At 44.4% G+C, this 66,993-nt stretch overlaps 1 protein-coding gene across 1 annotated transcript; it reads left to right on the plus strand.

The window, feature by feature from the left end:
- Nucleotides 1-25,238: 25,238 nt before the first annotated feature.
- On the plus strand, nt 25,239-51,934 carry CTSB (cathepsin B). The gene is made up of 10 exons (XM_077489030.1): nt 25,239-25,393; nt 29,324-29,465; nt 40,126-40,223; nt 43,052-43,166; nt 43,667-43,785; nt 46,899-46,984; nt 47,081-47,227; nt 48,245-48,361; nt 48,780-48,908; nt 50,827-51,934. The coding sequence occupies exons 2-10, from the start codon at nt 29,340-29,342 to the stop codon at nt 50,901-50,903; spliced, it is 1,014 nt and encodes a 337-aa protein (XP_077345156.1). The 5' UTR covers nt 25,239-25,393; nt 29,324-29,339; the 3' UTR covers nt 50,904-51,934.
- The last annotated feature ends 15,059 nt before the right edge of the window (nt 51,935-66,993 follow it).

Here is a 66,993-nt window from a genome sequence, read left to right on the forward strand (position 1 = left end):
TTCCCCTTTGTTCATACATTATTCTCTCCTGTGGTATAACTTGATTTACCGCCCTCACCCATTGACTTACTGTCGTGGATTTGGCTGGATCCATTTTTCCACTATCTGTTTTCGTGCCAGGAATAATAATTTTTGCAAAAATATCCTAGTATATCTACACCCTCTTTCTTCAATCAAGACTCCCAATAAGCATAGTTCCACTTTGGCCTTAATAGTTTTATTTAAGACTTTTCCTTATTTCCTGACCACCTGTTGCCAATACTTCCCTATGCTCCCACCCTGCCACATCAAGTGAAGGAAGTCTGCCCCTCCTGCCCACATCTTGTGCAGTTTGGAACAGGCATCCTCCCCATCCTATACAATTTATTTGGGGCCAGGTATGTCTGATGTATTATATTTAATTGCATCATCTTGTTGTTCATGGCTGAGGATACTTTCAGGTGGGAGGAACATATTTCATCCCACTCCTGGTTGCTCATATCTGGAATAACTGCCTGCCATTTCTCTCTTACTCCCACTGGTTCTCCACTTATTTTGCTCTGTAGTAGGTGTGAATATAATTTGGATATCAATCAATCTTAAGATGCCTATAAGAGGATATTTGGAAATTTTTAATTCCTTTATTCCAAACTTCACCTGTAATACATGTCTGAACTGTAAATACCTATAAAACTGTTTACCTTGGAGGTCATATTATTTACACATGTTCTCTTATGGCACCATTATATTATTATTATACATCTGGCCAATAGTTGTTATTTTTTTTCTGTTTCCAGAATTTGCTATCTTCAAACCTTTCTAATTCTTCTAATGTTGGGTTGTTCCATAGGGCAGTTTCTGGTGGGGTATCATTAAATCCCGTCAGTTTTTTTGCCTCCTTCCACACTGATCTGGCCAGTTTTAGAAGGGGGATTTTTACCCTTCTTAAATCTGTTATTTCTAGACCTATCAATAGGTCTCCTACCTGCATTTTGTTTAGCAAATATTCCTCCACCCTCGTTTCTTGTTCCTGCATTACCCATGTTCTTAAATGTTTTAAATTGCCCTGCCAGGTAGTATAAATATAAATGTGGTATACCCTGCTGCAGTTTTAGGTCTTTGTAACGTTGTGAGTTTTAATTTGCATCGCCCATATGCCCAGATAAACCTGGTCAGTTGGGAGTTTAATTTTTAAAATATATATTTTGGTATCATTACCGCAGAATGTGCCATCACATATAGACACTTTGGCAATATTATGGATTTAATTAGCTGTATTCTCGGCAGTTTATTCTTCACATATTCTACCAATGGGTCTATATTTGCTTTAAGGGCTTCCTCTGGGTCCAAAGTGCTATTTATTCCTAGATATTTAAATGTTTCAACTATTTTTAATGGGGTTTGCGGTTTCCCTTCCTTTCCTGGCCTCAGCAACATTAATGCGAATTTATGCCAGTTTATTTTTAGCCCAGAGAATGTCACATATGTTTCTATTATTTTCATTGCCATCCCCAGTGAAGTATGCACATCTTCCATAAATAGTATGATATTGTCTGCATACAAGCCTTATGTTCAACCTTATCCCCCACTCTAATCCCTTTATACATTTTAGACTTGTCTAAATCTGTTGGCCAATGCTTCTATTGCCAAAGAGAGTAATTAGGGAGACAGCGGAGACCCCTGTCTTGTTCCCCTATATAGTTTTATTGTGGGGGTTAATATTCCATTTATTAATAGGTTGGCACATGGTTGCTTATACATTATTCCCACCCATTTTCTAAATCCTTCCCTGAATCCAATTTTTTTCAACACCACCCAAAGAAACTCCCATTCTAAGGAGTCAAATGCCTTGGCTGTATCCAACCAACAAAGCCAATGCACTTGACTCCAGGAAATACTCCCTCAACTGTACCTTAAACTGAGTTCTCCTAATATTATTTGTAGTGGACTTCCCCGGCATAAATTCTGTTTGCTCATCTGATATAATAGATAAAATGACCTCATTAAGCCTTTTCGCCAGTATTTTCAGCAGTACTTTATTATCGATATTTAATAACGCTATAGGTCTATACGACGCACACTCACTTCTATCTTTATCTGGTTTTGGTATTAGTATTACCGTTGCCTCATACATAGAGGGAGGCATCTCTCCCCGGAGAAATGTCTCCCAATACATCTTGGTTAGTGTCGGGCCATAATATCCGCATATCGCTGATACATTTCCAGCGGTATGCCGTCCAGCCCAGGCGACTTACCCTTTCCCATAGACTCAATGGCTTCTTTTACCTCCTCTACTTGTATATCTTTCTCCATCTCCACTTTTTGATCTTCTGTAAACTTCAGGAATTCTAAGTCTTCTAAATATTTCTCTATTTCCTCTCTTGTATGTGTCAATGTCAATGTATACATTTTATAATAATATATATGGAAGGTTTCCAAAATATCCTCCACTGTATCGGGCATTTCCCTTTTCTCATTTCAAATGTTGACGTTTGTTGTTTTATCAGATAATGTACTATCTTATTGGATTGGTGTCCTTGCTCAAAGTTTATTTGCTTTAACTGGAGCCTCTTACATTTAGCCTTAACTATCAGTTGATTTTTATATTGACACACTGTTCCTGCCCATCTTATTTGATTTATATTTGAAGGGTTTTCAATAAACTCTGCTTCTGCCTGCCCACATTTCTCTGCCAGTTCCTCTTCTTCTTGTCTATTAGTGTGTTTGAAATATGATATTGTGGATCTCATTATCCCTCTTAAATATGCCTTAAAAGTGTCCCAGGTGGTACAATCCATTGTTCTATCCCCATGGGTTTCAAAAAAACTACCATTTGTTCCGGTATTTGGTCATTTGGTCAAATCTGGGCTAACCAATAGGGTTGTATTCTATATCTCTGTTGTCTTCCTCCAGGGGTTTATCTTCAATTCAAAGAGCAGTCCAGAATGGTCAGACACCCCTCTAAGCGTATATGTAGCTGATTGCACCATTGGGAGTATTTTTTTCATTTCCTAGGGCCAGGTCTATTCTAGACATCCATCATCTACCTGGTGCATGCCATAAGTAGACTCTGGCCTCCGGATTCCTAATCCTCCAGGGCCAGGTCTATTCTAGAATGCATCCTCTACTTGGTGCATGCCACGAGTAGGCTCTGGCCTCCGGATTCCTAATCCTCCAAAATGTCCACCCATCCTACCTCATTTAGAAAATTTTCCAGAACTTTAGATCCTTCCCCTCCCCTTTGAGTTTTTTTCCCCAAATCTATCCATCTTTGGGTTTAACCACATGTTAAAATCTCCTATACATATAATTAATATGTGCATCTGGATATTCTGACATAAATAACATTGCTTCCTTCAGTACTCCCATTGTAGCCGGAGGGGGGTTATATATTCCCATTATAACAGCTGGCAGTGAGTTTACCAGGGCAAATACAAAACCATATCGCCCATCTGAGTGCCTCTTTGCCCTGACACACTCCCACGCCACCGCACGATGCACCATTAAGGAGAACCCTCTTGAAAAAGTTGGATGACATGAATGGTTTGACCATTGTATCCAAGGCTTTCTTAAGTAATCAAGTCTTTCTTTAACCATATGCGTTTCTTGGCTACAAATTAATTTAGCCTGTAGTTTTCTAATTTCTGTGAAGACTCTACTCTATTCCTGCTTCTCTCAATTTCCTTTTTATCTCAAAAAACATTGCTCGGTGCTTTTGTAATTCTAGAGAGAAGTCCAGGAATATTGACACTTTACCGTTCTCTTAATGAATCTCTCCCTTTTGCCTTGCTTTCTGCAGAACCGTATCTCTGTCTCTGCAATTCAAAAGTCGCTCCACCAATGGTCTTGGGGGAAACCCAGGTTTTGGCAGTACTGCGGGGACCCTGTGTGCCCGTTCCAGAGCAAATGCTGTTGATACTTCCATATTTGGGAATGTATTTTTCAGCCATTTTTCAATAAAATCCCCTGGGTTAAACCCCTCCAGTTTGTCTGGTAGACCTATTATTCTTAAATTATTGCGGCGCATGCGATTTTCATGCGATTTTCAAAATCGTCTGTTTTCTGCTGCCATGTAACAACCTGCTTTTCTACTGTTAACATCCTTCTGGGCATATGGGTTACTATATCTTCCAATAAGGATATCCTGTTTTCAACTTCTACCATCCTGTCTCTGATTCTTTGCATGTCCTGCCTGATCAGTCCTATATCCATTTTTATCTCATCCATTTTACCTGTCAGGCCCGCGCTGCTTGCATGGATGGCTGCCATAAGTTACGCGTTCATCTGCTCCAATGTCAGTTTAGATGAATTTTCCGGCTTCTCAGGCTAGGGATGAGGCGTGCTGGGCTTCTGGGTGTCAAGCACCGATGGTCCACCACTCCTTGTCTGTGGAGGGCTCTGTACTCCGTCCGCTTTGTCCATCCTTGCATACTCTCTGAGGCGGTCTGCTGTCAATTGTTTGCTACTCTCGCCGCCAGGCTCGTTAGTTTTTTGTTCGCCGCCGGGCTTGTTCGTTTTTCGGGTTGCAGGTTTACGGGTCTCGGAAGTAGCAGTAGGTGGCACAGTGGTGTAGTGGGTAGCACTCTCACCTAGCAGTAAAAAGGGTCGCTGGTTTGAATCCCAACCACAACACTACCTGCATGTTCTCCCTGTGCCTGTGTGGGTTTCCTCCGGGTACTCCGGTTTCCTCCCACACTCCAAAGACATGCTGGTAGGTTAATTGTCTTCTGTCCAAAATTGGCCCTAGTGTATGAATGTAGGCTGGGGACCTTGGATTGTGGTCTTCTTAAAGGTTGGGACCAATGGGGGGCGTGGCCTAGGTGGTCATGTGAGCGGACGTCTTTCTGAGCAGCTCCGTCTTCTCCCGCTACAATCCTGCTCCATCCTGGGTTAATCCCGCGCTAATCGCCGACCGAAAGATACCGACTGCACCGGAGGACCCCCCCGCTTCCCTGGCAGGTGATATCGGCGGATGGGCAAGCGCAGAAGGCAGCCGCCGGCGCGAATGTCTGCGCACACACGCTCGGGCCAAGATGGCCGCCGGACCACCACCACGGAGCTCTGTGATTCTCCGGCCTCCAGGCCGGATCTCTTTGGGGAATCCTCTCCGCCGTCCTCCCCGGGACATCCGGACCCCCCGATCCTGGAGTCACAGATCTTGGAGGGAGAGGAGGCAGAGGGGAGCGGCCGGGACCCGACGCTTGCCGATGTGCTGCACACCATTAAGGTAAACCATGTGGCTCTAATGGGGACTGTGGCTGAAATAAGAAGTGACTTTACATTGCTGAGACAGGATGTTCAGAAAATACGCGGAAGGGTGGATGAGACTGAGAAACTTATTAGTGACTTGGAGGATGCAGTTGACCCTATCTGGCCTAAACTCAATACTGCGGGGGGTAAAATTGCCTCCCTGGAAAACAAGATGGACGACCTCGAGAACCGCCTCAGACGTAACAACCTGAGGTTGGTGGGTCTTGGCGGGTAGAGGGGTCTGACCCAGTGGCCTTTTTGGAAAGTTGGCTTGAGCAGGAATTTGGCCGTGACACCCTGTCCCCCTGCTTTGTGATAGAACGGGCTCACAGAGTCCCGGGCAGACCTCTCCCCGCGGGCAATCCGCCATGTACCATGGTAATTAGGTTGCTGAACTACAGAGACAGAGATGCTATACTGCGGGCGGCCAGAGTGAAAGGCAGCTTGAAGATCAATAATGCTGCTGTGTCACTGTATCCAGATTATTCTGTGGCGGTTCGCAACCAACGGGCGCAATTCCAGTCTGTTAAACGCAAGCTGAGAGAACACGCAGTGAAGTATTCTATGATATTCCCGGCTACCCTACGTATTGTCTATCAGGAGAAGGTTCTTTTCTTCCAGTCACCCAAGAACGTCCTTGCATGGTGGGAATCCCTACCCCAACCCCCTCAAGATCCTGCCTGAAGGATAATGGCCTGGATGGTTATCATTCTATTTTCTTCTTTGCCCCCCCCTTTTTTCTTTTTTTGCAACTGCCTCGGTCAGGGAGGCGGGTCTCTGCTGCTCTTATTGAAACATGTTGGGACTAACAAGATTTATTTTTTTATGTTGCGGGACTCTTTTTCTCCTCCATTTTTTGGATGAGTACCTGGGAGCTGCTCCAGGCAGAACGATCTTGAGCCACATTGTGGTGAAGTTATCTAGTTGCGGATAATTGCATGGCTATCAGGCCATGCGCCCCACGCATGGCCCCAGTTTTGGGTACAAACCCGCTCCAGTTCCGTGGGAGCAGGGCAGGGTTGTTGCTGCTACTTGGCAGCCCTTTATTTGTTGTCTGTTGTATGGGTGAGGAGTGTGTGGTGTGTGGATGGATGGGAGTATGTATGTGTCACCTGTCCCCCTGGAGGTACTGTGGCTCTGGCTGTCTGGTGAGGGACTGTTTTGGGGTTCCTGGGCGGGCTACACCCGCTTGTTCACGTTCTTTTATACTATTCCCAGCCCGTACATGGCTGAGGTAAACATATGCTCCTGGAATGTTCGGGGGCTAAATTCTAAATTTAAACGTGCATTGGTGTTTGAGCAGATTAAACAACTGCACCCGCATATTCTTTGTCTGCAGGAGACTCATCTGGTGGGCTCAAAAATCCTTGCGTTAAAAAAGTGCTGGGTGGCTCACAACTTTCATTCCACTTACTCCAACTATGCTCGTGGGGTGGCCATCTTAATACGCAAGGGGCTACAGTTTGAGTGCCATCAGGGGGTCAATTTTTAGTGTTACATGCCACGGTGCTAAGAACTCCTGTCATTCTGGTCACAATTTATGTTCCTCCGCCAGCCACGGCCACGGTATTCTCCGATTTGAGTACTAAGTTATCACTGTTACCTGTTTGCCCTACGTTTATTGTGGGTGATTTCAACTCGGTGCTACAGCCTGATCTGGATCGGTTGAAACCCCATGGAAGCGAATCAAGAATGTTTAGTAAATGGTGTGAGGCCTATGGATATGTTGATATTTGGCGTTGGAAATTCCCGGGGGTAAAGGTATTCCCATGTCAATCCAAAACGTATGGCTCTTTGTCCAGACTAGACTATGCCCTGGCCACCGGGAGTTTCCTGCCGGTCGTCAGGGCGATTAAATATATCTCTCAAACAGTTTCGGATCACTCACTACTGCAGGTTACCCTTTCCCTGGGGCACTGTCCTTCATTTAGGGTGTGGAAACTTAGCCCCTTGTGGGTGTCCACACCGGGGATACAAGAGGCCATTCCCTCAGATATGTCAGACTACTGGTCCACGAACATTGGCACCACGGCAGCGGGACCTACCTGGGATGCCTTTAAGGCGGTATTGCGCGGTTCGTACATATCCCGTATTAAGTATCATAGACGAGCGGGGAGGGCCCAACAACTGGATCTCGAACGTTCCCTTGCGGAGGCTAAACGTAGACATATACTCAACCCGACTGAGACTACTCGAGGTGACCTGACGAATGCCCACAAGCTGTTGCAGTTACATCTTGTGGACACGACTAAAATACAACAACTACACCTGACAGCAAAACTACACGAACACGGGGGTAAGAATGGGAGGCTATTAGCCTTCCTCGCTCATACGGATTATCTGGATAGTTCCATCTCTGCCATACAACTGTCCAATGGTTCTACTACTGAAGACCCGGGGGCGATAAATCAGGAATTTACCTCATACTACAGCAAACTTTATGACGATCCAGTGCCCCCATCGGAGGCTACATTTCAGGGTTTTTTCTCGTCGTTGGTGTTTCCTGGACTGGAGGAGGCCCAGCGAGACCTCCTTGAGCAGGAGATTACTCTTGAGGAGGTGGAGGCAGCGATAGGTTCCCTACCACCTTCGAAGGCCCCCGGCCTTGACGGTATCCCTTCGGCGTGGTACCTGATAGTGGTCTTGCCCAAGCCGGGCAAGAACAAATTGCTATGTGAGTCCTACCGTCCTATCTCCCTCCTAAACCATGACGCAAAAATTTTTGCCAAGATATTGGCTCTTCGTTTGCAAAAAGTTATACTCTCATTAATCTCGCCAGATCAGGCTGGGTTTATGCCTGGACGTAGCACTTTTGACAATATATGCAGATTATATCTACATATCCATAGAGCATGTAGGGATAAACATAGTAGTTTGGTATTGTCCTTAGATGTGTTAAAGGCATTTGATACGGTGCGTTGGTCATTTTTGTGGGAGACAATGGCTAACATGGGCTTTGGCCCACTATTTACAAAATGGGTCCGCTTGCTATACGCTAAGCCGAGTGCGAGGGTGAGAACTAATAGAGATGTCTCATCACCATTTCGGCTGTTTAGGGGGACTAGACAAGGGTGTCCCCGCTCCTGTTCGCCATCGCCATAGAGCCCCTGGCCCTGGCGGTGCGGCAGGCTTCGGGGATAGGGGGCATCCGAGTAGGATTACTGGAGGAAAAGATATCTTTGTATGCAGATGATGCCTTGATTTATTTGGATGGTAAGGAAGGCTCCTTTCATGGTCTCATGCGGGTGGTTGAGGAATTTGGGGATGTGTCTGGTCTGAGGGTAGGTTGGGACAAGTCGATAGCTTTTCCCATCGGCCCGCGCTGCTCCTATGATTACTTGACCGCGTCTAAACTTCAGACGTCCCAGTCATTTAAATATCTGGGCATTCAGATACATAACGAGCTCCCCAAATATGAAGCCTTGAATATTACCCCAATCACAAAACAGATGGTTGACAGACTTCAAGCGTGGGCAACTCTCCCTCTCAACTTAATAGGTCGTATTAACATCTTTAAGATGATATTCCTCCCAAAATTTCTATACTGTTTTCGAGCTGCCCCGGTCTATCTCCCAAAAAAGGTATTTATGAAAATAGAATCCAGTGTGTCCTCCTTTATCTGGCAAAACTCCCATCCGCGATTTGCCAAGACATCTTTGCAATCCTCTATATCGAAAGGAGGCCTGGCCCACCCGAACCTAGGCAAGTATTTCCTTGCCTCCCAACTGACATATATATATGATTGGATGCATTCCAACCCCCAGCCCCCCTCCGCCATTCTCATGTCAATCCTTCATGCCCCGTTTGACTCGGTTAATGACGTACTGCACAGGGCCCTACATTCTAAATGCTCTAGATTTTCCCCTATGGAGGTGGGTCTACTGGCCTGGAGAGAGGGAGAGAAACTCCTTTCTATTTCTACCCCGGGCAGGTCACCACAAACACCGATATGGGACAATCCCAGTGTACCTGAACTACAGGGGCGCCCAGACTCCCAATGGTGGGCTAGGCTGCATGTTCTGCGCCTGTCCCACATCATCAAGGGAAATGAGTTTGAATCCTTTGAAAACTTACGGGGTACCTTCTCAATAGATAATAAATTTTTCTATAAGTATCTACTTCTTAGACATGCCATTCGGGCGCAGTTTGGTTCCTTACACATAGAGCTTCAGGAGTCCCCTATGGAGGACCTAATGTCTTACCCGGATCTTACTAAACAGGTTACAACTTTTTATGATCACCTCTCCAGGGCAGGAGCAGACCCATTTTGCAATTCCTTTGTGAAGTGGAAGCGTTTGATACCTGCCCTGGTAGAGTAGGGGAGGGAGGAAACTACTGAAACCTGCTTCCAGGATATTATCAGCACTTCCGACCAATATGTTCAGTTTAAGTTTATTCATCAGCTGCACTACACTCCGGCTAGACTGGCTAGAATGGGATTGAGAACTGAGGTCTTGTGTCCTAGATGTACTCACGATAATGCTGATCTATTTCATATGTTTTGGAGTTGTCCTGGACTAAATGTGTATTGGACGGACCTGTTCACATTCTTTGACGATCATCTTGCTCTCCCGGTGCCTCAAACCCCTGAGGTGGGGCTGCTGGGTGTATTGAATGACTTTGTCCACAGGGCGTCAGAACGGACTCTTCTTCGTACCATTTTATTTTATGCACGTAAAGTGATCTTATTGCACTGGAAAGACAATGTTCCTCCCAAAATTCAATCACTGTATGGTATTATTAATGGTGAACTCCCTAAATTTTAAATAGTGTATAAACACAGAGCTTGCTTGAAAAAGTTTCATAAGGTGTGGCAACCATGGTTGGATGTCTCTGGTTCATTTTGGGGGACGGTCCTATCCTCGCAGGACCCCCTGGGGAACGAAGAGGGGTGGTAATCTGCTACTGTATGACCTTATATGGCAGCTATTTATGTTGAAATGATACTGCATAGGGGGACGGTGACAGGTGTGAGTGTGATGGGTGTGTGTGCGCGAATGTTGGCATGTCTGTTGTTGTGTCTTGGTTTTGTTGGGGTTTCTCTGTGTTTTTGCATATAATGGTAGCAGTTTGGTTTACTCCAACGAGGCGTCTTTATTGATGCCTCTGTATTCACCTCTGGAGGGAGACTCTTTGACTTGTGTACTGTTTGCCTTATATGCTGTATGTATGTTCAAAAATATTTTAAAATAAACACCTTTTTAAAAAAAAAAAAAAAGGTTGGGACCGATGTGAGTGTGTGATTTATGTGTAAATTGACAGCGCTATATGGGTACCTTAAATAAATAATTATATAATAGATGAGCATATTAATGAGATGCAATGTACAGGGATAGGGATAATTGTAGACATGCACACTTACTCAGGTTGGACTGGTGTCTTTAGTCAACCTTACTAACTATGTAACTATGTAGTTAATCAGGATTCTGTCGGAGACTCAGGCTGAACTCGGAGCTCCCGCTAATCACATCCGGCCTTGTCAGCGGATGTCACGCCCCACTTTCCCAGAAGCTGTTATAGCTGCAAAGGGTGGGCCAACTCAATATTGCACCCTACGGACTAAGCCTGGGATGCCATTAAAATTCATGTGCGTGTAAAGGCAGGTGCCCCAATACTTTTGGTAATATAGTGCATCTTCAGGGTAAAGAAGTACAAGGAGTGCTATAAATGATGATTTGGCCCCTCAACATCATGGAGTCTGTCTGGGATTACATGAAGAGACAGAAGGATTGAGGCAGCCTACATTCACGGAAGTTCTGTGGTTTGTTCTTCAAGATGTTTGGAACAACCTATTTTGAGTTCCTTCAAATACGGTCTGCAAGTGTACCTAGAAGAACTGATGCTGTTTTGAAGGCAAGGGGTAATCACACCAAATATCGATTTGATTTGGATTTTTCTTCTTATCATTTACTTAACATTTTGTTGATTGATAAAAATTAACTGTCAACATTTGTATTTCTGAAAGCATTCTTAATTTACAGCATTTCATACCTGTCTAAAACCTTTGCACAGTAGTATACATTTGGAAATGACAGGTTTTCTTTAAAGAAAGTAATTTGTAGCTTGTGACTCAGCGTGATTTCCAATATGTGAAAATATTTGTGGGAAAGAGATCACTGAAGTGATACTAAGTGTCCTTCACACTAAGCACTCAATGGGAGACGAATCTCTGTCCTGGATGACTAACTGCGTATTTGTTCTACTCAGCCAAATTCCTGATGTGCAAGAATAAAGGCGGATTCCACGATACCTGAACTCTTCTCCAATCCTTGCATCTGCATTGTGGCATATAATATGGACAATTCGTGTCCACCAGTGTTTGTTTTTCCTGCATGGCGGTGGGCAGGCAACTTAAACAAAGCAATAGTGCTTCTTTGTTGCTTACACCAATCAACTAAGGCGAGGTTCACACCTTTGCGTCTCCATTTTCATGCATTTTTAATGCACATTCTGTATGTGTTTTGCATGCACTCCCACTGAAATATACAAGGCCAAAATTGTGCATTGACTAAAAAGCACGTGCAGAAAATCCCAACCTAATCCCTATGCCTATGTCTAAGCAGCAGAAAGAAGTTTCAAGTTTGTTGGCTACTATTAGTGCAGTACATGGAAACAAAGGCTACTATGCCGTAGGGCTGTTGGGAAACAAGCCTGAAACATCTGAATCCAGATCACTCTATAGAATCAGGCTTTATCTGTACTATATACCAGAGGACATGCATGCATAGTAGGCTCAGAGTCATAAGGAATGACTTGCATTGCTCCACCCACTATCCTAAAATAGGGTAATTGCCCTTTTTTGGGGGGAATTGTGATGGAAGTGAGACCTTGTGTCTTTAGAAGGCTCTGCTGTATTGGTCCTGTAGAGGGTTTTTGGTTACTTTCAGGGTTGCCATTAGAACTCATGGGACTTGTACAGCTTATGTGACTGGGCCCCCACCTCCCAGACGGGTATAAAAATTTGGTAGGCGCCCTTTGTTACCAAGACGATGCAAGTGCTTCAAACAAATAGGGGTTGTAGCGAAATTGCGCTCACAGTGGGAAGCATAAAACTTTAGCCTATGTGCAGAGCACAGGATTCAGAAGTATGTTATGTGTGTGCAGGTGTCAGGAGTAACGGATGTGTATTTTACAGTGTGCAGGGTTTAGGAGTAAGTAATGTGCATAGTGCAGGGGTCAGGAGTGAGTAATAAACATAGTGTGGGAGTCAGGAGTGAGTAATGTGCATAGTTCAGAGATCAGGAGTGAGTAATGTACATAGTGCAGGGGTCAGGAGTAGGGATGAGCTTCGAGTTCGAGTCGAACTCACGTTCGACTCGAACATTGCCTGTTCGCCTGTTCAGCGAACAGTAAACAATTTGGGCTGTTCGCAGCAAATTCGAAAAGCCGGAACACCCTATACAAGTCTATGGGAGAAATCTAAAGCTGTCCATACATCCGTCTTCTGTCTCCACTCCGGAGACACTGCGGAGATCCCAGCGTTGATGTTTCTTATATTAGGAGGGCGGGGCCACCCGTCACCTGACCCCGCCCCCTCTGACGCTGGTGAAGGGAGCTAGGGGTTCCCCAGTAACGTATGGGTGACCCCGCCCCCTCTGATGTAACGGAAACCTGCATTACATCAGCGGGGGCGGGGTCATCCACACGTCACTGGGGAACCCCTGGCTTCCCTCTCCAGTGTCAGAGGGGCGAGGTCAGGAGACGGGTGGCCCCGCCCTCCTAATATAAGAAACGTCAGCCCTGGGATCTCCGCAGTGTCTCCGCAATGGAGACAGAAGAAGGATGTATGGACAGCGCTGGACTGAGAGATCCCCCGTCGCTGGATATGATCATCCATCGCTGGACCCCGGAGATTCGTCGCTGAATAGCAAGAGTGGATTAGCACCGCTGGAATCTTTTTTTTATTTTTTTTATTTTTAATAAAGGATTTTTTCAAAAGTGTGTTTGTCTTATTTAACCATTTTTACACTTTCTTTGTGAAATGGTAGGGGTACTTTTGTACCCCCTTACCATTTCAAACAGGGGGGGGCGGGATCTGGGGGTCCCCTTGTTAAAGGGGGCTTCCAGATTCTGATAAGCCCCCCGCCCGCAGACCCTCACAACCACCGGCCAGGGTTGTGAGGATGAGGCCCTTGTCCTCATCAACATGGGGACAAGGTGCTTTGAGGGGTCACAGACCCCCAAAGCATCCTCCCAATGTTGAGGGTATGTGGCCTGGTACGGTTCAGGAGGGACGGGGGGCCGCTCTCTCGCCCCCCCCCCTCTTTTCCTGCGGCCTGCCAGGTTGTGTGCTCGGATAAAGGGTCTGATATGGATTTTTAGGGGGACCCCCACGTCAATTTTTTTTTCAATTTGATGCAGGGTTCCCCTTAATATCCATATCAGACCTGAAGGGTCTGGTATGGATATTTAGGGGGACCCCCACGTCAATTTTGTTTTTTAAATTTGACATGGGGTTCACCTTAATATCCATGTCAGACCTGAAGGGCCTGGTAATTGAATTTAGGGGAACCCCCACGCTTTTTTTTATTTTATTTTTTTATCAATGAATGAATGAATTGTCGCTAATACAGAGAAGACTCATTGAGTGTTCTCTGTATTACGGGACCCGACAATATAGCCGCAAGTGATTTTAAAAGACTTTTTTTCCTGCACAAATGACACTTTGTGCAGGGACAGTTCTAAGCACCAGAAACATGCACCCCTTCACAGGCATATTATAGATACCCCCCAGCTACGAAATTTAAAGGAATATTACACTTTTATTGTTTCACTTTAATCATTATTAAAATCACTGCTCCTGAAAAAACGGCCGTTTTTAAAACTTTTTTTTTGCATTGATCCATGTCCCCTGGGGCAGGACCCGGGTCCCCAAACACTTTTTAGGACAGTAACTTGCATATTACCCTTTAAAATTAGCACTTTAGATTGTGAACGTTCGAGTCCCATAGACTTTAATAGGGTTCTAAAGTTCACACGAAGTTTAGGTCTGTTCGCAGGTTCTGGTGCGAACCGAACAGGGGGGTGTTCGGCTCATCCCTAGTCAGGAGTTAGTAATGTGCATAGTGCAGAGGTTAGGAGTGAGAAGTGTACAATGTGCAGGGGTCAGGAGTGAGTAATGCACAAAGTGCTGAGGTTAGGAGTGAATAATGTGCATAGTGCAGGGGTAAGGAGTGAGAAGTGCAGGGGTCAGGAGTGAGACTTTTCAATTTTCAAAAGTTGTTTTAATATCTTAAAATCTGCATTTTTTATTAATATAATACCTGGTGATCCTGCCATTAAAGTCCTTGTACATACACTTCCTGTTACAGGGTGACAACTATCTTTCAATTTTACTTCCGTGTTGTCTTTTTTTTTTGCTTAGAATTGGACCTTAAAGTGAATGTAAGCCCTCTCCTATACCCAGTAAAGTGAACAGCCTCAGATGAAAAAAAATCTCCCTACAAAAATTTTACATGAATATCTGCTGTCTTCAGCTTTCTATATTCTTTAGAAAATGAACATCCTGTTGGAATTTTTACTTTCACTTTCAGCAGTGGGAGGGGAATCTTGGCATACACTGTGTGACAGCTGATTGGAGGAAAGGCACACCCCCAGACCCCCTCCACATAGGCAGAGGAAGAAAGAAACATGCAGAGCTGTGCTGTGAATAGACCAGCTCTCTGCTAATCTATCTCAGTGAACCATCCCCGAAACAAATTTTCAGCTGCTTTTATCTCCCATGTCAGAAAGCTTGTCAGAAGTTTTTTCATGCTTATAACAGATGAACAAAACAACAGAAAGACACAGGACTTAAGACTTTGGAGAGAGGTAAATAAACACTACAAATACAGTGGTGTGAAAAAGTGATTGCCCCCCTTGTTAAAACATACTATAACTGTGGTTGTCCACACCTGAGTTCAATTTCTCTAGCCACACCCAGGCCTGATTATTGCCACACCTGTTCACAATCAAGGCATCACTTAAATAGGAGCTGCTTGACACAGTAAGGTCCACCAGAAGATCCTTAAAAGCTACACATCATGCCGAGACCCAAAGAAATTCAGGAACAATTGAGAAAGAAAGTAATTGAGATCTATCAGTCTGGAAAGGGTTATAAAGCCATTTCCAAAGCTTTGGGAATCCAGCGAACCACAGTGAGAGCCATTATCCACAAATGGCGAAGACATGGAACAGTGGTGAACCTTCCCAGGAGTGGCCGGCCACCCAAAATTACCCCAAGAGCGCAGCGACGACTCATCCAAGAGGTCACAAAAGACCCCACAACAACGTCCAAGGAACTGCAGGCCTCACTTGCCTCAGTTAAGGTCAGCGTTCATGCCTCCACCATCAGGAAAAGACTGGGCAAAAATGGCCTGCATGGCAGAGTTCCAAGGAGAAAACCACTGCTGAGCAAAAAGAACATCAAAGCTCGACTCAATTTCTCCACAACACATCTTGATGATCCCCAAGACTTTTGGGACAACATTCTGTGGACCGATGAGACAAAAGTGGAACTCTTTGGAAGGTGTGTGTCCAAGTATATCTGGCGTAGAAGGAACACTGCATTTCATAAAAAGAACATTATACCAACAGTAAAATATGGTGGTGGTAGTGTGATGGTCTGGGGCTGTTTTTCTGCTTCAGGACCTGGAAGACTTGCCGTGATAAAAGGAACTATGAATTCTGCTGTCTACCAAGAGACCCTGAAGGAGAATGTCCAACCATCTGTTCGTGTACTCAAGCTGAAACGAACTTGGGTTCTGCAGCAGGACAATGATCCTAAACACACCAGCAAGTCCACCACCGAATGGCTGAAGAAAAACAAAATGAAGACTTTGGAGTGGCCTAGCCAAAGTCCTGACCTGAATCCTATTGAGATGTTGTGGTATGACATTAAAAAGGCCGTTCATGCTCGAAAACCCTCTAATGTAACTGAATTAGGACAATTCTGCAAAGATGAGTGGGCCAAAATTCCTCCAGGACGCTGTAAAAGCCTCATTGCACGTTATCGCAAACGCTTGGTTGCAGTTGTTGCTGCTAAGGGTGGCCCAACCAGTTATTAGGTTTAGGGGGCAATCACTTTTTCACACAGGGCCATGATGGTTTGGATTTTTTTCACCTTTAATAATAAACACCTTCATTTACAAATTGCATTTTGTGTTTACTTGTGTTGTCCTTGACTATTGTTTAAATTGGTTTGCTGTTCCAAAACACTTAAGTGTGACAAACATGCAAAGGAACAGGAAATGAGGAAGGGGGCAAACACTTTTTCACACCACTGTAGATGTGCCCAGGTAAGATTTCATGAATTAAGTTTACATCCACTGTGTTTGTAACCCTAACAGGTACAGTATACATCCATAATGTTCTGTATAGGTTTTTGTTAAAATCAATCCCTCTAAATACCTTTTTGCATACATCTTCAGGCCGGTCATGTGACTCGCGGCCGCTCTACACCTCCGATCCAGGGCTACAGCAGGAGGGGCTGAGATCTCCCTCTGACATCAGCTGGGGACGTCACCTGGCCACTCAGCCCCTCCTGCTGTAGCCCTGGATCAGAGGTGTAGAGCAGCCGCCAAGTGACTGGCCTGAAGATACATGCAGAAAGGTATCTAGAGGCATTGTTTTTAACAAAAACTGAATTTACTACATTTGTTGCAATTTGGAGCTTACACAGGGCCTCCACGTGGCAGTGTTGGGTGCTTGAGCATGCAATCATCATGCACCAACACTGTCACATGAGTGGAAAAGGAGTCACATGCTCTTTCCCTCCCCAAAAGATTTTTAAAAACCCAATCAATAAAATGTTGTGGTCCTTACCCATTTCGGTACATGTATGAGCATTAAATATATTTCAAGCAAGGCTCTTTAAATTTATCTGGGGTTCCATAAGTTGCAGATTAGCTTGACGTACATTATACACTCCCAAAGAACTTGGCAGCTTGGGAGTTCCCGGTTTAAAGAAGTATTACACAGATGCTCAATTGACCTAGCTGCTCCAACTCTACTCAATCCACCACAGTCCAGATTGAGTCCCACTTGAAGCTCCCTTCACGTCCCACTTGAAGCTCCCTCCAGGCACACCTCCCCTTAACTTATTAATTGATATATGTAATAAGATGAGGGGGGATATTCCTGCGCCAATCACCGAATTCCTATTGGGTGTACTGCTGCACACACTGGGGGAAATGTCTGAACCCGCAGAAAGTAAACAGTAAAGGGTAGTGGTGCGCTGTACCAAATATTAAAAACCTGCAAGAAGTGATCCAATCCGAAAAAGGATCGGATACTTCAGATGAAGACGTGGTATATAAATAAAACTGAGGTATACCTAAGTAAATCTGTGCCTAATATATGAATGTGCACTATAATAAAGTGAAATAAATAAAGACGGTACCTATTTATGATCAATATATGCTCAAATAAATATATATGATGCTTGTACACAATCAAAACGGGTAAAATCCAAAAAGTGTCAATAATAATGGACCCACGTGCTGGGAAATAAATACTAAAGTGCAAATGCTCAACGTGCAATCATTAAAGTGACAATAGTGCATGTCACAGTTCATTCCGTAGACAGCGGCGCACAGGCTCACTGAGCGCGGCATTCTCGGCGACGGAGCTGCCGCGCGTTTCGGCTCCCGTGCGCATGCGCGGGAGTGACGTCATCGCGGCTTCGCCGAATGACAGCGGCGGAGCTGCGAGACCCCACCAACAAGATGGATGCGGCGGACTACAGGGGACAGCGGCGACTTCGCTGGCTCCTGTGTCAGGTAAGTGACACATAATGGACTACTATGCGATGCATAGTGGTCCATTATGCTTTGCCTTTGCAGGGAATGAAAGAGGAAGTAAACTCATCAGGGTTTACTTCCTCTTTAAGTTGTCTTACCAGTTGACATAGGAAAGAGATCTAGGCAAAGAAATAGAGGAAGAGGATTGGAGAGCCTGAACCTCTCACATTCATAAAGGAATCACGAATGTGTCTTTGATAGAGGCTAGATATAAAGTTTATACCAGACGGTACCTAATTTTGGAACAGCTGTCAAAAATGTATCCTGGCTCCTCTTCCTCTTGCTTCCGGAGAAGTGGTCAGGTGGGAACAGTTCTACACATATGGCGGACATACCCTAAAGTCCACTTTCTGCTATATTCAGTAACCATGGTAAATATTAGGAATGCTTGGGTTGCCTTTTTAAATTAGCTATTTGGGAAAATTCCAAGACATACTCAAACATTAATCCTTTTTATATTCCTAGCAGCAAAGACAGTGCTTGCTATGGCCTAGACAAGTGCTGTGTTTGATTTGTCTTTATTAAAAGTAGTAGTAAACACGCTGAGGTTTTTTTTTTCCTGACCTGCAAGGGAAAGGGCATAATGAGCTAGTATGCACCACATACTAGCTCATTATGAAATGCTTACCTTAGAACGAGGCCCCGACATCTCGCCCGATCCACGCCGAGGCAGCTGACATGTTTCCTCGGTGTGTCTTCCGGGTATCGCGGCTCCGGTGCTGTGAGTGGCCGAAGCCGTAATATCGTCACTCCCGTGCATGCGCGCGGGAGATTTCTTTCTGGCAGGGTCCAGCATCTGCTGGACTTTCAGCTGAGAATCCCCTGTGCGCATGCGCCGCTGCAGTCAGCGGCACATTGCGAGGGGAATATCTTCTAAACCGTACAGGTTTAAGAGATATTTTTTTTACCTACAGTTAAGCCTTATTATAGGTTATTATAGCGCAAACTTACATGGATTCTGATAAATGAAAGAATTGATGTTTGAAAAAAATTGGGATCCCTGGCCTTCATATCTACAAGTACTCTTCAAATAGAGGTGGGTATACAGGTGAATGGCAGCAGACCTCTGGACAGGCACCCCACTTTCTCTTTCCCCCCTTCTTGGGTGTTTTTACAAACAAATGCCCCTCCCCCTCCCCCCCCCATGGAAGCACATGGAAGGGCAAAGCATGTAAAACAAAACCAAAGAAAATTCCCAAGTCAACTTGTCAGCCAACCTGCAACCAACCGAATTAACTTGTCTAACAGTTTGCGTTAAAAACGGAGGTTTCGCTTGCACTTTTTTGCTTACATACATAAGCTGCGGAAGCCGCGACAAGGCACCCCATTGCTATCCGCAGTCCTAACTCTGAGACATTTCTGAGAGCCTGAATAGTAGAAGCACATGCATTATAATGGATAGGCAGAGGGCAGGGTGAGCCAGTAAAAATATGTTGAGTTAGAACTGCGAATTTGTTTGCAAATGAAACTCGTGTTTTTAACGCAAACTGATAGCCCTTGTACACACGGTCGGACATTTCGACAACCAAATCCGTCGGATTTTATCCGAAACTGTTGCATACACACGGTCAGACAAAGTTGTCAGAAAATCCGATCGTACTTAACGTGATGACGTTATTTCGTTACGACGGGACTACGTTCAGGCTAGTAGCCAATAGCTTTGGTCTAGGAATTTGATCTGAGCATGCGTGGCACTTTGTCCGATCGGAATTCTCTACACATGATCGGACAAAGTCCAATCGGAGCATGTTGTCAGAAAATTTTATAGACAAGTTGGAAAACTTGGTCCGTCGGATACTCTGATGGAAACAGTCCGATGGAGCCCACACACTGTCGGATTATCCGACAACACGGTCCTATCGGACATTGTCCATCAGAATATCCGACCGTGTGTACAAGGGCTTATGCTGCGGAATAAACTCTGACGGACCTCTTGACTGACTTTTCAACGGAGTTCTGCTGAAACAGACTTGCCTGCACACGATCACACCAAAGTCCGATCGTTTAACGCGATGACGTACAATGGGACTAGAAAAAGGAAGTTCAATAGCCAGTAGCCAATAGCTGCCCTTGCGTTGTTGTTGGTCCGTCGGACCTGCATACAGACGAGCGGTTTTCTCGATAGGAACTGGTAAGATTTGAAACATGTTCTATTTCTAAAGTCTGTCAGATTTTTTGACAGAAAAGGTCAGATGAAGCCCACACACGATCGAATTGTCAGACGGATTTGTTCCATCTGAATTTTGCTGTCGAAAAGTCCGGTTGTGTGTACACAGCATTAGACAGGTTCATTCGGTTGGTTGCAGGCTGATTGACAAGTTGAGCTGCGAATTTTCTTTGGTTTCGTTTACCTTCTTTTTATTATCTTTCCCTATACTATTATTCCTACTTTTTCTCCTAGTTTCTACATTTCTTCTTCCTTTTCTCCTTTACTACACAATTAATTTGATGAAAATCGTAGTATGGCCATACAGGCTAAGGAAGGCTTACATCTTCTCTGCATTTGTCTCAAGTGGGCACGTTAAGGAAAATTATACCCTTGCTTGGTTGTGTTGTTATCACTTTATCAGTCCCCCCCCATCCTTGGCTCGAAGGACCTTAAGTGAAACCTCCTGTATGTTTTGCATCTGACTGCTGCTATTAGAACGCACTGTATGTTTCTGTACCTATGAGCATACCCTTGGGGGTTTTGTATTTAGCCTCTTTTTTTTATTTTTCTGTATCGTTCTGTATTATTGTAATACATTCCTTTTTCTCTGTGAAAATTAATAAAAATTGATTGAAATACAAGTTTTGTGGTCCTAAGCTACGTTTTGTAAATGGCCAACGTAAATCGACCATGGAGCTGAGGTCTATGAGACCCGCAGTACTTACATCCAAGCGGGAGCTGTACCTCTCCTGTATGTAAAAGAACAGATTTGACAGCTATAGAATAAAGTCATAATGATGGGAGATTTCTTTTCTGGCAACAGAATGCTTCACTGCAGTATTGCCAGTAAGTTTTTAGTGCATGGGGTTCGGCTTTAACAAGCATTTAACCCTTGCTGTGCAGGGGCCTGACTGCAAGGGCATTTTTTTTCAGCTTTAATATGAATGGCTTTATGTTCTACTTAGATAACCTTTATTTTGATCATGTGCTGTGTATTTTAATCTATCACCTGAGAGACTTCCAGTAATATGATATTTTGTAATATTACTCCCGAGTTTTCAATGTACAGTCCATATAGCGTTCCCAAACCTCCCTCGTCTGCCAAGAAACAAAACAAAAGATAAAAACAGAATTTTTCTTTTTTCAAAAGGCACCCTTATGTCAAATATGATGGGGCATGTTATATCATTGCTGGGTCTCTGTGCTTCCCAATGCAATGATGGCAAATCATGACTTGTGGAAAGGGCCAGCAGGGTGTTGTACATAGCTTCCCAAAAACTTCACAGCCCCCTACCTCAGTACTCTTCTAAAGAGCTCACAGCTCTGTTGAGATCAGTGGTCTGGTTCTTGGGAGGAGTTTTACAAATATTACAATGTCTTCATGGATAGGTGTCAGTCTAGAGGTGTGGGTGTTCTTAGGTAGGTTGTATTTGCATGAAGACCACCCTTGGTTACATCCACCTGTGATGCGGAACCTCCGTGATGGAATAACTGAAATCCAATGAATGAAAGGGGTGGGCCAGGGACAGCAGGGCTGGAGATTTCTAGATGATGCTGCACCAAATCCAGCCCAGGACCTAAATTCCACCTCGTGCCGATGAGCACAGCATACTTGCACAATATGGCACACTTACCTGTCAGGTTCTACAGTGTTCTGGAGGAAGTTAGCTGGAGGAAAATGTGGTACAGTTCTCACAGAGAGAGACTAAGCTGCTGAAAATCCACCAAGTGAATACCATGTGTGGGACACTGCAAGAGGACTGTTATGCCGAGCCACTGCCAAGGTAGGGACCTCGCTGCAATGCCTACTGCAGTTGTCATGGGCAACCCAGAGTGAGAGGACACCTGATCGAAGGGACCACTGCTGCTGTGTCACTGGATCTGGTGAGAGGGCCTTAGAGACACTACTTGCTACCACCACTAGTGAATGGCCCATTAGGAACTACCTAACAGCTACTTTATAGCTCTGGTACCAGTGGCAGAACTCCCAGGGTAACAGAGGTCACACTTGCGACCAGGCCCTGCCCTTCCATCACCGTAGGGAGGCCCCAGATGGCAGGAAAGGGGCCTGCTGCAGAACATGCCAGGGACAGATCCCTCCCCCTACCTTTTCCCCCAGCAATAATCAGGTGGCTCCCACTGGAGTACTGGTAATCCCTGAGGTGGAGCCTGCTGTGAGGCTCGCAGTGATTGGGTGGGACTCTGGAAGGGGTGTGGTAAGTCTTGGAGGAGATTGTGGCTTGTGGGGTATGCAGATGTGCTGTTATGAGAGGCTTAGGCCAGCCATAGACACGGCGATTTTCTTTCCTCCAACCACAGGTTACAGGAAAGAAAATCGCTTGATTCTCCAATCAACATAGGAGCCATTGCGTTCTCCTGGCAGGGGGGCGGGAGAAGCCATCCCCGCTGGGAGAACAAAGTGATTGTAACAGCCACTAGCAATAATTGCATGTAAAATCTGATAGGCTGGTTGTACCCAAGTTGATAGGTCAATCAACTTGGGTACATTCTGCCTGCCCATATATGGTTTGAATCTTGGCCAGTTCCTGCTGAACCAGCTGGGATTCAAACTGTCTGTGGCTGGCTTTAGTCAGACTGCAAAGCGGACTGGATGCAAATATGTGTTGTGGCGGCTACTAATTGGAGATAGAAGATCCCAGGGGAAGCACATGATAACCTTTATATTGCTAGAAGATCCCTGGTGGTAATATCATCCATTTCTACTAGGGTTCTGCTAGCAAAGCAATGGTTAATCATACACTTCCAACACATATCTGAAAGGGTTAATCATGCACTTTTAACTGGGATCTCATCTGCCAGCTATGAAAGGGTTAATCATGTCCAGTCACCCCTCACCTTCCTAGTCCATGGTGTGCAGGCAGTGAGAAGATGATGTGTTGTAACCTTCAACAAGCAATCAGTGAGGCATAGTGATGCGCGGTAACCTCTAGCAACCATTAAGTAAGTGGTATTAATGCACAGTAACCTATAGCAACCAATCAGTGAGCAGTAAGAAATGTGCAGCAACCTCTAGCAACCAATCAGTGAGTGATAAGGATGTGCAGTAACCTAGCAACCAATCAGCAAATGGTAATGGTGTGCTGTAGCCTCAAGCAACTAATCAGTGAGCCGTAATGCATGCTGTAACCTCTAGCAACCAGTCAGTGAACAGTAATCATATCTTGTAACCTCTGGCAGCCAGTAAGTGAGCGACAATGATATGCTGTAACCTCTGGCAACCAATCGCAATAGCTGTCTGATCTGCTGCAGCAAACTGATTTTGAGTCTAGCTACTATTTATTGTATGTCTCAGAGCAGTTGGAGAGTGATATTGCATGGGGGGCCACAGGTTAGGTAACTCCTACACATGTGCTCTGCTGCTATATCCCCATTGGTTCTTCTAGGTAGACATGTGCAATTAGTTTTGTTACAAATTTGTTTTCGGACAAAATTCTGCATATTCATTCATTTATCATCCAATAAAGGAAAAGAAAACAAAAAACAAACGAATGAAACAAGAACGAAAATAAACAAATTTTTCGGTAGTGCACATGTCTACTTCTAGTACCATGCATTTCAGTGTGGTCCCATAGTACTAGGGCTGGTGCAAGGATTTTTGACACCCTAGGTGAAACCTCATTTTGCCGCTCCCATTGACTCTACCCCTGACTCCATCCCCTTTGCCCTGCCTATGTGACAGAAGGCCCCTGCTATACAGGAAGCATCTTTTCTTCCTCTAGCGCTGGCTTCAGTGCTGCACTGCACCTCTAATTACACTACCGGTCGGACTGAGTTAATTACATGCTGCAGCCTGCATAGCATGCAGACGTGGAGGGAAACCAGCAGCCGGGCGCCCCTAGGCAGCAGTGCGCCCTAGGCAGCTGCCTAGTTTGCCTAGTGGTAGCACTGGCCCTGCATAGTACCGTGAATTTTTATTGCCGTACCATAGTACCATGCATTATGTTGCAGTGTCATAGCACCATGCATTTCAGTGCGGTGCCAGAGTACTGCGCATTTCGGTGAGGTGCCATAGAACAAGGCATTTCAGTGTTGTGCCATAACGCCATCCATTTTGGTGCTGTGCCATAGTACCATGCATTTCAGTGTGGTGCCATAGTACCAATGCATTTAGCTGTGGTGCCATGGCACCATGCATTCTGGTGTGGTGCCATAGCACTATGCATTTTGGTGTGGTGGCAATTCTCAAAAGGGTCAGGGACTTCTTTTGAGCATTTTTCATGTGTAGGGCAGCCCAATAAAATGAATGGGCTGCCCTGCATGTGAAAATGTGTGCTTCAATGGTGTGAATGGAGCCTATCGTTGTCCCTGCCACTATGGTTGGCATGATGAGAATGATCTAGGTCTAGGATTTGCGAATTGTATGGTACATGCATGTTGCAGTATACATTCCTAATATTTGCTAAGAGTGTTGCATACATACCTCCCAACATTTTGAGATGGGAATGAGGGACACCTACTAACAAACGTATGTAGGCATAGGACACGCCCCGTCACACCCCCTTAAAGGAGAAATAACAAAAAAAAGATTAATTAAATCCACAAGGACTTTTTTTTTTACCACTACTATTCCTTTATATTAGTTTCTAAAATGTACAAATGCAGCAATTTAGAATTTGGATGAAAGGTTTAGCATTGAAAAACACTTTTTGAAAGATAAAAAGTGCATTGTATATACAACTATATAGATCAGACCAACACGAGGGACAAATGAGGAGGACAGAGGGACATTGCTCCAAATCAGGGACAGTCCCTCCAAATCAGGGAGATTTCTTAGCTATGGTTGCATAAGGTTTTTTTTCTTTTCTTTGTATTTCTCTTTTGCCCAAAACAGCCTTTTTTTTGCCCCAGAAAGTTTTCAAAGTGTGACTTTATTTTGCAAATGTATCCAATTGAGATCTCAATTTGGAATTAAGACAAATAACAGGTCCTCTTTGATGGCTAATAAGGCTGGATGATTGTGGCTGTGAATACTTGATGAATCCCTTCCCCCATCGAGCGAAGTTTTTCAGTTCCTCTCGTTTGTTGTGCTCTTTGTCCCCTGTCCCTTTAAATAAAACGTCAGTCTGTGCTGTGCAGGCTGGGGCTTGCTGTGTAATCACAGGTCATGTGAGGAGTCAGGCGGTGGAGGCGGGGCCAAGAGCTGATTATATATAAAAGAGTTGCTGGGAACAGGCTGTGTTCATCCCCCACCCTCAGTGTGACTGCAGCAAGCCAGGTGAGAGAGCATTGTGTTATAGAGCATGTGATCAGAGCCACCCCTGTACAGGAAACCACTAGGGCCACATTGTGTTAGTTGGGCTGTGATCATAGCCTGTCCTGTATAAGTCCACACTAGGATCACATGTATGTATATGTAGGCTGTGATCAGAACTCTTCCTGTATAAGTCCACACTAGGATCACATGTATGTATATGTAGGCTGTGATCAGAACTCTTCCTGTATAAGTCCACACTAGGCTCACATGTATTCAATCTATGTAACATGTATGTATTATGTAGTCTGTCATCAGTCTTTTCTGTATGACCCACGCTAGGGTCACATGTATTCAATGTATGTATATGTAGGTTGTGATCAGAGCCCTTCCTCTATAAATCCACACTAGGATCACATGTATTCAATGTATGTAACATGTAGGCTGTGATCAGTCTTTCCTGTATAGTCCACACCAAGATCACCTTGTATGTGTATTCTATGACATGTGATCAGAGCCATCCCTACACATCACACACTAGGATCAGTTCTAGTAGACATAATACAGTGTAACCGTGTGTAAGATCACATTGCATATTTACAAACATTGGGGGAATCATGTTTTCAGTACATAGGATAAAATGTAACACTATGTATCTCTAGCCTCTGGAAGTGTCTGCATTGTGATCTCAGTAGCTGTGGGTTCTATACAAGCTATCCTGCTTGACTCCTGGGACTTTTAGTGCAGCAGCTAATGGCACAAGCGCTGTTGGTGTTCTCTGTTTGTGATCTTTGTAACTGTGGCTTGCTTTAGACACAATGCAGCTGTTGGACTACAGATCGTAGGCATACTGGGAGCTGTAGTTCCACAGTCACTGTAACCATAACATAACCAGAGTTATTGTTTTTCTGGCATTGAAGACAAATGTATCTTTATCTTTACTTTATTTTTATCTTTGGTATTGTAGCATGCTAATTAACTTACATTTACAGCATGGCAACTTCTCCATGTGTAGTTCCACAGCTGGAGAACATGGAAGCCAGGGATCTGTTATTATTCAGGGTTTATATAGTGCCAACTGCTATTTAAAATATAAAAGTAGTGCAATTACAATAGAGGGATGTGACTGTACAAAATGTGAAAAGTGTGTGTGTATATACATACACAATTCTTTTTTTCTTTAAATAAGAGGGCCCTAATTATGGGAGCTTGAAGTCTTTAAAAAAAAAAAAAAAAATTCAATTGCTAAAAATTAATCTTCCATTTTTAATGGGACCGTCCAGAATGTAAATGTGATCTTCTTATATTGAGTTGCACATTTGCAGTGTTCTGATGGCTTTGCACTTTTATCAGATCATCTTCTTCCTCTTCCTGGTTGGGATTCCCCCTCCTCCGCATTGACCTCTGTAGGAAGACAATGGTCACATGCAGGCTGGTGACGTCATTTACATCAGATCAGCTGTGGGGACAGAAGAACCCCAGAAATAGTGAGCAGACTGGGGACATCACATGTTTACATGGCAGCTGCAGGAAGCACTCCTAGGACTGGGAGTGGCTGGTGCTCTGCACAGCGGAGGGGGAGGTGGGGTGGTGATTGTGCTGCACCCCTGCCATATGTCCCTGCTGTATAGGAGCTGTAAATCGCCTCTAGTCCTAACTTTCCAGGGTGGGGGTTGGTTGTCCCTGAAATAAGACTGTTCTATGTAGCAGCTGTTTACATTCAGCTTATTGACCAAAAAGAAATGTTGATTGCGCAATAAACAAACACAATGCTTTGGGGTTTTCTCCTTGTCTGGGCAAAGTACGATTTATTTTATTTTTGAGCCAAGGGATAATGAGAACCTAACTCCAGGCAAAGGTCCACCCGCCCTTGAATTGTTATGTAATATTGTGCTCTTTTAATTCCCAAGTGTAGCTTAAATTTAAATTTTAATGTCTCCCGATCACATTACAATCTCAAAAACCCATAAACAAGGGGAGGTGTTTGTATGTGTTCAGAAACCAGATTATACAATTCTGAAGTGGATTGCCTACACAAGCTTCTAAATCGTGATTGTTGCTCATACAGGTGTTTACTTCAAATGACAAAGGCTTGCATCATACACTTGCCAGTATGATTGTCATCAGGGCTGCTGTTGGTAATCACAGGGGCCCCCATACAGCTGATGCTTCAGTTATGAACACAGTGATTGATCGGTACTGATCACTCATTGTGCTCCTTCAGGAAAGGAAGGGGCTTCTAAATATGACTTAACAGACCCTTCCCCCTACTATCAATCTTAGACCCCTTTCACACGGAGGCACTTTTTCAGGCATTTTTGTGCTAAAAATTGCGCCTGTAAATGTCAGGTGTCTGTTCTGTCTGCCGCAACGTCAGTCCTGCTAAAAATCCCTGATCACCGCCATTGCTTGTGGGGGGAGCTATAATTCCATCCCCTATTTTGTAGCTAGAACTTTTGCGCAAATCAATATACACTTTTTGAGTGATTCTCTCATTGTTCTGATGAGATTGGCATGTGACACTTGGTTTCTGTGACAATGTCCTGGGGGGGGGGGGGAAATGGGGTGTTTGGCTTTAGGGCTCATAGGTGCAGTAAATGGGTTTATAGAATAAAAACGTAAGTAGTGAATGTCCAGGTATCAATGATTTAGCCAGAATTTTGGTAAAACACATTGCCATTAGTCAACTCACATCAGAGGACATGTGACAGGCTATGGTTTTGCTATATTGGCACATTTGTCTTGTGGTCTCCCCATGACTAAGTTATTGCATTATGTGTTCCCTCTGTGCTGTGCCTGTCACCTCCTGTAGATTACATAAAAAGGCTGATATATCAACTTTTATGTAATGTGCAGAAAAACCTTAGTAATTTGGTGTCTTGGGACAAAAATCAGTATTTTTCAATCCTTTTATGCACCTGGCTCCTAATGTCCTTGCATAAACTGATAACCATGCCTTTTATGGACTGAAATTGAAAGTAATGTTGGCTTTGCCCATTTCTTTTTGACAAACTACAGAATCTCTCCACTCGTCTCGGGGGGGGGGGGGGGGGGGCTTGTTCTGTAGTCCTAGATAAGAATTGGGAGGACTGATTAGGCTCCTTACAATTACAGCAATGGTAGTATACTTATATTTACTTACTTTACATACTGGTGTTGAGGAAGAACTTCCGTCTAGATGCTTAACTAGGCGTTTTCTTCCTGTAGCTGTTGCTAAAGAACTGGGACCCTGTTACCTGTTCAGAGGCTGTTGACCTATTTCCAGTCTCAGTAGCACACTGATTAACTTGTGTAGAGGGTCTTTTTACAGTTTTATTCCAGTTAATCAAAAAATGCAAGTAAGAGGATGAAGGATACCCAAGGAGGACAGCTTTCTAAATGTTATCCCAGTGGTATTAATAGGGCCTTTGGCAGCATCCTCAAAAGGAACTGATGGAGGAACAGCCAAGTAAACTTTTGCCTCGTAGTCATGGTCCTTCTGTAGTTTGCCTCCTGGCATTCTTCAATACCATGAGCTACAGGTGAAAGGTCCCATCTCACTGGTTCAGCTTCTACAGGTACGTTTCCTCAAGCCCAAACCCAAGTAATTGTAAGCTCTGTGATGGATGGCATTAGAGCTAAGTGGGCTGTAAATGACCAAGCAAGTTATAAAATGAGATGTTCCCTAGTAATGGGTAACCTCCCATTACTAGGATGAAATCTTGTCAATATTCGATAGCTATATCTTGGTGCAGGTGTTTCAGCAATTAGCTGGTGCCTCACAAATAGATTTTCAAAAAAGTTATATATTGTGATGTGGCATAAACTTGCATGACATGTTAAAGTTTAATCCTTTTTGATTGCCCAAAATGGTATTTAAACAGTTGGTGCAAGGGGAACTTTTCAGGTTTGCCAAACTGTAACTCTTCATTTGGTCTTCAGTACTTTTAGATAATAATTATTTTCTGCCTACAGGGTGAATCAAGAAACCATGTGGATACCGGTGGCCCTCCTCTGCTTCCTGGCTTCTCTGGCCAGCTCCCGAAATGTACCTGCCTTTGCTCCACTGTCCAAGGAGATGGTCAACTACATCAACAAGTTGAACACTACATGGAAGGTGAGTAGGAATGTAGACTGGTCAGAAACCTGAATGCTTATAAACCAAATTTCCATGCTTGATGGGAGCTGAAACCTGATTTGATGGCTGTAGCCTTAGATGCCTGTTGCACAAAAAAGGGGAAAGATTACATATAGATTATCATTTTATTTTTTTCAGAAATAGGGTCGTTTTTGTCTAAGCAGCTGCTAAGTTAGTCTAGCTCTTGTAAATGCCGTTAGGGCTACTAGTTATTTTTACTCCTGGGTGTGTAGTGTGACCTTGCTCACCATTGTTAGAACATTCGCCTAAGAATGAGGTGATGGTGGTCTTGTCAAATTGCATCACAATGCATGGTAATCGATAATAAAACATGTATTCAGTAAAATTTTTCCTTTACTTCAACCTAGTGTTTTAGTAAGCTGAGGTATAAATATGGCTGCAGCATTGGTCTTTTTTTAAGATGGGGGGGGGGGGGGGGGGGCACACCTTTAAAAAGGCCAGTTGTGTAATCCTGCACACCCAACCTAGTGAGTCAATGGGACTGGAATAAATATGTAGGTCGGGTATTCAAACGTTACTTCAGTTATGGGATTCAGTGTAATGGTGCAAGGGTAAAAGCATTGGAACAAAATTCAGGAACAATAATGCTACACTAATGGGTTCCAGGTTATAATACATTTGAGGCTTCTGCTTTGCTTTCTGGTTGGCACTTCCCTTATAGCCCACCAATCTGCTGTCACCAGCCAGGCCTTAAACTCCCCTTTCTGACACTAAACTGAATCAAGGTAAAAGCTTTAGCAGCTGTAAGTGTGGAATCTGCCTCAAAACTGCATGGTTGCAAGCTTTGGCCAGTGGAGAGGTGGAGAGGTGAAGAGGCCTTTTAGTCATAATGCCCACCTGGCAGGGAGATCAAATGTTCTTAAAGTGGGAGTAAATTCCCACGTGTAGGCAAGTCTGAGGCTTGCCTTATATGTACTTTAGCTGCAGTCAGTGATGTTGAGTCACATGTGCTCTGAAGGAACAGCATACCCATGCCATTTGTTCAGAGCTGTGCTGTAAGCAGGGACTTCTGTGTGCATGGCCACTCATATTGCCTAAGCCCATGAACCTGGAAGGAAGACCAGGTGACAGTGGAAAGGCCTTCAGCAGTGACTGTGTAACTTACCTGCCATAGAGAACGCTGAATAGGGATGGGTGAAATCTGCCTAGGTTCAATTTGCCAAGGATTTGTCATTCTGTTCAAATTTTAAACCCAAACCTGGCTGCAAATTCCCTTGAAACCTATGGGGGTCAAACTAAGTAAATTCTGGTTGTTTTTAAGGCTTGGGCAAACTTTTAAAACCAAGGGGAGTGGACATGCAAAAGTTAATAACGTGCCATACAATGAGGATCTCGTGTGGCTTGGCAACATTAAAAATAAACCTGTTTAAATTTTTTGTATTAGTTAAAAAGGCCATGCAGCACGTTTGGGGGGGGGGGGGGGGGTTTCCTCTGAATGGGCTACAGCTGACCATTGACATGTTGCATCTGGTCTTGCCACCAGGAAACCATTTGAAAAATGCATGAAAGGCTGCTCCAAGCTACATAAGGAGAGTTGAGATTGAATTTTTAACATAGACCTGGACTCGGTGGAGGTTTTCTATGTTGCAGGGAAAACTTTAAAACTTAAATAGTGCCTAAACAGTACCTTGGAAATAACTCCTGAAAATGACTTTGCACTTCTGTTTGTACACCTAATAGCTGTATATCTGAAAGGTGGAATCTAATTCACTGCTGCTTATGACTGCTGGGATCACTACTGTACTGTTCCCCTTGCTGATGGCTGACATGCAGCCATAAAAGCCCTTCCTCTACCAAGATGGCTGATCCCACACAGCCTATGCAAGAAAATGAATCTCTGTAATGGGGAAATGTCACTAGGAGACCACAGGCAATGAAGGTGACTGGGTCCTCTGCTTGCCTTTTTGGGCACAGCTTCCAGAGTTAAGGTCTCTTGGACTGGCCATAAATGTACAGGTGTCAATACTTCATATATAGACAGGGCCATTTTTAAGGCAGGGCAAAAGGGGGCAGCTGCCCTGGGCCCTGTCATTGTTGTGGGGCCCAAAGCAGCTGCCTCATACTTGCCAGCTATCCCAGTTTAAATTCCCTGGTCGTTTTAGTCCTGTGTCCTAGTATCTCCATGTGAAATGCTGCCCAGCTCTACCCTATTGTGTACAGATAACTCACCTGCAGACCCTGTTTTTACATGTAAATGGCAGCCACCAGTGGCATTGATATGTATATCATGCCCCCCCCCCCCCCCCGAGGACATATCCACAGTAATCTCTAGCAACTAATCAGTGAGCCGTAATGTGTGCTGTAACCTCTACCAACCAGTCGGTGAGCGGTAATGATGCACTGTAACCTCTGACAACCAATCGCAGTAGCTGCATGATCTGATTCAGTAAACTGTTTTCCCAAGTGTTCTTCCAGGACAGCCCTTGAGAGATGGAGCTCCTCCCATCGACACAGGAAACACATTGCCACAGTTCAAAAGGCGGTCCCTCAGGTCCCTGGTCAGTCATTTGTGTTTCCTCCGTCGGAGGAACATGTTGCCAGGAACCTGGAGGCCCCTCTCAGGGGCTGCCTGAGAACCTGCAAGCCTAAGGGACTGGGTCCTGGTTTATGGCTGCAGTTTGGGTCCATACCTTTTTTTCTTTGGCTCGGGTACCGTCCAGCTGAACCGGAGCAGACCCGTTACCCTCCTCCTTCCAGTGCCGAGGTGGCCAGGGGCAGAATGACGCCGGTTTCCCCCAGGAGTGGTGAGTGGAACCTTCCATCTTCCCTCCTCGTTGCAGGGGGTCGGAGACGCCGAGCGTTCACTTCCGGCGGAACCGCGTCATCACTGCGTGCCGAGACTTCCGGTTCCGGGTCTCTAAGGGTACAAGGAGGAGAGGGAGAGCCAGCGCTGTGCCTGTAAAGCCCGACCAGCGTCCAGCTATACCGGATTAGCGGCGGGATTCGGAGCGTCAGAGGGGGACCATGGAGGCTATTCCCCAGGATACTCCGGCGGAGACAGGCACCAGCCAAACCCAGGTAGGCTGCTGGGCATGCTATTACTCTGGTGGAGTGGTGGTGTTTGTAGGCTGGGCCCTGTAGTACCCCACGGTGGCGGTTTACTCACAGTGAGGTTGTTTGTTAGTGGTGATTCTAAGAGGGACATGGTGCTGACGCTAAGAAATCCTTTGTCTTCTTATTTTCAGGCTAAAGAGATGCCAAGGGAAGACAAGACAGGCCGCAAAAAGTGTCCTAATTGTGGGAATAGGTTGTCCTCTGGCTCTAACAAAGCCCTATGCAAGCAATGCATTGCAAGCTTGCTTAAATCTGAGGCAGATTCCCCTTTAGCAAAGTTTTTGGGCTCCTTTAAAGAGGAAATGGCGTCGACCTTTAAGTCCCTCCGGGAGTTAATCACTGACGTGGGATCAGCTGCAGCTGCCTCCACGAGTAAAACAACTATAATCTCATCCTCACCATGCCTTACAACACCCAGCTCAGGGGAGCCCCGTATGGTCAGGGAGCCTAGCCCCACGTTGATTAGCCCCGAATCCTCTGACACTGACTCGGGTCAGGAAGAGGATCAAGCAGCATCTAAAGCCTCAAAATATAGATTATCTCTCGAGGAAGTAGATGAGCTAATGGGGGCTATCTATGATACGCTGGAAATTGAGGAGGAAGAAACTCAGTTATCCAGACATGATCAAATGTATGAGGCTCTGGGGAAAAAGAAAGCAAGGGTTTTTCCTATACATAAGGTGCTTTCTGACCTTGTCCTTAAGGAGTGGTCTGAACCAGACAAGAAGGTTTTCTTTCCTAAATCCCTTAAGAGAAGGTTCCCTTTTGATGAGAGCCCAGAGGCGGTCTGGAATAAAAATCCAAAACTAGACGCCCCTCTGTCCAAAATCTCAAAGCAGGCTGATCTGGCCTTTGAGGATATGGGCCACCTGAAAGATCCCATGGACAGGAGAACAGACATTGTCTTAAAGAGGGCCTGGGATGCCTCTATGGCAGGCTTAAAACCAGCTCTAGCCACTTCCTGTGTAGCTAGAAACCTGGAGTTCTGGTTATCGCAACTACAAGAACACTTAAAGGCAGGCACTCCTAGGGGGGAGCTTTTGAAATCCTTCCCTATGCTTTTTAAGGCCACCAGTTTCATCTCTGACGCCTCCACGGACTCCGTTAAATTTACGGCTAAATCTGCAGCACTTTCAGTGGCAGCAAGGAGGTCAGTATGGATGAAAACCTGGGGGGGAGACACGGCGTCTAAAACCCGCCTGTGCAGCGTCCCTTTTACAGGAGACTTAGTCTTCGGGCCTGAATTAGACTCCGCCTTAGAAAGGACGGCGGACAAAAAGAAAACCTTTCCCGCAAAAAAGAAAAATTTTCAAAGAAAAATTTTTCGTCCCTTTAAGGAACCCTCTAAATCAGAGAAGAGTTCAACCCCCAAAAAACATTGGTCGGGACATAAAGGGAAAGGAAAAGGGGGCATACTGTTTAGCCGCCCCAATCAGGATCCCAAACCCCAGTGACGTCAGGGTTCCTGTGGGAGGAAGATTAAGCAAATTTCTTCCTCAATGGGAAGAGACAACCTCGAACGAGTTTGTCTTAAACATAATAAAAAGGGGTCATGCGCTGGAATTTCACAGCAACCCTCCTTCCAAGTTTCTGGTGACAAAGCTTCCAAGTCACTCAGAAAAGGCCAGGGCCTTACCTTTACTAATAGGGGAAATGGTAGATCAAGAAGTATTGACACCAGTCCCTATTCAGGAACAAGGGGACGGTTTTTACTCGCACATCTTTGTGGTAAGAAAACCGTCAGGGAGATTCAGACTAATTATGAACCTCCGTCCACTGAATCGCTCCATCCGTTACAAGAGATTTCGGATGGAGTCCATTTATTCCATAAAGAATCTCCTGCAGAAAGAGACATTTATGGCAACCCTGGACCTAAGGGATGCTTATCTGCACATTCCAATAAGGGAGGAATGCCAGAAATTCCTTCGGATGGCAGTGCAGATAGACACAAAGGTTTACCACTTTCAGTGCAGAGCACTTCCCTTCGGTCTATCATCCTCTCCGAGAATCTTTACCAAGGTTCTCGGAGAGGCTTTAGTTCCTCTGAGGCTTCAATCAGTCTCAATTATCCCCTACCTAGACGATCTGCTCCTAACAGCCCACTCAGAGAGTCGTCTTTCTCAGGACCTAGAATTGACTCAACTCAGTCTGAGTCGATTAGGGTGGATTGTCAGTCAGGAGAAATCCAAGACAACCCCAACACAGGAGATCCTGTATCTGGGGTACTGGATCAAGTCTGTAGATCAGAAAATTATACTGCCGGAAGAAAAGATTTTGAATCTGTGGCAGAGAATATCTTTTCTTCAATGCAGCCCCAAGTGTACGGTGAGGGAAGTAATGTCGGTCTTAGGTCTTATGACGGCAGCCATTCCAGCCGTACAATGGGCCAGGTTCCATCAAAGAGAACTTCAGGGTTTTCTGTTAGAACAATTAAAAGGCAGAGATCTGGAGGAGGAGGTATCGATCCCCTCAAGGGTAAAACGCTCCCTCTGGTGGTGGAAGGACAGGGAGAACCTAAACAAAGGGGTTCATTGGGTCCTCCCTATCACTTCAACACTAACAACGGATGCGAGCAGTTGGGGCTGGGGAGCCCACCTAGGCTCAAGCTGGGTCCAGGACAAGTGGACCCCAGAGGAGAAATGTTTCTCTTCCAATTGGAAAGAACTAACAGCAATCCTGAGAGCTGTTCTAGCTTTCCACCCCGCAATACGGGGTCACCATCTACAAGTCCGTTCAGACAATACGACGGCTGTAGCATACATAAACAAACAAGGAGGAACCAGAAGTCCTCGTTTGATGTTGGTAGCCAGACGCATTCTCCAGTGGGCAGAAGCCAATCTGGAATCCATTTCTGCAGTTCACCTGAAAGGGGAGCTGAACAACAAGGCGGACTTCTTGAGTCGACAGAGAATTTCGAACCAAGAATGGTCCTTACACCCAGAGGCATTCAATCTCATAACAGCTCACTGGGGAGAACCAGAGGTAGACCTTTTTGCGAGCAAGAAAAATGCAAAGGTTCCCAATTTTTTCTCGCTAAACCCAGGAGATCAACCCCTGGCGGTAGATGCCTTGCAAACTCCATGGACTTTCAGTCTGGCGTATGCATTTCCCCCTCTTCATCTCATTCCGAGGGTCCTAGCAAGATTCCTCAAGGAAAAAACCTGTTTGATTCTAGTAGCACCTTTTTGGCCCAGGAGACCGTGGTTCACAACGTTGCTACAATTGACAGACTGTCCGCCTCTAAGACTTCCCTACAGACAGGACCTCCTGTCGCAGGGACCTCTTTACCATCCGCAGGTCGCCACACTGAAGCTGTCAGCGTGGTTACTGAGGAGGAAATCTTAAGGAGTAAAGGCCTGTCAGACGAGGTAATTGCGACCTTACTACAGAGTCGCAAACCAGTCACGAGAGCTATTTACAAAAAAGTCTGGAAAAAATTCAATAGCTGGCTGAATGGCCGGGACATAAATACGGCTAATATTCTACAGTTTTTACAGGAAGGTGTAAACAAGGGTTTAACCCTAAGTACTATTAAAGTACAGATAGCTGCCTTAAGTGTATACCTAGATGAACGCTTACAGGAAAATCCTTTTGTCGCTAGATTCTGTAAGGCAGTCGCTAGACGCAAGCCAGTCAGAATCACAAAAGTCCCATCCTGGGATTTAGCAGTTGTGCTAAAAGCTTTCTTGGGGTCACCCTTTGAGCCTATCTCAGAGGCCTCCCTAAGGCTTATTACCTTTAAGACAGTTCTCCTGGTGGCAATCACTTCAGCCCGTAGGGTCAGTGAAATCCAAGCACTTTCCATCAGGGAACCATTCCTACAGATCCTAGAAGACAGAGTCATTCTAAAGACAGACCCTGGGTTCTTACCAAAGGTAGCATCTAGCTTCCATAGGTCCCAAGATATTGTCCTCCCTTCATTTTGTCAAAATGCAGCAAATGAGAAAGAGGAACGTTTTCATTTATTGGATGTGAGGAGGTGTATTCTAGAATATCTTAAAATAACAAATCCATTCAGAATCTCAGACTCCCTTTTTGTCCTTTTTTCCGGACAGCGTAGGGGACAGAAAGCTTCAAAAGTAACCATAGCTAGATGGATTAGGCTAGCTATAGCAGAGGGGTATAAGGCCTTGAATAGAGATCCTCCTGAGGGTGTTAAAGCTCACTCAACAAGAGCGTTGTCTGCATCCTGGGCAGAAAGAGCTGGTGCCACCCCGGAGCAGGTATGTAAAGCAGCCACATGGTCAAGCTTTTCCACCTTTACAAGGCATTACCGACTGGACTTAATGTCTAGTCAGGATCAGGCCTTTGGGAGGAAAGTCCTCCAGGCCGTGGTCCCCCCCTAATCTGGTAAGTACTTGGGGATCCTCTCAAGGGCTGTCCTGGAAGAACACTTGGGAAAACTGGAGTTAGTACTTACCGGTAACTCCTTTTCCGGTGGTCTTCCAGGACAGCACGATCCCACCCTTTATTTGATTGTAGTGATGTACTAATGTTATTACCTGTTATGGTTTATATGTTTTTCAGTTCCATCCTTCGGTTCTTGGTGAATGACTGACCAGGGACCTGAGGGACCGCCTTTTGAACTGTGGCAATGTGTTTCCTGTGTCGATGGGAGGAGCTCCATCTCTCAAGGGCTGTCCTGGAAGACCACCGGAAAAGGAGTTACCGGTAAGTACTAACTCCAGTTTTTGAGTCTAGCTGCTATTTATTGTATGTCTCGGAGCAGGTGGAGAGCGAAAACTGCATGGGGGGGGGGGCGCCAAGAAAAGATTTGCCCAGGGTCCAATCAATATTTAAGACGGCCCTGCACATATATGTGCTCTTTTCCTCCTCTCTGCAGGGCTGAGGTTGTTTCTCAAAATGCCTCAGTCTGACTTCCTTTCCCTTATTGAAAAGAGGATTGGCAAGGTCACACAGATCTTCATCAACAAACGGCCTTGTGTTTTCTCAAGTGTTAATGTCTATTTCTGACATTGACTGCAAAGTGGGATTGGGCATTGCTCATTAGGTGTTTGTTTTGTTTTTCCCCTCTGCAAAGCTACAGCTAATGGTTTGTGGTTGCTGGTTTATGACTTCAGTTTTTGTTTGACAACAAACCCAAGTGTGTCAGTTCAGGGAAAACTGCTCGACTTGCTGGAACAACTGGTTGGGTTGGAAAACTGACCAATTGGCGTATAACGCACACATTCCTTTTACAGCGTCTGAACATCGGAGTTTAGAGGCTGCTGAATGGAGTGTGTGACTGGGAGCTGCTTTAGTTCACTTGCGTTAAGCTGGTTGCTAGGCAGCCCTATCTGCTAATTAACTTGCAAAGGTAAATAAAGCGGCTCCTGCCCTCCATCCAGCACTGCTTTGCCTCTGGCTCCTCTTCTAGTGAAGGGAGAGCAATATTGGCAGAACTTGGTGGAAGCATCAGCACAGCCCTGATTGAGATCAACCTGTTGCCTTGCCACAATCCACAGGTAGCTTGTGATCAGCGGGTTGCCAGTACTATAGGATTGTAACAAACATGGGTTCTTCAAAGACAATAGTAATGTTGGGTGCTTTTCTGAGCCAAATTACTGTCTGAATATTGTGTACGGGTTTCAGGTAGACTGAAACCAGGTCACATGATTCAAAACCTGACTGTCCAGGTTGGCAACATGACTGGTGGGCTCCTTTGACAAATGTTTGAAAAATTGACTTAGTGGGAGGGTGTCAATAGGATCAATATTTTCAAACTAAACTAACTTGAACATAGTTTGGCGGAACTCCGTTGCAGTGTATGGCTGAGAGGGTAGGATGACTTGTGCTGTTTGAGTACATGTAGTCAGTGGTGATACTCTAGGACAGTGATGGCGAACCTTGGCACCCCAGATGTTTTGGAACTAAATTTCCCTTGATGCACTGTAGCAGAGCATCATGGGACATGATCGACACGATCGTGTGCTCTAGGACAAGGTTTTGGCAGGACCAACAGGTGAAGGTAAGGGAAAATCCTGATAATAGAAAATGAATACAGCTTATGGTTTTTTGTTCTTGGGTTTAGATACTGTTCAGAGATGCTTTAACTTGTTGCCAAATCATGTACGTGGTTATACCGGGGTGATGCATTTTTAGAGCTGACAGTAAACTCTACTGTAACTGTAGCAGCTATCCAAAAATTAATGCAATAGTGTGAAAATAAACTTTTTAAAATGCCCTGTGCTAGCATGCAAAGGCAAACGCGCAAACCACTATTGTCCCACAAATGTGCGTTTATTGCCATAAATGTCAGCTCATCGGCAGTCATTTTTGTATTGGACCTCCTCCTGTACATCTAAAGTGGCTAACATAAAAAAAAAAATTGCAAAAACCACCAATTCTCAAGGTCCTCTGCTTTAAAGTTTGGGGTTTCTAACTAATTTTCTAGCAAAAATCTGATTTGCACATGGAAACAAAGTGCCGGAAAATACCTGGTCTTCAGGTGGTTAAACTGTCCCCTAATCTCAATGCAGGGACTATGGTTGGAGTAGGGCTCTCCAACTACATGAAGCTGCGAGGTAAATACTTGACATGATGGCATAAGGGCCAGAACAGGGTTATAAATGGGGGGTTTTATTTTTATTTTATTTTTTTAAATGTTCACATTGTTTGAACCCACGTTCCTCTTCACATTCCTTGCCTCCTGAGAGGCTTATAAGGACCATACACTGTTCTTTTTGTAGCACTTAAAAGGGCTGAATGAGGTCTGTGATGTAGGAGTTCTGCACAAACTATATAAGAACCTTGCAGCTTTTTACCCTAGGATTACTTTTATTACATCCAGTTCTTCTTCTCCGTGCCCTTCATTCTACATTACCTATAAAGTAATATTTGAGACCTTACTGCAAATAAAGAACTGGAATGGAATTCTTTTCACCAAAAAGTGTTGCAGCTGAAGAAATTTGAGTCTCTTTACTGGACTTTATCTTCCCAAAGAATCCTCCTACTCTTTACAATTGTACCTTACCCATGTCACCAGTTTTCAGAAGCGCCTTTATTTGCAAGCAACTATTCAAGGATGAAGAGCAACATTAAAACCAATATCTGAGCACCTAGAGAATTGCTACTACATCCATCAAACCAGATATTGATGACCCCCCCTGTTTAACCTGTGATTAACACTTCGTTTCCTGGGGGGAGAGAGAAACACTTGCCCATTCCAGTATTTGTAGAGGGAACCTCTCGTCACCCTAGGACAGGACTACTCAAATTCTACATTACATAGGGTTAAGGGTTATGCATTTTTAGAACATACTGGTGTTCAATTTACAAGGATGCAGCATTTCTGGCAAGATGGTTTCCTGGCCCTGGTGGGGCATTTCCTGTATTTGCCATAATTTGGTCTGGACTGAAATCGTCAAAAGGACTGGCAAGCTGCAATAGAATTACATTTTCAGTCTTTAGTTTGGATGTCGTTTAAGTCTGCCCTGAGGGGCTTCATTGGTTAGTCCTAGCGTTCAGAATTTAGCAAGTATAAAATGTGTCAATATGTTCAGCAATTTACAGACAAATTGTTCATGGTTGCTTGCATCCTAAGGGGAGACTTGTCTTTTTGTAGGCAGGACACAACTTCGCAGAAACGGATATGAAACATGTACAGAAAATGTGTGGGACCATCATTGAACATAAGCATGGACATAAAAAACTGCCAATCAGGTGAGATGTGTCCTATAACCAGGTACTGTAAATTTTTGCTATCGAATCTGTATGATTGTAGAATAAGACCATAAAGGGGGTTGTTTTTTATCTTTTAGAAAGCCAAAAACTGCCAGGTGACATGTTCTATATCTGTGCTGTAACCATATAGCTACAGTATCTCACAAGTACAGTACACTCCTCACATCTTTATAAAGATTATCTTTTCATTTGACAACACTGAAGAAATGACACTTTGCTACAATGTAAAGTAGTGAGTGTACCGCTTGTATAACAGTGTAAATTTGCTGTCCCCTCATAACTTAACACAGCCATTAATGTCTAAATCGCTGGCAACAAGTGAGTACATCCCCAAGTGAAAATGTCCAAATTGGGCTCAATTGGCAGTTTTCCGTCCCTGGTGTCGTGTGACTCAATGTTGTTTTCACTAAAAGTTCAACATGGCACCTCATGGCGAAGATCTGAAAAAATTGTTGCTTTACATAAAGATGGCCTAGGCCAGTGATGGTGAACCTTGTTTAACTACAGTGCAGAGTGCATGAGCATCATGGGGAAATGTAGTTCTAAAACATCTGGGGGTGCCAATTTTCACCATCGCTGGCCTAGGCTATAAAAAGATTGCGAACACCCTGAAACTGAGCTGTAGCACAGTGGCCAAGACCATACAGCGGTTTAGCAGGACAGATTCCACTTGGAACAGGCCTCGCCATGATTGTCCAAAGAAGTTGAGTGCTTGGCATCATGGCTAGAGGTTGGCTCTGGGGAAAAAGACATTGGAGTGCTGCCAGCATTGCTGCAAACTTAGGTGTGTGTGTGTCAGCCCATCAGTGCTCAGACCATACAATGCATCAAATTGGTCTGCATGGCTGTCATGCCAGAAGGAAGCCTCTTCTAAAGATGATGCGCACAAGAGCCCGCAAACGGTTCGCTAAAGACGAACAGTCTAAGGACATGGATTACTGGAATCATGTCCTGTGGTCTGAGACCTATTGGGTCAGATGTCAAGTGTGTGTGGCAGCAACCAGGTGAGGAGTTCAAAGTCTTGTCTGCAGTCAAGCACGGTGGTGGAAGTGTCAGTCTGGAGATACATGAGCCCTGCCAGCACTGGGGAGTTGGTTCATTGAGGGAATCATGAATGCCAACATGTACTGTGACATACTGAAGCAGAGCATGATTCCCCCTTTGTAGACTGGGCCGCAGGGTAGTATTCCAACAGAGCTACCTCCAAGAAGCTTGAGGGTAAAAGTGGGGGACTTGGCCAAGCATGTCTCAGGACCTAAATCCTATTAAGCATCTGTTGGGCATCCGCAAACAGAAGGTGGAGTGCAAGGTCTCTAACATCCACCAGCTCCGTGATGTTGTAATGGAGTGGAAGAGGACTCCAGTGGCAACCTGTGAAGCTCTGGTGACCTCCATGTCCAAGAGGGTTCAGGCAGTGCTGGAAAATAGTGGCCACACAATTGATTTGGGTCCAATTTGGATGTTTTCACTTAGGGGTATACTCTTGTTGCCAGCAGTTTAAACCTTAATGGCTGTTTTGAGGGGAAAGCAAATTTGCTGTTGCACAAGCTGTAAACTCACTATTTTACATTGTAGCAAAGAATAATTTAGTGTTACATGAAAAGAGAATACATGTACAAAAGTGAGGGGTACTTGTGGGTTACTGTAAACCAGTATAATATACAAAAAGGCAGAGCTGATCAGACCATTTATTCACTCCCTATAAAGTGGTGGATGTCGGCTGCTATCCTGTCTGCCAAATCCAAACTGATGGTGGTCAACCATGGATTGGATAAAAACCAACAGGCAGTGTTTGTGGGTTTATTTTTTTTTTTTTTTTTTCCCCCACCCTCTCCTAAGGGTTGAGAGAACAAAGTATGAGGCAAGCTCCTATGTCTTTGCAGTCAAATTGTACTAAACGTATTGGCACTGATTAAATTTGCATAGGATGGCCATTCTTGGCCTATTGCTGACTCCCTGAGCATATGGTTAGATGAAATCTACTTGGCCACTTTTTTTTTTATTTATTTTTTCTGGTTTCGTGTTAATAAACCAGCTATTAAGACCCTAAAAATGAATCCTGGGAACTATTACAGGATTGACCTGAAAGCTGGCATTTCGCCAATCATGTGCTAAACGTTTTCTGGTCAACTGAGTAGCCAGCAGTCAGTGCAGGAGGTGGGCCAACTCTTGTATGTTTGTATATTTGGGGGGGGGGGGCGCACACTCCTTGGGGTGCTTGAAGCAGTTTGTGAGTTCTTGTTGGAACCTCCCACCTGTCTATATTTTTACTGCTGCCCCTCCCTAGCAACACATCCATCCTTTCCCATTCACTTAGTTTAACCATGGAGGACTAGGCAAATAGCTGGTACTTCTAGGTATGGCTGAGCATGTAAACCTGATTCCTTTGACCGTCCTTGGGACTATGGCACAGCACTGTCAGATGCAGGTAGAAAGCCCTTGCTCCTTTTTCCATCTAGAAGAACTTGGAGATTACTCAGGACTTTTTTTATTTATTTTTTTTTCCTTCTACTGGTATCTTTGTGAAGTAAAAGGTGAGGGAGCATTGAAGGCAACCTGTCTTTGACCTATATGAGCAAAGTACAGATCATCTTTAAATCTTTCCTGCTTCTGTATATTTTCTGAAATAGACAGAGGGTTCTTGCAGAGCTCAGATGAATTGATAAAGGGTTTTTTGGTAGTGTATTTTATGAAATGCTGTCCTGTGAGCTTGTGGTTTTTTTTTTTTTTTTTTTTTGGTCCGTTTTCTTTTACGGTTATTTTGTTCTAATGGGTCCTAATGACTATTTATTTTTCTTTTACTTCAGGTACACCTTTTCCGACCGTATGGTCCTACCAGACCAGTTCGACTCACGGGAAGCCTGGCCAAACTGCCCAACTATTAGGGAAATTAGAGACCAGGGCTCATGTGGCTCTTGCTGGGTAGGTAGCGTTCATCACTTTTTGTGCTTTTATACTGTCAATTTAAGTCACTCCTCTTCTCCTCCTCCCCCCCCCGTTATTGGAAATCCTTTCCTCCCAGCCACAGTGTGAGACTGATAATACGTCTATTTACATGTAATCAGCTGTTATTGGCCAAAGCTTATCGCATGATTTAAGGGCTGCTGTGATTTGCCCTTTACCCTGATCTGTAATCAGCAGTGCCTGAAGGACACAGGTCAGAGCGCTAAATGCATTGCTGCCAGGGTTCTGGGAATACAAATGGTCTCCTAATACAAATATCAAGAGAACACCATTTGAAAATGTGAACAAGAGAATCTCCAGAAAGTCAAAGCAACAGGGTCTATCCTTCATGAAAATTGATACTATTTGTGTAGTTTTTTTTTTTTTTTTTTTTTCTGCTTTTAGAGTGCAAGCTTCACCCCAAAAATTGGTCAGATTTGAGGGTCTTGCAGAGGTCTAAAGCAATTCTCTAATTTTAGGCTTTTGGGGCTGCGGAAGCAATTTCAGACCGAACTTGTGTGCACTCAAAGGGAAAGGTGAATGTGGAGGTGTCTGCTGAGGATCTGCTTTCCTGCTGTGGGATGGAGTGTGGATCCGGGTAAGTCTTCAGTGGGAGCTCTAATAAACTATTGTGTAGAATTTATATGGAGTGTGCTTGTGCTTTATTAACCAGTTGCCGACCGCCGCACGACGATGTACGTCGACAGCATGGCACGGGCAGGCATATGGGCGTACCTGTACGTCCCTGCCTTCCCGCGGGTCGGGGGCCCGATCGGGCCCCCGCCCGGTGCCTGCGGCGGTCGGTTTTCGTCCGGGACGAGGGGGCGGCCATTCATTCATGGCCACCCCCTCGTGATCGCTCCCGACGAATAGAAATCCCCCGTGACATCACTTCCTCTCCTGTAATGTAAACACAGGAGAGGAAGTGATGTATTCTCTCCTCCGTGTCGGTATTTTTCGTTCCGACACGGAGGAGAGCGGATCGGTGAGTTGCACCAACACTCTACACACACAGTAGAACATGCCAGGCACACTCACACCCCCCCGATCACCCCCCCAATTACCCCTGCCCCCCAGTCACAGTGACACCAATGTCTTTTTTTTTTTTTTTTTTTTTTTTTTTTTTTTGCATTGGTGTCATTTGTGACTGTAATAACTGTTAGGGTTAGCCCCCTTTAGTTCTAATGTACCCCCCTAACCCCCCCAATAAAGGTTTAACCCTGTGATCACCCCCCGTCGCCAGTGTCACTAAGGCTGGGTTCACATTGCAGCGGTTTATGAGAACGAATGTGATTCGCACTGCAGTGCAAATCACATCCGATCTCTGTGCGATTCGAGTTCAGCCATTCGCCGTACCCGCCGCAAATTCGCACGGGACCCTTTTTTTGGCCCGCAGCAGAATCGGATCGCATGGGTGTTCACACCATGCGATCCGAGTTTGCAGATCGCACTGCGATATGCGAACTGATCTGGGGGTGTCAGTAACATTTCACTGACACTCCCAGCAGTTCGCATAGGGCAGTGTGAACTGCCGCCGGGAGGCATGCGATGCGGGAACCCCCCGCGGATTCGTGGCGTTTCCGCATCGCTCCAGTGTGAACCCAGCCTAATAAGCGATCATTTTTCTGATCGCCGTATTAGTGTCACAGGTGACGCTAGTTGGGCAGGTAGGTATTTAGGTTCGCCGCAGCTTTTTATAGCGCCAGGGACCCCCATATACTACCGCATAAAGCCCCCTGATTGCCCCCTAGTTAACCCTTTCACCAGTGATCACCATATAACTGTTACAGGTGACGCTGGTTGGTAAGTTATTTTTTTATAGTTTCAGGGCACCCGCCATTTATTACCTAGTCTCACTAGTGTACCCCTAAATTTAGGGGTGTCTACTTTCCAAAATGGGGTCATTTGGGGGGGGTTTGTGCCATCTTGGCATTTTATGGCCTTCAAAACTGTAACGCCCTTAGAAAGCCTGAAGGCGGTGCTTGGTTTTCGGGGCCCCGTACGCGGCTAGGCTCCCAAAAAGTCCCACATATGTGGTATCCCCGTACTCAGGAGAAGCAGCAGAATTTATTTTGGGGTGTCATTTCACATATGCCCATAGCATGTGTGAGCAATATATCATTTAGTGACAACTTTGTGTAAAAAAAAAAAAAATATATTTTTTTTTTGTCATTATTCAATCGCTTGAGACAAAAAAATAAAATATTCAATGGGCTCAACATGCCTCTTATCAATTTCCTTAGGGGGTCTACTTTCCAAAATGGGGTCATTTGGGGGGGTTTTGTACTGCCCTGCCAATTTAGCACCTCAAGAAATGAGATAGGCAGTCGTAAACTAAAAGCTGCGTAAATTCCAGAAAACGTACCTTAGTTTGTAGATGTGACAACTTTTGCGCAAACCAATAAATATACAATTATTGACTTTTTTTTTACCAAAGACATGTGGCTGAATACATTTTGGCCTAAATGTATAACTAAAATTGAGTTTATTGGATTTTTCTAATAACAAAAAGTAGAAAATATCATTTTTTTTTTCAAAATTTGCGGTCTTTTTACGTTTATATCGCAAAAAATAAAAATTGCAGAGGCAATCAAATACCATCAAAAGAGAGCTCTATTTGTGGGAAGAAAAGGACGCAAATTTTGTTTGGGTACAACATTGCATGACCGCGCAATTACCAGTTAAAGCAGCGCAGTGCCAAAGTGTAAAAAGACCTCTGGTCATTTACCAGCAAAATGGTCCGGTCTGAAAGTGGTTAATCTCAGTTGGTTTTATGTCGGCTATGGAATTTTCTTTTCTTTTTGAATTGTACTTTGTCAAATATTCAGTTGCCTTTTTTTATTGATGGGTTACTGGTAGCATGGCCTATAGCAGGGATATGCAATTAGTGGACCTCCAGCTGTTGCAGAACTACAATTCCCATGAGGCATAGCAAGACTGACAGCCACAAGCATGACATCCAGAGGTAGAGGCATGATGGGACTTGTAGTTTTGCAACAGCTGGAGGTCTGCTAATTGCATATCCCTGGCCTATAGTGTCAGCATTGACACCCAAGTTTCTTCATTTATATTCTTGAGCTAACTCGTCCTCCCTAACCTTCCAATATGAAGACATTTGGAAGAGCACTTGTACTGGGGAAGTATGCTGCCCTATCCTATTGAAAATTTCTTGGCATTATGTCCAGATCAAGGGAGTTGCTGGGCTCTTCCCTGTTTCCATAATTTATAAAAGTACTTGGTGAATAAGAGTTTTGGTTAAAAAAAATTTTTTTTTTTTTCCTTGCTCATGTCTTCCACACCATATTAAGTACACAGTCTATTGCACAAGGCAATTTAAAATCCGATGTTCAAACGTGAACTTACAAAATTACCAGCACAACAATCCCACAAAGATTTTGAGTGGAAATTAACATGGAAGAAAATATTTTTCCAATGTATTAAGACTTTGTGGCAGTTGAAGCTTTCTTGGCCCTTGAGCGGGGGAAGCATGTTTGAGTGGACCCGGGACATGACATGTAGTGTTTAGATTACTGGCCCTCCCTCAAACCTGTTCTAACCTGAGGACAGATGAGTTCAAAGATCAGAACCTGAATTTTGAAAGAAGTGAACCCTTAGTGGGGGTTGTATCCAGCTCTATAGAAAGCCTATTTTAATGTGTTACTGAATTTTTTTTTTTTTTTTTTTTTTTTTTTTTTTTTTTCATTGCTTCAGCTGTAATGGTGGATATCCATCTGGAGCCTGGAAATACTGGACTGAGAAAGGTCTTGTGTCTGGGGGACTGTATGACTCCCATATTGGTGAGTGTTTTGCTCTTATGACATGTTCTATAGACTTTTTATTTTATTTTTTTTCATGGGAGCTGACTAATGTTAAATTCACATCTCCCTCTTCAGGTTGCAGGCCATACACTATCCCTCCCTGTGAGCACCATGTTAATGGCTCCCGCCCATCTTGTCAGGGAGAGCATGGAGACACTCCAGAATGTGTGAAGAAATGTGAGACTGGCTATGGACCAGACTATAGTTCTGATAAACACTTTGGTAAGTGGCCTTTAGCATCCTGACTGCATAGCTGATCCTGGATATAGTGATGTCTAAAAGGAATCTGGGATTTGCAACTATTGGCTGCAATAAAAACTGCTTCCCATTAGCTTATCCAGACTGGGTGGAGTGGTGAAACACCTTGTGCAATTTCTACCCCCCCCCAAACCAACAACCTGCTTTAAACTTCATGTTATGGGGAAGTGTGTGACTTCATGTGATTTTGCTTGGTATCTAGGCCGATCTAGTGACGGACATGGCACTTTTCTAACCTTGTAAACTAACATCTAATAGTCCACCCAGTTCAATCTGTCTTCTGTAACAATTCCACTACTGAGGAAGACCACCAAGGTCCACCCAGGTTTTTTGACATGGATCCTAGTACTACTTCCTGGGGATGGGAGATCTACCCCCCTTTTTTTTTTTTTTTTTTTTTTATCACCTCCTTAGTAAAAAAAATTCTAATCAATCAAAGCTGAGGTTCTCCCTCTTGCTTCATATTTTTTACTTTTCTAATTTAACATCTTTCTGGAGGATTGGTGACTGATCTGAACTGCATATTCAAGACCAGTGTTAAGGGGTGGAATTGATCTCTGGAATGTGTGCTCTTTTAATGCAAAAATATTCTGCAAGCACCCCCAGGTCCTTTCCATCAAATTCTCCCATCTGTTTTTGGCACCAAATTGCATAACTTTACAATTCTCTAAGCCTCATCTGCTATGTAGCTGCCCAATGCATTCTTTTATTAAGGTCTTCATTGTACATTTTTAGGCTTCCATGTAGTCATTACATTTTGTGCAAAAAAAAAATAAAAAATTGGCGTCAAGCTGCTGTGTAACCCTTCTAAAAGATGAACAGATTGACATGCCCAACATAATCAAATCTCATGATGGACCCTCATTGGCTATGTGGGGCCTGTTCTGTCATACAGGCAGTATTGCCACCTTGGTGACTTGCCAATGAGATGTATGCTGTGCAGAGTATGTTCTTACAGTTTCTACCTTGTAAATTTCATAGGCGGGGATGCCTACAGTGTTGACAATAACCAACAGGAGATCATGGCTGAGATTTACAAGAATGGCCCAGTGGAGGGGGCCTTCACGGTGTATGAAGACTTCCCCAATTACAAATCTGGTAAGAGCCTGACATTCATGACTTCTATAAAGCCTCTGTGGCTCAAGACTGTTTTGTTGTGGCAGCCTATACTTCTCTACCTGTTCTATGCTCCTATAAGTGATTCTACACATGAGGATGTCTTGAAGCAAACTAAGGCACGTATGACTGAGTACTTTGTGGGGTAAATGAGGACAGAGGGGCCACTGAGGACAAATGACATTATACTGCACATGCACCTAGAGACTCATTTAGAGTAGGAAGTTTTTTTTTTTTTTTTTTTTTCTGTATTCTTTCACAATTAAAGCGGAATCTTTTTGAGTACTTGTTTAGAAACGTGTGTTTTTATGAAAGGTGCACCAAAATGTATGGAAAGTTGCTTAAATATGTATTTCAGCCAAATGTCCATAGATTGATGCAGTACTCTATTCTGTTCTAGGTGTCTACCAGCACACAACTGGAGAGGAAGTTGGTGGCCATGCTATTAAAGTCATTGGCTGGGGAGTAGAAAACGGAACTCCATACTGGCTATGTGTCAACTCATGGAACACAGACTGGGGTGATAACGGTATGTCTGGTTTTATTGCTTCATGTGAGGTCACATGATCAAGGCAGATTGGTTTTATTGGCAGGATTGCACCACTGTAGCTACTGAGGCGCAGCCATGGACAACACATTTAAGTTGTAATGGCAGCTGGCCTGACTGGCTAAAATCCAATCTCCACCCCATTTTCCCCTCCTCTGTAGTAGTTGGATTCTTTTTCAGTTGAATTGCATGCTGACGTCATAGAAGGATATTGCTTTCAGCTGCAGTTGAAGCTAAATTTCACTGGGTCTGTTAACTTGGCAAGGTAGTCCTACAAGTCTCTAACCACTTCAGGACTGCTGATATATGTCCTTATTTGACGGGGATAACGTTATGGCGGCAACTACCTGCCATAACCCTGGTATCTTGTTTTGGCTGGTGGTCCGGTTTCTGACAAGAGTGGTCTCCTGCAGTGGGTTCACCATGTAATCACTTGGTGGGGGGCCCATCCGTCAGCAGTGGTGGAGGCAATCGGATCTTCACCCTGGCTGTGGGTATGGAGATGAGGGGAATACGGCCCCCCCAACCGTCTCCATAACAATGCAAAATGTCTCTTCATTTAAGTGTGAATGAGATCTGATGTCTTTGACCCCCCCCCCCCCCGATCTCGTATATTGGTGGTCCTGTCATGGGTTTTTTCTTTGACCCCTCCCCCCCCCCCCCCCCCCCCCCCCCCCGGCGGTGTTCCCGAGTCTGGCTCGGGGTGGAAGTTTTATACCCAAAGCGGTAACCCCCAAGCCATACTCGGGACCGCATTACTTGCTTACCTTCTCCCTTGGATCCAGCGATGTCTCCACGCTGTACAAGCGGCTCGTCCTCCGCTCGATTCATCAAGGAGGCGATCTCCGTTCAATGCGAGCGTTGCAATGCACGGGGACTGAGATCAGCGCCAAATTCAAAAAGTGAAATGCACAGTATACATGCAGTATAATGTAATGTAATCTTACAGATATGGAGATTGTCCATAGCAACCAAAACTGTCACTTTACATCAAAAATGATTTTAGACCAGCTAGAAAACAGCGATGGTAAATTGGAATCACTCGCAGAATTGAGCGATAGCGATTTGGGGGGGAGATCCGTCATCAAATACTGAAAAGTAATGACAATTCTGCAACTGAGCAAATTTCAGTGTTTTTGATTTACATTAAATTTTTGTTATTTGGTATAATTTATAGTTAATAATAATTTCATTTAACAAACATACCCAGGATGTCTGCTAGACTCTGGTTTGGACAGATTTTAAGTAGGTTATTGCTAAGAATTACAGGACTACAATATAAAACGCCAAATTTTCATGCAAAATTGTACTGCTTTTAGCACCTAAAATCCAAAATAATCATACCGCCAGGGAGGTTAAAAGGGATGTTTACTTTAAAAAAAGTGTGAATAAAAGGTAAATCTCCTCCTTCTCCATGATCGGAGCAACAACAATAATTTTAGCCCTAGACCTCCTCTAACTTAAAACATGCAACCTGTATAATTTTTTTATATATTGCATTTTTTTTTAAAGTGTTTTTTCCAAAAGTGTGCTTGTAAGACCTCTGCACAAATACAGTGTCACAGTATTACGACTGCTGTTTTATTCTCTAGGTAGTTAGAACCCCCAAATCATCATCATTTTTATTTTTCTAAGTAATGTTCTAGCAAAAAACTGTTTAGCTTGTAAACGCATCTTAAAGAGGCTCGGTCCTTAGGTGGTTAAGTTACCCTGGCTGTGTAGTAGTTTAAAAGGACCAGTGTCTATACGATGTGAATTCTGTCCACCAGGCCAAAGACTATAAAAGATGGTTGCCAATTTTCAAAGCAGAGCTCTGAATTTTGAGCTTGCCCATATAGTAACAAAGTTCATATTTTGTGTACTTTGATATGTTCTTTTTTTTTTTTTCTACTTCTGCTAGGTTACTTCAAAATTCTGCGTGGACAGGATCATTGTGGCATAGAGTCGGATATAGTTGCTGGCGTTCCCAAAGAATAATGGTCCCTCTTCCATCAGATCTCCAAGGCTTGAGTTGGTTTTTACTCAAAACTTTAGCAGAAACCTTTTAATTGCATCATTTTAATGGGACTGTTTTTATCTGAAAGCACATAATGGAATTTATGGCTCTAATTGTGTAGGAGAGTCTTGTTGTCTCAACTGGGCCATCTTCTCACCGAACAAGCTTCCAGAACAATTAAGATGCCAACTTAATCAGTGCTAGTATTCAGGGTTCTAGCCTACTGGCAAACAATGCCACTTTTTATATGCAGCGCTGCTCTGAAACTTTGAATTTTTTTGCACTGCAACTGTTTTTTATTGTGAGATCTTATTTCAGCACCTCCACCCTCTTAACCCACCTGCCTGAAGAAACTATAAAGTAGAATGCCTTTCTTTTTGACTTATTGTAAAGCAGGTCCATGACATGGCAGTCATTGGTTCTGCCAACTTCCCTATCGAACAAAATCTATTGCCTCTCTACAAAGCTTAGAAACCAAATTGCTGTGTGGAAGCAGGTAGTATAGCCCCTTAGAAGCTGCTAAGTTCCACCAACAGTCTTTAGGTATTGTACACTTGTTTTGTCTAGTCTATGAAACACTCGCTTGGCCTACCATGTGTCTACTGTTCTGTGCCAAATGGTAAAACTAGCTTTTCTCATTGGAAATGGCAGTTTTAAGAAAGGCAGGGGTCTAGATGGGGTACAGCAACAATGTGCAATCAAATGGTGTTCTATTTCATAACACAGACCTGGCAGTAAAAAGTGACAAAATAGATATTTGTAAATCTGTTTCTTCTATTTGAATGCAAGAAGCCTGATTGGGGTACAGTTTGTCTTGTGCACAAGTTCTAATAATGGAAGTGTCTGCGCAATAACCTGACTGGTGTCCTATTGTGTAATTTTTAGTTCTGCCTTTTCTACAAATTATTGAGCAAGCTGATTGCATTACTGACCAGATTATAGGGGTGGATTTTATTTTTTGTTCTAAATGTAACTTTTGTTTGCCAATAAAATGCCTTTTCTTCCTTTTTAATTGTATTTGTGTGCATGACTAAATTAATGCCTTAAAGACCCTGTAAGCCTTTTCAAATGACTCTTCTAATGCAAGACTGTTGTAGTAAAAGGTATTGTACTCCTCTCCAGTGTCTTCTACCTCCCTCAGTTACAGTGCTGCAGCCTTTATCAGTCTTTTCATATGTCTAAGTGTTTTTGTTGCCTTTATTCTCCCCCCCCCCCCCCCCCCCCCCCATGTCTGTACAGGGCTCAGCAGAGTAGGGTAAGGGAGTGTAGTGGGGGGCACGGGCATAAAATGACTCGTGCTTCCTACAGTCTTCCATTCAAGGACGGTCTGTTCAAATCATCTGGGAGTGTTTACCTTTGTCACCCTTCAATTTATTTGACTTAATGTTTTTAAAATCTGCCCTTTTTGGCAACTTTACTGTATTGACCTGCCAACACTCTTCTTGAACACCTACTGAAGGATAATCTACCTAGATGGTATTACCATAGCACTTCTCCATAGTCTAGTGCAGTGATGGTGAACCTTGGCACCCCAGATGTTTTGTAACATTTCCCATGATGCTCAACTACACTGAGTGCATGAGCATCATGGGAAATGTAGTTCCAAAACATCTGAGGTGCCAAGGTTCACCATCATTGGTCTAGTATGACAAATGTGTACAAGGGACTATACTCCAATGCATATACACTTTTATAGATGTGTACAATCGGGGGTTTTTGGATCTTTAACCTGACATTTTACATAAAGGTAAAACCTAAATTGGATGCAGTGCTGATGGGTGGAAGCCTGTTATGGCTTATAATGCTGCTTGAGAGCAGGCCTGGAATGGGATACCCAGCATTTAAGAGGGTCTACATGACAGTTTGCAGTCTAGGCTGTAGCTAGGACTCCAAACCTGCCTATGTGATTGGACGGTAGCAGGGCGGGGTCATTAGGGGGGGTCTAGTAAGAAGTGGCTGTTGACTGAGAGTTTGGTCACAAAGGAAAAACTTTTAAAGCCCTTGTGCAGGTCTGCTGTAGGGCCCCTCAGCATGGCAGACATTGAGAGCATGCTCTCGCAGGTCAGCAGCAGTAGCGAATGGCCCCCAGTGGCTGGAGTCCCAATTGACCAACATGCTGCAGCGTTTGGGGCAGACTCCTGCTACACCCCCCCCCCCCCCACCTTGACACAGGCTAGGAGGTCTCTGCCTCCTGCGCACCTCAGTCCAGACGTGTCCCACACCGCCAGGGTTGGCTGCAACATAGGAGCCCCCATACAGTACCCTTCAGCCCCTAAAGCTGGATAGGGATCCTATCCACAGGTGGGAGTGCACAACCTGCCACCTACTCCCTGTCCCCTTTTCCTGGTATTCAGGACCATGTGGCTGGCTCAACAGGGTTTTCCTTTGCTGTAAGCGTTGCCCAGCGAGGGAGTTGTGTATGTGTATGCTGGCCTGTCCCCAGGAGTGTGCGGGACTCCTTCTGGAAGAAGCGGAGGGCACCAGTTTGAAACTACAGCATTGCCGTCCCTGGTTCTGGACCAGAGGAGAGCAGCTGTGACCAGGGTTGCCAGGCAGTGAGCTCGGCATGGAGGGAGAGAGCTGGGTGTATGTGAGGCTGCGGCAGGTGTCATCAATGGGCATCCAGCTGGGGCTAGCAACGTTAACCCTCCCTGGATGCCACAGCTTCCTGTGAGGATGATGGCTGATGGGGAGCTTTCTACATTGGAGGGTGGAGGTATCCCAGGGAAGAGGCTGCTGCTGGAGCTCAGCAGGGATCCAGAGGTGTGGCTTCATACATTGGGTCAGCCTGGTAAGTCTGCTGGTAGCTTCTGTTGCCCATGCTGTTTCTAGCCTCTGTTCAGCTGTCTGCTTCTGTGCTAACAGAAAAGAAACAAATTTCCCTACTGTGCGAATGCCTTGCTAATTATGGAGCTTAAGGCCATAATAAACACAATGTAATGTGTGGCAAACTAGGAGCACAGAGGTCCAACAGCCATTTACTGAGGCACTTGTGTGTACAGGAGGGACAGCCCAGAGTAGCAATTGGTAACTAAATGCACAGCACAGGTAGGTGATCCCCAGGGAAGTAATGGGCACAGCAAGGGTTAACAGTCCACAAAACACACACCAGCGCTAAATAATGGAGACCTGTGGAGCAATTAAAATGATAGGAAATAGTTGATGGGGAGGGTTCCACATTTTGATTTGCTTGTCCCTAAAGGGTTAAACAAAATTAGAAATCTGTAGTGATTTTTATCTTAATTATAGCTATATAACCACTCATTTTATTTACTTAAAATTGGTATGTGCGTTTAGAAATTTCTGATTATTTTTTTTATGAAATATTCATTTAATATGTATTCTTAATCATTGAAGTTTTATTTACATATTTATTTTTCACTTTTAGATTCTAGTTAATCACATGCCTACTATCGGTGATGGCGAAACCTTGGTGCTCCAGATGTGTTGCAACTAAATTTCCCATGATGCTCTACTACACTGTAGAGTGCTTGAGCATCATGGTAAATGTAGTTCCAAAACATCACCGGTGCCAAGGGCTGCAATCACTGCTTTGTACCTGCGCATATTTTATTAGTTTATAATCTCAAAATTCCATTAAACACAGTACCTACACATTAACAGCGCAAAAAAAATGTATGCCATACATATACACACTATACGGAAAAGTTCCTAAGGAGTGTTGTGATTCCAAAGCCTTTAGGTCTGATGGGTAGGGATGGCTAAACTGTGGCAAATTTTGCGTGTTTGTGATTCACCTGATGAGTGGACTATTGCCGCTGTTCGCCCGGTGGACATGTGTTTACAGTGTGAAAGAACTTTGACCCACGATGACACATCCAGCATGGGGTACAGGACAGCCAATTGAGACATTTCAGCACATAGACAATTGGACATTCCCCCTAACCTATAAATAGACCTGATCTGGTGGCCATTTTCCATTCTGTCTTATGTCAGTGTAGGGAGAGGTTGCTGCGTGGAGCAGGGACAGACTAGTGACACAAATCGCTAGCTATTAGGTCCACAAGTCCTTTTAAGGACTGGTATAGTACAGTATATAGGGTTCAGTGCACTGCTGTGCTGGTGATTGCAGCTGTCATTTGTCAGTGTAGGGACAGGACACTGTGTGCAGCTTTGACAGTCAGTTTAATCGCTAGCTATTACTATTGGGTCCACAAAGGTCCTTTTTAAGGCCTGGTATAGGCCTACAATATATAGGGTGCTGGTGCAGGGCTGTGCTGCAGATTACTGCTGGTTTGTGCAGCAGTCTTTTTTATCAGTGTAGGGACTGAGGGACAGTCTGCAAATCACTAGCTACTAGGTCCACAAAGGTCCTTTTAAGGACTGGTATAGGTGTACTGTTTGGTGTGCAGTATATAGGTGTAATACATGTATAAAATACTTGCACTATACTATGCTTTCTATATGTGCATTTCCACTGTGCAGCATTGTGACTGCTGAACAGTTCTACAGCGATACTACAAAGAGTGACAAACGCAATAAAAAAAAAAAAGTATTATAATTGGTGTGATAGACCAGTGGCCCCCAAAAATGACAGATTGAAGCGGGGTGTTATATACCTTCCACATACTGCATTGCTCTAGAGACTTTTGTCACAGCGTCATTTAAAAAAAAATGACAGGAAGAGGCAGGGATGGTAGGGCAGGAGCAACAGGCTTGAGCCAAAGTGCAATTTGCCAAAGGACGCACCAGACTTGGTTGAGAGGCTCACTCAGCCTTACACTTCTGCACCCTCCTCATGCTCTTAATCTGCACCCTCTTCTTAACTCTCTGCACCCCCAGTAACACCACCATATACCTTCCGCTTGAGTCACAGGAATTATCTTCCGATCCATATCAAGATATTTCTGATGCGCAGCCACTCTTGGCATTGGATCAGGAAGAGGAGGTAGCAACAACCGCTACTCAGCAGTCTGACGACAGTACCCAGATCAGCCCAAGGAGGTTGGTCCCCGCTGTTGCTGCCTACTCCGAGATATCTAATTATAGCCGTGGAGGAGGTGACGTTGATGATGACGTGTTTAGTGATGTCACGTGGTTGCCCACAAGAGAAAAAGAGGAGGGGAGTTCAGAGGGAGATATGGACCAGCAGATAGGGGGAGGAGAAGCAGAAGAACAAAGCAGACTGCTAATGTATCAGGAGCGAGGCATCAACCATGTATGGTCACATCTGGTGCTCCCAGAATGCTGGCACATGGCTCCGCAGTGTGGGCCTTTTTTTTTTTTTTTTTTTAATTATATATATATATATATATATATATATATATATATATATAACCACTTGCTTACTGGGCACTTAAACCCCCAGTCCTAGACAAATTTTCAGCTTTCAGCGCTGATGCACTTTGAATGACAATTGCGCGGGCATACAACACTGTACCCAAATGAAATTTTTATCATTTTTTTTTTTCCCCACAAATGGAGCTTTCTTTTGGTGGTATTTAATTACAGCTGGGAGTTTTATTTTTTTGCTAAACAAACAAAAAAAAAAAAAATCATGTTTAATAGTTTGTTATAAAATTTTGCAAACAGGTAATATTTCTCCTTCATTGAAGTGCGCTGATGTGGCAGCACTGATAGGCATAGTTAAGGCGGCAAAGATGGGCACAGATAAGATGGCATGGATGGGTGGCACTAAGGGGCACTGATAGGTGGCACTGCTGGGCACTGGTAGATGACACTGATGGGCACGGATACGTGGCACTGGGGTGCAGCACCTTTGTTGAGGCAGATTGTGGGCACTGCTGGGTGGCACTGTGGGCACTGACGGGGAGCACCTATTTTTTTTATTATCTTTATTGATGAGGGGGCAGGTGGGCACTGGCAGGGCTGGCCGTGATCGGGACTGATGTCCCGATCACGGCCGCCGGTGATCGGCTTTTTTTTTTCTCTCTCCTCGCACTGTCAGCGAGAGGAGGAATAATAGCCGATTACCGGCTCCGTTATATCACATGATCAGCTGTTATTGGCTGAAGCTGATCACGTGATAAGGGGTCGGGATCGACCCCTTGCTCTGATCGGTGATAAGGCGAGTCTCATAGACTTGCCGATCACAGAGCGCGCGCAGGTCGCTCGTGCACGGGACTACGTCAATAGACGTAGTCCCGGAAAAGGAGATCCGTACTGTAGCCATCATTCGGCTATAGCGCGGGTCCCAAGTGGTTAAATGTGTCCGCTGCTGACAATAGTGTTGCCATCTTTGCAGTCAACGCATACGTTGCGGTAAGCCCAACACTCACCTAGGGACGACCGCCTTAAGAAGGCACATGAGCTGCCATCACCGAGCCCAGTGGGAGCAAGGGAACACAAAGCCACACTCCAGGCTCTCACCTTCCAGCCTCGTCTTCTACTTCTCCTCTCTCCTCACAATTGTCCTCCACTCCACCTTCCATCACACCATCCTCATGTTTTTCTGCAAAAAGGTAGGCTTCCGTGGGCCAAATGTTTGAGCGTAAAAAAAAATGATGATGCCGGATAACCCTCTTGCCCAGTGGTTGACAGTTGGCGGGCTATCAGTTCTGACAAGCCAGCCATCGCCATATAAACTGGTGGATTCTGAGGCCTTTCGAAAATTTGTGGCCATTGGAACACCACAATGGAAGGTCCCAGGAAGGAAGTATTTCTCACAGAAGGGCATCCCAGAGCTATATGGCCATGTTCAGCGGCAAGTGAATGTATCTCTGTCACACAGTGTCGGTGCCAAGATACATCTGACCACAGACACGTGGTTTAGCAAACACGGGCAGGGAAGGTATATCACTTTTACTGCCCACTGGGTGAACCTTCTGATGGCCGTCAAGCATGTAACCCATGGCACCCGTGTAGATTTGGTTTTACCGCCACGGATTGGCTCTTCTCCTCCTACTCCATCCTCCTCCCTCTCCTCCTCAGCTGACTCCTCCTTTTCTGCTGCTAGCGTCTCTTCCGCTGTGCCGCCCAAGCTCCCCAGAACCTATTCGACATGCCAGGTGAGACGTTGCCATGCTATGCTGCGTCTGTTGTGCCTGGAAGCCAAGAGCCACACTGGCCCTGCACTCCTTTCAGCTTTGCGTTCACAGGCAGATCAGTGGCTAACACCGCTCAATTTGACAGTTGGTAAAGTGGTGTGTGACAACGGTGCCAATCTGCTGAGCGCATTGAAACGGCAAAATTATGCACAAGCCATGCATGGCACACATCTTAAACTTGGTTGTGCAGCGATTCATTGTCAAATACCCAGGGGTCCAGGACATCTTGCGGCAGGCAAGGAAAATCTCGGCCCATTTCAGAAGATCTTACACGGCCATGGCTCGCCTTTCTGACATTCAGCGGCGACACAATCTGCTGGTCAAATGTCTTATTTGTGATTGCCCGACGCGATGGAACTCAACCTTCTATATGCTTGATAGGCTGCTCCAGCAGAAACGTGCAGTTAATGTCTACCTGTACGAACTCTGCGGCAGAACAGGTTCTGGGAGCTTGGTTTTTTTTCACCGCTCCAGTGGCTGCTCATGCGCGACGCATGCAGACTTCTGCGGCTACTTGATGAGATCACCAAACTGGTCAGTCGCAGCCATGGCCCCATCAGTGACATGGTACCTTATGCCTTCTTTATGGAGCATGCATTGAGTCGTGTCATTGATCAAGCCGCGGAGGAGCAGTAGCCGGAAGATGCGGAAGTTGCAATGCTGGATGAATTCCCAGGGGGGGGCTACTCTGAGACAAGTCAACAACAGGAGTCTGAAGAGGAATCAGTAGAGGATGGTGCCAAGGCGGATGAGGAGGAGTAAGAAGAGCATGCTTTAAACCTTTCTAGGATCCCTGTTGTTGTGCGTGGATGGGGAGAGGAGAACGAGGAGGGTGGCATTATCCTGGATGATGAGCAGGAGCCAGGCCACCACACCGCTTCCAGCTTAGTGCAAATGGGGGCCTTCATGCTCCAGTGTTTTAATAGGGACCCCCGTATAAAAAGCATAAGGGTCAAGGACCAGTACTGGGTGGCAACGTACTTGGACCCCCGGTACAAACACAAAATGGCGGAAATGTTACCACCGTCACAGAGGGCTGTCAGAATGGAGCACTTCCAGGCCTTGCTTTGATAAAATGCTGCATTCTGCTTTTGCATGCGCTGGCAGAGGAGGAATTCCCACTCCCAGAGAAAGAGTTGCGGGTACCAATCCAACAGCGCCTGCAAGAAGAGGGCGGTTTGAAGATGTGTTGGTGACTTCTGATATGAGGTCATTCAGCCGACCCATCGACAGGTCTCATCCGGATCCAGCATCAGGGAACACCTAGACCGACAGGTGTCCGACTACATCGGGTTAACGGGAGATGTGGACGCTCTGAGGAGTGATGAACCCCTGGACTACTGGGTGGGCAGGTTTGACCTCTGGCCAGAGCTTGCCCAATTTGCAATGGAACTGTTGGTTTGCCCCCTCGTCCAGTGTCCTGTCCGAAAGGACGTTCAGCGCAGCAGGGAGGATCGTGACCGATAAGCGCACTCGCCTAGCTCGCGACAGTGTTGACTATCTGACATTTATAAAAATGAATGAGGCATGGAATTTAACACTTGTGACCAGTAGACCATGTATATCTCTATAAACTATTTATTTAATCGAGCACACAGACCTTTTTTCTACATTTGGCTCACTTCCTTGTACAAAAAAAAGCACACCGTACTATATGCCCGTACCCTCCTGTTTGAAGAGGTTGAGCGATGTCATATTTTTGGTGCCCAGCAGCGAGTTGCTGGTATCAGTGCTGTTGTCAGTGCTCTCTATCTCAGTGCTGGTGTCAGTGCTCTCTCTATCTCAGTGCTGGTGTGGTGTCAGTGCTCTCAATCTCGGCGCTGGTGTCGGTGCTCTATATGACGGCGCTGGTGTCGGTGCTCTATATGACGGCGCTGGTGTCGGTGCTCTATATGACGGCGCTGGTGTCGGTGCTCTCTATCACGGCGCTGGTGTCGGTGCTCTCTATCACGGCGCTGGTGTCGGTGCTCTCTATCACGGCGCTGGTGTCGGTGCTCTCTATCACGGCGCTGGTGATCATCTCCTGCACCCTCTTCATAGCCTACGCTGACCTTTCCTCTCCTCCATTGCCTTCATGCGCTCCTGAGTCCTGAATTGTCAAAATTTCACAGATAAAAAAAAAAGAATGCTTGTAGTTGTCGATCCCAGATTCACTTCATATATGTGTTATGTCAGTGGCCATGTGGTGGGATTATGTGTGCACAGCTAGTAAGTATTTTGTGGCTGAAAATATGACCTGTAGGTTTTTAACCACTTGCAGACCGGACCATTTTGCTGGTCAAAGACCAGACCACTTTTTGCGATTCGGCACTGCGTCGCTTTAACTGACAATTGCGCGGTCGTGCGACGTGGCTCCCAAACAAAATTGACGTCCTTTTTTTTCCCACAAATAGAGCTTTCTTTTGGTAGTATTTGATCACCCCTGCGGTTTTTCTTTTTTGCGCTATAAACAAAAATAGAGCGACAATTTTGAAAAAAACGCATTATTTTTTACTTTTTGTTATAATAAATATCCCCAAAAATATATAAAAAAACATTTTTTCCCTCAGTTTAGGCCGATACGTATTCTTCTACATATTTTTGGTAAAAAAAAATCGCAATAAGCGATTATTGATTGGTTTGCGCAAAAGTTATAGCGTTTACAAAATAGGGATAGTTTTATAGCATTTTTAAAATAGGGAAAGCTAGTGCGCTCAACCTAAGATAACTTACAGAGAGGAAGTAATGTATCTAGGAAGCAGCCAGCATAAAAAAGTGTTCTCTGCACCAAAATTAGATAAATGAAAATGAAAATGCGGCGCTACCAAAAAAGTGCTAAATAAAAATGAGTGTATGGTAATCTCAAAATAAATGTGGATCAAAATGTTATTCACTAAATATAAATACAATGGAAAATAAATATATCAAAAATTCAAACAAATATGCGTGTATGCAAATATATGCAAAATTAGTGAATAAAAAATTGTGGAGAAATATTCAAACCCCCAAACAATCCACATAGACAATCCCAATCCAAACAAACATAATAAAATAACCATATGAAGAATAAAAAATAGTGAATATCGTGAAAAAAATGAATATTTAGACATATGATGCAAACACGTGATAGTCCATAAATTTAAAGTGCATTAATGACTAATGCCATTGTAAAATTAATAAATAGAGTTCATGCAAAAGATGTGAAGAGGCGATTCCCACAAGTGATAGATCACTGCAAACTTCAGTGCTTAATGGGTGCACCACCTATTTCCCCCAGCCTCTCACCTCCAATATCTGGTATACAGGCACTGTGTACAAGGGGTAACTGCTGGCTTCTATTTCGTTCCCACTGCTTCACCGCTGATTAACTTTTCACTGTGAGGATATATGTTACATGCCCTTCCAATAGCTCCAGGATATCCAGGCCATAAAGAGTGGAAAAACACAGAGGGCTCTCATGTGTAGTAACTTGGCTATTTTATTGAAAACAACAGTAAAATCCACACTTACATTTAAAATATCAGCAGAGTGTGCAGCAGACGCGGACTTCCGGTTTCGGCCGTAAACCGGAAGTGATGGGTCCGACACCGAATTCCTTCCCTGACGCGTTGCGTTACAGAACGTAACTTTTTCAAAGGGTGAAAAACCCTTTGAAAAAGTTACGTTCTGTAACGCAACGCGTCAGGGAAGGAATTCGGTGTCGGACCCATCACTTCCGGTTTACGGCCGAAACCGGAAGTCCGCGTCTGCTGCACACTCTGCTGATATTTTAAATGTAAGTGTGGATTTTACTGTTGTTTTCAATAAAATAGCCAAGTTACTACACATGAGAGCCCTCTGTGTTTTTCCACTCTTTATGGCCTGGATATCCTGGAGCTATTGGGAGGGCATGTAACATATATCCTCACAGTGAAAAGTTAATCAGCGGTGAAGCAGTGGGAACGAAATAGAAGCCAGCAGTTACCCCTTGTACACAGTGCCTGTATACCAGATATTGGAGGTGAGAGGCTGGGGGAAATAGGTGGTGCACCCATTAAGCACTGAAGTTTGCAGTGATCTATCACTTGTGGGAATCGCCTCTTCACATCTTTTGCATGAACTCTATTTATTAATTTTACAATGGCATTAGTCATTAATGCACTTTAAATTTATGGACTATCACGTGTTTGCATCATATGTCTAAATATTCATTTTTTTCACGATATTCACTATTTTTTATTCTTCATATGGTTATTTTATTATGTTTGTTTGGATTGGGATTGTCTATGTGGATTGTTTAGGGGTTTGAATATTTCTCCACAATTTTTTATTCACTAATTTTGCATATATTTGCATACACGCATATTTGTTTGAATTTATAGCATTTTTATTAATAATTTTTTTTTTATTTTTTTTTTTTTTTTACTAGTAATGGCGGCGATCAGTGATTTTTATTGTGACTGCGACATTGTGGGGGACCCATCGGACATTTTTGACACATTTTTGGGACCATTGTCATTTATACAGTAATCACTGCTATATAAATGCAGTGATTCCTGTGTAAATGACACTGGCAGTGAAAGGGTTAACCAGTGGGTGGCAGTGTAGGGGTTAAGTGTTCCTAGGGGTGTGTTACTAACTGTGGGGGGGGTTGGGCTTTCATTTAGTGAACACTGATCTCTGCTCCAATCACATGGAGCAGAGATCAGCGTCACTAGTTGCTAGGCAGAATGGAGAAATGTTGTTTACACAGCATTTCCTCCATTCGGCCGCTCCGTGAGACGATCGCGGGGATGCCCGCGGCGATCGAGTCCGCGGGTCCCGCGACCGGACTCACGGGGGTCCCGACTAGCGCGGGAGCGCGCCGGCGCGCTCCCGATGGCAGGGCGGCATTGAATATTGGATGTACCTGTACGCCAATATGCCTGCCCGTGCCATTCTGTCGACGTACATCGTCGGGCGCTGGTCGGGAAGTGGTTAAGGTTCGCCTGCCATTGAATTTAATGGGGCCCGCCGCGAACTTTGCGGTTCGCAAACTTTTGCCCGCATTCGCGAAACTTCCCGTCGAAAGTTCGTCCATCTCTATTGATCGGAGAGTCTTCTCAAAGAATCCACAGCACACCATGCATATAAACAGCCTCATGCTCCGTGTGATACCCCCTTTGCCAATGCACTTACCCCTAAGGGATTAATCTTAGGCGTTGTAAAAGGTTTTTTTACTGGGAAGTACTCTGGCACTGCAATCATCAGCCCACCAAAGGCGTCTCCACCCAGGATTCCACTAGGCTCTAAGTCAGTTCATTACCATAATCAGAAAAAACAAAGAATCGATAGTGTAAGCCTGTTTATTTAAAAACCACACGCTATAAAAACTGCTTACATTTAAACATTCTTGAGTCATTGCATTAAAATCATCATTATCATCCGGCCGTGATCAGTTAATTCTCACCGCTCTCCTCCTGAAATGTTCACAAACTGACAGGCAGAGGCCGATGAGACCCGGGATAACCACCGCTGACACTTAGACAATGGATAGCTGCACAGACACACCCATACGCGTTTTGCAATCACATCTTCTTCAGTGGGTGTGTCTATGCAGAGCAGCTTGTCCTTTAAGTATACCTGCGCAGCGTAAGGAAGGACTCCTATTTGGCTGCCAAAGCTCTGCCCCCTCAGCCACAGCTGATACAGGGGAGCATACTTTTTTTTTTTTTTTTTTTTTTTTATATAGCACTGCAGTTAAGCCATCACAGTGTAAAGGTCTAAATCACTGCGCACTAGTATGAACATGCACGTCAAAACTAATGCTGCAGGTACATTCTAACAAGGCTGGAAACGACACTGACAAGGGTACAACGATCGACAAGGCTGCATGACAAAGCTGCAATGATGAGCATTTAAAATGTATTTTTTTTTTCCTTAAAATTCCCTCCTAAACTTGGGGTGCGCGTTATACGCCGATAAATACAGTGTGTGTATGTGTGTGTGTATATATAATGTGTGAAATACACTGCAGCTAACTGAACAGTCTGCCTGCCTAATCTAAATGACACTCTCTCTCCGTCCACGCTGGCAACGACACTGTACGAGGCTGACGTGCAGTCAGCCTTATGTAGTGTGGGCATGGACTTAGTCCCTCTGAGCCATGATTGGCGAAAGGCACCCTGCCTTTAGCCCATTATGGCTCTCTTAGCTGAGGGCGCTGTGATTGGCCAAAGCATGCAGGTCATGGTGCATGCTCCGGCCAGTCATCATACAGCAATGCACTGTATTATGGGCCGTTAAGTGCAGCTCGAATATGGCGCGAACGGTCCATAATGTTTGGCTGTTCGCCCGTTCGTCGAAAGCCTAACTGTCAGGGCTGGCTTAGCCCTTCCTCCTCTGGGCTGGCCGCTCAGCTGTCTGCTAATTGCTAGCTCTCTTCTCTTTCCACAGTTGCCAGCTGTTCCCGATGATGCTCGTCTGCCCTGCCTATTTAAAGCCTTCCAGCTCACTCTTTGCTTTGCCTTCGCGTTTGTCACATCACATGGAACCATCTCCTGCTGTTTGTTTCAAGACTGGCTTGCTGACATCCCTCCTGGCTTCTATCCTGCTTGCAGTTGCTCTCCTTGGATCCCTGACGTCTGGACTGGCTGATTACCCGATCTGGTTTATGAACTTTGGACTGGCTGACTACCCAATCTGTCTACTGGACTCTGGCTATGCTTGACTACGCTTTTTCCTGTTTACCTTTTTATTATTAAACAAGTGTGATTTTATTGTACTTCTGTCTCAGTCTGTTTCATGGTTCCTGACACAAACTCATGTTCGACCCGAACAGAAAGCTCATCCCTACTCGTGAATCCTTGGGGATTACCACTAGAGCAATAAACGAGACACGTCACATCAAACTTGTGATGAAGATCTAAAGGTCTGCTGACCGGGGTCAGCATTTTCCCATTCTTGGAGTAGTATACATGATCTTTTATACGTTGCCAGAAACGTTGGGCTGTCTTCCCAACATAGAAGACCCCACATACAGAAGACATTAAATAAACAACCCCCTGTGTATTGCAATCCACTCTGAACTTGGGACAAAAATTGTTCCACATTAGGGAGGGTATAGTTGGTGCCTTCACATAGCCATGGGCAGAATTTGCATTTTCCACATCTATGATTTAATTCTTCCTACCAAGTATTGGAGAGTGATCTGTTTGGTCATCCATCTTTCGATTAATATTGTATATGTATGTAGGGGGTGTGTTTAAGCTTTAGGACATTTTTTTTTTTAATATTTGATGACATTTTATGCAATTGAAGTCCATCATCCACAAACTTATTTTTTAAAAATCCAACTTATCGGGACATGGTATTATCTACCTGTTAGGATTATTTTCCTCCTGTGATCAGTCAAACTCCAGATGTATTGCAAAGCAAACAATTTATTTCAGATGTGTCACACAAAAGGATGATGCTTACAAGTCAAAAGATGCAGTAAGAATCATACAAAGATGTACACCCCCCTCCTAATATCTACAATAATATAGCTATAACGCTTCTATTGGCTGAGGAAACACAGATAGCGTGCCTGGTAAAAAATGGTACTTTATTTGGCTAATTAGCGTTTTCTGTACAGTCTTGTTCTACCATATATGGTTAAGCCTAATCATCCTACAACTTACTATGGAGTTAGTTAAAGCAAAACCATACAGCAAGCTAATACAACAACGTGCTCAGAAGTCATTTTAAAATCAGTCTCAGGGTTGTTTTTCTAATAGTCACAGAATAAACATAGTCCCTGTGTTATACACTTTTGGACTGTATGTCATTAAGTTGAGCTTCATTGTTCACATAGGTCTCCTCAGAGATATGAAAGACTTGACACATTGTTCTTGAGACTGCACTTTCAATCAGTTTTTGTGAAAGTCCTTGAATACAGGGAATGCAGCAGCATCTGCAAGTGATCAAAAACGGCCAAAGCCACAGCAGTTGAGATCAAACATGATGTGATAAGTCCAGTTCATTTACCGAATCATCCTTCAAGCCAGTTTGTGAATGGATCATTAATACCAGAGTTTTTCGCTAATTCATTCGATAGAGCAGTCAGTCCTTCCAGAGCTCTGGTCAAGGTCCCTCCAGGAGCTTTATTGTTAGAGATAAAACACATGCTACCAAACATTTTGCATACTCCTCTTTCAGCTAGGACCATATCTAAGGCCATTTGGTTCTCCCATGCCATTAGAGATGTGGGGACCAACTGTTCTACTAAGCCCTTCACAGCATCCCTAGTATAGTTTACAAATTGTTGTTGGTTTTAGTATATATAGTTAACCACTTTCAGACCGGACCATTTTGCTGGTAAATGACCAGAGGTCTTTTTACACTTTGGCACTGCGCAGCTTTAACTGGTAATTGCGCGGTCATGCAATGTTGTACCCAAACAAAATTTGCGTCCTTTTCTTCCCACAAATAGAGCTTTCTTTTGATGGTATTTGATTGCCTCTGCGATTTTTATTTTTTGCGATATAAACGTAAAAAGACCGCAAATTTTGAAAAAAAATGATATTTTCTACTTTTTGTTATTAGAAAAATCCAATAAACTCAATTTTAGTCATACATTTAGGCCAAAATGTATTCAGCCACATGTCTTTGGTAAAAAAAAAAAGTCAATAATTGTATATTTATTGGTTTGCGCAAAAGTTGTCACATCTACAAACTAAGGTACGTTTTCTGGAATTTACGCAGCTTTTAGTTTACGACTGCCTATCTCATTTCTTGAGGTGCTAAATTGGCAGGGCAGTACAAAACCCCCCCAAATGACCCCATTTTGGAAAGTAGACCCCCTAAGGAAATTGATAAGAGGCATGTTGAGCCCATTGAATATTTTATTTTTTTGCCTCAAGCGATTGAATAATGACAAAAAAAAAAATTTTTTTTTTTTTTTTTACACAAAGTTGTCACTAAATGATATATTGCTCACACATGCTATGGGCATATGTGAAATGACACCCCAAAATAAATTCTGCTGCTTCTCCTGAGTACGGGAATACCACATATGTGGGACTTTTTGGGAGCCTAGCCGCGTACGGGGCCCCGAAAACCAAGC

Source organism: Lithobates pipiens, unplaced genomic scaffold, assembly GCF_037356315.1.
Source record: "Lithobates pipiens isolate NorthernLeopardFrog02 unplaced genomic scaffold, aLitPip1_a1.2 Scaffold_18, whole genome shotgun sequence".
NCBI classification, from domain to species: Eukaryota; Metazoa; Chordata; class Amphibia; order Anura; family Ranidae; genus Lithobates; species Lithobates pipiens.

Excerpts from the sequence above, each read along its gene's own strand:
- CTSB (XM_077489030.1), top strand. The coding sequence starts at position 29,340 with ATGTGGATACCGGTGGCCCTCCTCTGCTTCCTGGCTTCTCTGGCCAGC. Across the intron at positions 29,466-40,125 it reads AGTTGAACACTACATGGAAG|GCAGGACACAACTTCGCAGA; the intron begins GTGAGTAGGAAT and ends GTCTTTTTGTAG. Across the intron at positions 46,985-47,080 it reads ACTGTATGACTCCCATATTG|GTTGCAGGCCATACACTATC; the intron begins GTGAGTGTTTTG and ends CTCCCTCTTCAG.